General features: G+C 33.4%; 3 protein-coding genes across 3 annotated transcripts in view; 1 reads left to right on the top strand and 2 right to left on the bottom strand.

Annotated features, from left to right (window-relative positions):
* Positions 1-7,355, bottom strand: part of LOC124371394 (protein LSM14 homolog B-like) — a gene marked incomplete at its 3' end in the record, with an annotated part of 28,545 nt that extends 21,190 nt beyond the window's left edge. The window contains 1 exon segment of the mRNA XM_046829724.1: positions 7,109-7,355. Within this exon segment, the coding sequence (XP_046685680.1) occupies positions 7,109-7,229 (121 nt within the window).
* A 1,749-nt stretch (positions 7,356-9,104) lies between these two features.
* Positions 9,105-29,018, top strand: LOC124371393 (alanine aminotransferase 1-like). The gene is made up of 12 exons (XM_046829723.1): positions 9,105-9,473; positions 11,385-11,474; positions 12,961-13,069; positions 13,585-13,715; positions 15,214-15,327; positions 15,420-15,549; positions 23,628-23,707; positions 23,868-23,988; positions 24,309-24,430; positions 26,234-26,419; positions 27,368-27,516; positions 28,814-29,018. Exons 1-12 carry the CDS (start codon positions 9,222-9,224, stop codon positions 28,902-28,904), a joined length of 1,575 nt encoding a protein of 524 aa, XP_046685679.1. The 5' UTR covers positions 9,105-9,221; the 3' UTR covers positions 28,905-29,018.
* A 4,332-nt stretch (positions 29,019-33,350) lies between these two features.
* LOC124371391 (mitotic spindle assembly checkpoint protein MAD1-like) lies at positions 33,351-67,495 on the bottom strand. The gene is made up of 12 exons (XM_046829722.1): positions 67,059-67,495; positions 62,159-62,331; positions 59,855-60,022; positions 56,778-56,984; positions 53,779-53,909; positions 46,049-46,318; positions 44,066-44,210; positions 42,894-43,074; positions 40,737-40,911; positions 39,878-40,050; positions 36,576-36,766; positions 33,351-33,508 (listed from the first exon to the last, which is right to left on the bottom strand). Exons 1-12 carry the CDS (start codon positions 67,342-67,344, stop codon positions 33,356-33,358), a joined length of 2,253 nt encoding a protein of 750 aa, XP_046685678.1. The 5' UTR covers positions 67,345-67,495; the 3' UTR covers positions 33,351-33,355.
* Between the last annotated feature and the right edge of the window lie 4,594 nt (positions 67,496-72,089).

Below are 72,089 nucleotides of genomic sequence, written 5' to 3'. Positions count from 1 at the left end.
GCTGAAACCATACATTATCAAAGTATTCTCCTGATGCAATTTGAATAGCTGGGGATTATTTCATTTTGGAGCATATTGTAGTAAAGTTCGGCATTTAAATTTCCATTGATGAAAAAGGGTCCAACAATTTTGTTACCTAAAATTCCACCACCATACGTTCAGTTTTTGTGGTTGCTGTGAATGGGACTCAGTAATCCAATGTGGGTTTTCCCTAGCCCAGTAACGGCAATTGTGCCTGTTAACATTGCCATTTAGGAAAAAAGTTGCCTCATCAGGAATATAGTATGTTGGTCAGAAAATCTCTATTGTCATCTCATTTGCGCATCACAAGTTCACAAAACTCAACTCTTCTGTCGTAATCATCCTCACTTAACTGTTGGACTAAATGAACTTTAAATGGTTTGTATTTATTAATTTTAAAAATCTTACTCACAGACATAGGGTGCATATCATGTTGCTGTGCAGCTTTTCTGAGCGATGTATGTGGGTCTTCAATAAATGTTTGCAAAACATCTAGTGCATGTTCTTCATCTGTTGCAGATTGTATCCTACCCGACTTTTGGCCGATTACGTACACTCCCTGTCATTTCAAAACGCTCAATAGTTTTTGATATTGTTGAAACACTTATGGGATTCCTTTCTGGGAAAGTGTCATTAAACAAATTACAAAACTTCCCGATTTAAGATCTTTGACGATGGCCATACCCTCGCATCATCAACAGAGTAATTCGTTCTCTTTCAGACAATTCCATTAAAATGCCAAATAAAAACTGAACTACTGTAATTAGATAACTTGTTGACAGCAATGCTTCAGAGACACTGATTAACTCGACAGGAATGATATGACCTTTGTCCATTTGTAATTCCCAAGCTTAGACCTGTCTAGTGAAAGCTCCATGCTCAACAAACTGAAACCTGTAGACCAGCATGATTAATAACACAATAATGTTTCTCATAGGCTAGTGACCTTTGTCTCTTTAAACCTTCTGCTGACTGGAAAACACCAATTACAGATTCATAAAGTAATCAGAGAAAGTGACTCATAAGTTTTATTCATTGTAATAAAAACTGGTAAATTTGTACTAATGAAACCAGCTTAAAAATAATTGTTTATTTTATTTTAATTGAACATTTAAAAAATGCTAAAAAATTAGTGTAACACATTTTGTGGCAAGAACCATGTTAAAAAATTACATTGTTGAAACATCAGTAAATTTTCTATACTAAAAATGCTCTATTTTCTGATAGAATAATTCCTTTGAGATGCGGTTTGTGGCATTCAATTCAGTAAGCTATTACCTTTAAAATTATGTATCACAAGGTATAGGCTTCCATTAAGAATATTCACGATACCCTCGGCAGGACGTCCCCCCGTTGGTGTGACATAACAAAACATTGTTCCAAAAAGTAGATATGCCCAATCTCTATCACGATTTGTAAGAGGTTTCAAATTTATATTTAAATTATTAAAGGATATATTTGGGTGTTTCCAGACATAATATACACCCTGTATATACGTATGTATTTTAAGTAGAAAAAGGTAAAGTTAACCCTCACAAAATCTGAGCTTGAATGTAGGGTACTATCTGGAGGGATGGTTATATGTTTTTGTCAGTATATATAGCCAATGAAGCCCGCTCACAATGATGACAGAGGCATTTCCGATCAATACTTTTCCAGCATCAGATCACGTAAGACAATCTGTCACGTAAAATGCCCAGTGCGGACCCCGCACTTCTGTCAAAAATGAAAAACATTCCTTAAAATAGTACCCATTATTAAAGCTCAGATTACATGAGTGTTCATATAGGTTAACATTACTACTACAGTAACATATTTATGATAGCCTAATATAAACAAACTTGTATCGCGTTGTGACAAGTAGTTGATAGAGGCAGAGTGGTCTCTGTATAACACCAAAGTACCTAATTTCCAATTAATGCAAAAGTTAATAGAGGAAACATTATCTGCTACTCATTCAAATATTACTTAACACAATACGTTTTTACTTAAATGTATTTATTCTTACTTCAAATACCTCGGAGCAATAGTTAATTCAAAGAGTAATGAACTAATAGAAATACAAAATAGAATAAATTTGGCAAATAGAAGCATGTACGCATTAAATAATATTTTAAAATCAAAATTACTGTCTTACAAAACAAAATTAAGAATATATAAGACTGTTATAAGACCAGTTCTTCTCTATGGAGCAGAGACATGGATTATAGATAAACAGGCAGAAAAGAGATTGGTTACATTCGAGAATAAAATTTTGAGGAAAATTTTCGGACCTATTAGAGATGGAGATGGATGGAGAATCAGGCACAACCAAGAAATCAGAGAGATGTTTCAATCTCCAGACGTTGTAGGAGAAGCAAAGAGCAAGAGACTTCGGTGGGCAGGCCATGTGATGAGGAGGGAGGATGATAAATTGATTAAAGAGGTTTGGAAACACAATCCAGTTGGAAGAAGACCTCGAGGTAGACCCAAAAATCGCTGGAAGGACCAGGTGGAGAAGGACTTGCGGAAATTGAGAGCGGGTCAGGGGGATTGTGAAGACAGGGAGAGATGGAGGCAGCTGGTTGGCGAGGCCAAATACCACCTAGGGCCATGGCCATGGGAGTAAGAGTATGGTGTTTTCGGGGTGCGCAAAAGGCCCTTGAGGCTTAAGTGCATGGCAGTAGGCCGCCCCAAGGAAGAAGAAAAAAAAAAAAAAAAAAAAAAAAAGTAAAATAAAGTGTCTTATAAAAATATTCTTACTAATCAAATTAAGCTCAAGCATGAGTTTAAAACTTGATAATTTAAAAACAATTTTTACTTAGCTAAAGCGCAATCGAGGTTAGAACCATACAATCACTGAGAAATGAAATGGAGAAAAATTGATCTAACCATGAGGTGGAAAAACGAACAAATCAGCTCAATATGGTGAGAAATTTAATCTTGTTCAAATGTACCATTTATTATCTACTGTACCTGAGGCTGTGTTAGAAACATGACTGTCCTATTTTTAAATTATAGTGTATAACCTCGTGTCATCGCGACCAGAAGAGGACAACTTTCTAGAGGACTAATTATCTCCCGTGGATCTGCCACTAGATCTCCCCCTAACCAGCTTTGATGAGGAAAAGATAAACTAATAATAAATAAAATAAATAAATAAATATATGTTTATTGCCATCTTACAAAAATGCATCAGCAAAGTCAAATATACACCTAAGTGGTATAGTCTGGAGGCAATATTATTAATCTAACATTTAAACATATTTAACAAAAGTTGCCAAGAATTTCTTTTTGGGGGAATTATTTTAACTTCTGTACTTTCTAATATAGCTCTGTTCATGGCTTTATAAAATTCATCCATGGCCTCATCTACACCCTCAGCCACGTAAACATCGTTCCAATTTTCAACAAGCAACTTATCTTTTACTTTCTCAAAATGTATCTTTCTTAATTCAAGTAGTTCATTTTTTGGTAACGTCGGTTTTTCATCTAAGACAATTAGAGCTGTTAAACTGTGATCTGTAATATTAATATGAAAAATTCCGGTCTTAAATATTTTCAAATTTTTATGTCTTATAAAAATGTGGTCTAGACAAGAAGAAGAGATATGTGTTATTCTAGTGTATTCATTTATAAGTGAACTGAAACCATTATAAATAAATAAATAAATGTTTATTGCCATCTTACAAAAATGCATCAGCAAAGTCAAATATACACCTAAGTGGTGTAGTCTGGAGGTAATATTATTAATCTAACATTTAAACATATTTAACAAAAGTTGCCAAGAATTTCTCTCTTCCACCTATCTTCATACCTACATAATAAATAATACAATTTCATAAATGATACAACGGAATAAACTTAGGTACTAAACAACATCCTGATCAATCCCTATTACAAGCTATTTAAAATGGACTGTAAAATTGTAAATAAAACTATAACCTATAATATTAGCACCTATCTAGGAAGTTAAAAACATTAAAATATTATACAATCAAAACATTAAAATATTATACAATTAAAAACATTTCAATGTTATACAAAACACTGTTTTTTTACAAAACATGAAACAAAGTATAGTAAATAAGAAGAAAGAAATAAGAATAAACAGGAAGAAATGGAAAACTAGAAATTCACTTCATGAATACTAAAAAACTCAGTCAGATCATAAAAAGGATTCCTCAGTAACCAAGTATACAATTTAGCTTTGAAAATGTTTGTTGGATACTTATCAACTACATTTCTTAATTTGTTATAAATCTTTTGAGAAGTTAGATTTAGATATGGTTCCTAAAGTTCCATAACTATAACACTTAATCCTAGATGATCTACATGCACTTCTACCCGGCGTACTGTAAACGATAGCCGCACAACGACTCCGACAATACCTCCGCTCGCTGGTATATTTACAAGCTTATTGGAAAAAATTGTTGCTCAATAACCAATTGACAATTCTTATATTTTTTTTAGCAATAATATTAAGAATATAGTATATATTTTTTGTAGTAAAAGCAAAATACAATATGTATTTTAATTTGTTAGTACGAAATTGTTTAAAAACTTGTGTTTCATTAAAAATTGTCCAAATGTTCAATTTTTTTTAGCTATACACCATACGTTGCAAAACCAACACTTAACCTAAATGGAAGGCCATCAAATTATACACAAAATTCCTGCATTATATTAAATTTTTCCACAATAAACTAATGTTAAAAGTAGATCGTCAAATTGTTAAGCACTTTGCAGCAGCAATACTGGAAACAATGTTAAAACAAACAAAATGCTCGTTGATATGAGAACATCAAAAAATAAATACTGTCATTAATAATAATATTTACATTAACAAATGTAAATTGAAAACCATTTCATAATTTGTTTTTACATCAAAACACAACTAATTTCAGAACGAAGTAAACAGTGTTACTAGCCATGCGTAACTAACTATCATTCCGATGACCGATGAGGAAAAAACAAAAAGAGGACATTAATCGTTACACCGAATGCAGCTATATGATTACTCGAATGTAAGTCCCCTGCATAGTGACAACGAAAATTGCGCCTTTCCCCCACAAAATGCCAATACTCACACTCCACTAACTGACCTTCGAGCTCTACAGTGACTGAATGAAACTTGGGAGTCTATTCTGCCCCACCCTGAATATGATCTTAATATCATTGAAAAACAATATTTGCATCTTTGTAAACTGATTTTTAAAATTCAATATACTTTTTGCGGTTACTTGTTCTTTCTCGCTTTCGTCACAACTTTGCGAGATCTTTTCTCAACAGCATTGCATTTTCTTTGTTCGTTTTGCAAAGTGCAACAAAGTGATCGCAAACCCCTAATCAATGGTTAATTCAATTGTGATGGGTTCTTGTTATACTGCAACCACTGTGTATATTAAATGGCTGCAGTACAAGAAGTACCTACCAAAACCTCTTAGTTACTTTTTAAAATGTTAGAGGATAAACGTGTCTTACAGCTTGTGACATGAATAACACATGCCATTGTGATTTCAGCTATAAATCAGATACCATACAAATGATGTTATTTTGAAATTATTTAGAACAATATTTTTATCCATTACATTAAAAAGAGCTAGCAAAAAGTAATTGTAAATAACAATTATAACCCAATGTTCTTAACTATTTTCAATAGTTTAGGCTATTTAATCGATAACATGGTACCCCAGTTTGATTGTGGTAGCGGCTGCTTACTGTAATGCAGTATACTGAATATCACCCAAATAAGGATCGTCGAGCCAATTAATGCTGGCAATTTACAAGGCCTGATATAATGGTGCAGCGGCACTCAAAGGGTTAAGTAAGAATTAGGTTAGTTTATTTGATTTTGTAGGTTTAAATAATTAGTATAGCTAATAATAAAATAGTTAAAATGATCCACTGTTAAAAAGGAATTGGCCGGGTAGGGTACGATAAGTGGACCCGGTTTTTTTATATCGAAATTGGCAAACGATATTACTTAATCATAACCACCGATATAATCAATCGATATTAATTAATTATTTTGAACAAATAACTTAAATAATTATTTTGAACAAATAACTTAAATAATCTATATCAACAGCTGTAAACACTTTCAAATAATACACGTAAGGTAATATTTCAATTTTACATATAAGTAACATTTGATTATTACAAATGGCAATGAATTTTAGAAAACTACACGACATTACTTTGAAAGATGATAAGACATGTTTTAAGTGGCTTCAACATGTTGGACTCGTACCGAAAAATCCATTATGTGAAATTTGTGGGAAAGAAACAACTGTAACTGTGAGAGGAGCAAATATTGTCGTCTTTAGTTTTCCTAATTTTGCTTATAATAATTACTGTAAATATTAAATCCATATTTTAATTTAAAACATATCATTGTTATTGAAGATTATAGATAATCTTATATCGATTAATAGTCTAGGATTTGAGATGCGAATATTAGGTATCGATGATTACATTCTTCGATATAAAAAAACCGGGTCCGCTTATCGTACCCTACCCAATTGGCCTACTGTCATAGAAAAAAGATAACGTATAATAGTTTATAGAGGTTCTCATACTCACAATTTCAAAATTATTCCAATGTTTTGATTAGTAACCCCAAAGCATATGTACTATGTAAAACAATAGTAGGACTTGAAACTAAGGTTGACCTATTTTAATAAACAACAAGTTTTATAAACTATAAGGCAAAGGAATTTTTATTATAAAGAAATAAATCCCTTCAATCCAATATTTTGATTTGACATCTAGGCTACCAAGCAATCAAGTGAATACAGAAGTCAGTTCCAAAAATAAATTAAGATTATCTTCAAATGGAGTTAAATACAATTTGTAGTAACATGTATAGACATACCTACACTTATTGTAACCATTCCTGAAAAATCATGTCCAATCAGGCATAAAAGGCAAATGGATCTTTTGTTCTACAAAATTTTAAGAAACCATTTATTAATTATAAACCATTCTTGAAACCAATATTTAAAGAAAATTAAAAGGCGCTAGAAGTAAGAAAGTACACATTACAGCAAATTAAAGTATGAATACAGTAACATATTCAAATAAAAAATCAATCTGGTGGGCTTACCATGGGATAGTGCGATTGTACATTCATTTGGGTCCACCGTAAATAGTTTGCCCTCATATCTGATATCGGCTTTCGATATAAGGCTGATTTTACTTCCAATTTCAGGCATCGAAGAAGCCATGGTCCTTGGTCACAATAGAGTTAGTAGATATTATGCCAAACGAACAGAATCACATCACACAATAAAATGACACGGACACAAGCGTAACCACCAACGCATCGACGGCAGAGAAGTGAAATGGCGGTGCACAAGAGCTGATCTATTAGGACGAGTACCAACATTCTAGAACTAATTAGCAAACGATCGGAAAACAGAGAAAACTACTATAACAAAGTAAAATAACTTCTAGAAATTGTACAGTAAATTTTGAAAAGGTCCCATAATTGTTTTATTACAAAAAATAATTACTCATACAATTATATTCATGTTTGTTATCCATTCTTATTTATTTGAAAGTGTTTGCAAATATATAAATAAGTGCAAATGCCATCGTTAATAAAACAAAAATTGTGTTTCTAAACCATATAAAAACTGTGGTTCATAATAATCACACACAGATTTTGTAAATGGAAAATCTAAAGTAAACAACATTTAGTCTCATCTTTGGTACAATATTTCCTCTTCAAATGAAACGTGTAGTAACCCAACGAGATTCATTACCATTAGGTTCAGCGGAGATGATACCTCGTATATATACCTTTTAACTACTACCGAGGTATATCGTACCTATTTATCACTCATTCTTTATTATTTAGTTTATATGGCTCTTAATTAAAGACTAAAATATATAGCTTAGGAAGGAAGAGAACATTTACTTTGAAAAGTGAATACCACTAATACGTCACGCCATATAATCAAATTATATTTATAGAATTAGAATATTATAATCAATTAAATTATAATTTAGATCTTTTATTTTCGAGCATTTAATCCTGTGAATAAATTGATGGAACATAATATAAATAATCAAATTGTACTCCAGAAATGTATTCAGAATTTAAAAATAATCTAAATATCTACCATCATACAAACGTTTATTTTTTCATCTATCAACTTAACTACCACAGTAAAAATATATATCATTACTAGTAACTTGAAATCTCCTTACATTATTATGTTAATACAATTTTTAATTGATATAATGTGTTGTCACATCTTTCAGTGGCCTTACAATATCCCAAAATGGAATATACCCACGATCTTTGATGAGGCTCCTCATCCTATCAATATCCATCATATACTGTACACTTTAAACCACACTTATCCAATTAATTATACTAATTCCAATTCTGCAGTACAAAAATCTTTATCCTAAGTATGTTTTAAATTTATTGTTTTCATTTGCTTGATAATAAACTCAACAACGTTTTAATAAGTTGTTACATTTGCATAAACGTCTAAATAAAGTTTTAACTTTTTCAAAGTAAGGTCATGAATATGCTAAACATACACAATTACTGTTTTACAACGACCCGACAAGGGCGAAATTGAACCCTTGGCCTTAGAATATTGGCAAAACGAATGCGTGCCGTGTGTGTTTCTATGTTATTTATTCAAGATAGTCTTTGTGTTTCGTGTTGTGTTTATTCCGATTTGTATGTCTACTGTAATGTGTTAAGTGCCTTCGTTTTTTTTACTTGTGACATGCTTTAATGAATACAGTTTTTTTTATCTTATGATAGCAGCATCTGAATAATGTAACATATCTGCAGTGGTGAAGAAACCAAATAAATAAAGAACCACTGTGACGGACTTTTAAATTGAATCCTTGATGGTACTTTATTCCAAATAAACTAATTAACTCCAAAACATTGTAATTCTATTTTTGAGAACATAATTTAAATTTTAAAATAATTTACTACAATTTATAAATTAAATATTAAATTTGAACAAACTGTCTACAGTTAAACTGATTTTTAATTATTATGTGCATGCCATAACTGGTCTTTCTTAATACCATCTGATATAACTGGAATTATTACAAAGTGTGTATAGCATTTATTGTTTTGTTTGTTTGTAATATCATAAAAACATTAGATTTTACATTTTATAATTTGCATAATTCTAATTAAGTAAAATAACATAAAATATTCAATTCGAAATTATTTTCAAATGCAGGCATATGGAATATGTACAAGGTTACATCATTATAAAATAATCCCAAGTTGTGCACAGATAAGGAAATCACTGTTTGTTGGACTAAAATGTTCAAAAATGATGTATAGAAGGTTCTCGACTCAACAAGTAACGTTTGCGAAGAGCCTGACGTACGAAAACATGAATACCGGAATAAAAATGATGGAATACGCAGTCAGAGGACCAGTGCCTATAAGAGCAACCGAGATAACAAACGAACTACAACAGGTGAGCTAGCTTTCTTCACACGATTGTATTTAAAGTTAATATTAAATACCTCGAGCGTTATTAATGTAAATGTTAGTTAATGGTTCGATTTTAAAATAAAACCATAATAAAATATCCAAAAGAACATTCGAATTTTGTCAGAATTATTTAATATATTCGCAACTTCTCACAATCTTACTCGTTATTTCCTGTAGATTGTAATCGATTCTAGCAGTGTCCAGTACCGTCAAGTTCCTCAACACAATATGGACAATGGACAACTAGCAAAATACAAATATTCAAAACTTATAGAACTGAGTTATTTGAAAAATGGGATGGAATATAATATCTGCAATAAAGAACCAAATGTGCAAATAAAGATTCAATTAAATTCGACGTACGATCAACTCATTCCACCGTTTGTTAAACAGTCCAAAGAACAAACTTCAGAATGTCTGCCAGCTGCCGCTAGCTGCAGCTGTAGGTAGCACTACCGCTCTGGTCCCCGTTACCGAGTAGGCTACATTTAGTTAGACGGTACCTTCGTCATTCTCGTACATGGATCATACAAGGAAATATATTTTTAAAATATGATGAAAAAGAAGTGTTCCTTGTAACATATATAAATTAAGATTCAAAATCATAGTTTATATATAAAAGTATTTTGAAAATTATTAATATATATATATATATATATATATATATATATATATATATATATAAACTCCTGCGATAGCAGATAGTAATAGAAGAAGATAGAGGAAGGCAGGCGTAATAAATTACAGTCTCTGTATTTGTAAGATTAATGTTGTAGTTATCTCATCGTTGTAGTTCTCGTTCCTGTACCAGTCCATATGTTCAGAATCTACTGCAAAGTAAATTAGTCTTTGCAATTATTTAATTACATACTACAATCATAGTTGCAACGGGTCGCGAAAGTTCCAGTGGAACCTTGTACATTTTCATTGTCGTGGTTCCGTAACCTTTTCAGTTAGGGCGGTGCAACGACCCACTTCTTAGCAGGGCCGTCGAAGTCTGTCTGACTCATCCATCACATAAACAACAATTTATCTCATCTTCATCTTTAGATACCTGAAAGTACTCCAGGCGTAGTCGGACGGGATGATGAGTCACTAAGACCTGATAAATCCATGATGGAATATAAAACTACCAAAATAATATTACACGGACACACAAGCGCACAATACTACACACTATTACTATTAAACTGATTACAAATAACGAGAGCTGAAGAATAGAGACAAAATCACAAAGAAGCCTTTGATGTCACAAGAAGTGAATCACTCATTTGCGACAGCGTCTGACTCGGAGCAGATAGTAAATAATTTTGGTATAATTTTATTCTTTATGGTTCATCGTAAGTATATCTGACACCCCATGTGGCGCTACACATTTAGGGCGAGAACGCGTCACAATTAATATGAACTTATGTACAACTTTATAGTTTGCGCATTTATAAAACTATGCATGCACACCTTAATATTTTAAAACAAAATCTATATATTAATTGATTGTCATGCTAATAAACAAAATTATGTGATTAGATACTGTTTTGTTCATTATTGACGTTGCATTTCTTATTTTGTAATGTGCACTATACAAATAAAACGTTGCTATTTGTGACATAAAAGAACATTAACATACAACTTTAAGTTTATGTTATTGTTTTGATATGAGTTTATACAACAAGTAAAAATTGCTCGTTCTTTGCTATGACTAAGCGCATCATCGCACATTCACGGTGCTTATTGATAATTAAATACCTAGTAGATTTTTACTAAACACAATTTTGGTTAAAAAAACATCATGCAAATGGAAACTTTGATAAAATTATTTATTTCATAGTTTATTATTCTCTTGTAAAGATTGATGTATGCAATTTGAAAGATTTAATGATATTTTTTCTTCCAGGGAGCAAAGAAACCTTTTACTGAAGTTCTTAAGGCAAATATAGGAGATAGTCATGCCTTAGGCCAGACTCCTATAACGTTTATCAGGCAGGTAAATTAAACAAAGACAAAAAGTGGTTAAACATTGTGAGTACTCCATATTCTATGTGATTAGTACATTTTATTCAAGTAGAAATTAGCGAAGTTCCAATTGTTTATGTATTTCAATTGCCAAAACAATTTTAAAATGTTGGCATGAGTGAAAGGTAGGTGAAAGACACGTGTAGTATAATAAATGTTGAGGTTCAATGAATAATTTCAAGTTTATAGCTTATTTCATTAATGAAGATGAAACGACAAACAATCATACGAAAAAGAAGTTTTTACTTCCCTCGGCTAAAAAAAAGAGAAATGTTGTCAACCTACTGAGTGATAGACTTCAACGACATGTAGCCAAATTTCATGGTCGGATATGCAACATGTGCATTGTGAAATCTTTCTCGAGGTGTCTTGTCACACGATGCATTCAAAATTTTCCATTAAATTGGGTTTCATACCAGTGTTTAAATAATAGAAGTCTCCATATTAAGTCACCATAAAATAATGTTGGATGTGTTGGGGTATTTAGGCTACATGAATTAATATGTAACATATTAAAATATACTGTGAGTATGTTGAACTCTCTTATTTGAAATCTATAGGTCAGTTCGTTTTCAAGATATCGTGCCGATAGACAGACAGAAATTAAATTTTCCGGTCCTTCTAGTGACAGGCTCCGCTAACGCTGGGTCAATAAAAAAGTTTGTTGGTCGTCTCTCAAAGCCATGTAAAAACTTTGAATTGTCAAAAACCTCTCGAAGTACTAAAATATTCACACGTACACCAGTACAAGCATTTAATATGATGCTTGATTTATAAACAAATACTCCAATAATTATTAAATTTGTGTGTGAGGCCTTTCGTGTTCAAGAAACACATCATCAGACCCACATAACTGAAATTAAAGTGGTTATGTAGGTCTGATGATGTGTTCCTTGAACACGAAAGGCCTTACAAAAATAAAATTTAATAATTATTGGAGTGTTTGTTTATAAATGAATTATTATACTCCAATAAGAAGAAACTGGTAGAATGTATTTAATATGATGATTAATATAAGCAATTGGAAACACTTTCCACAGTAATTTACAAGAATTCCGGTACACAACTAGATCACTCCACAGCAAGGCTCTGGTCTTACCAATTCCTTTCAAAACATTTCTTAGGCAACACATTTATACTTAATTTCCATGAACGTCCCTCATGATCCAGCACCCAAACCGAGACCACTTTATTCCTCTCCACCAGTCACTTGGAGCATAAGAGTTTAGTAACTTTAAATAATATTTAGGTCATGACATTTTCTGACTAGGTTATATATGAGGAAATTCTGCGTACTTGAAGAGAAATGGGGGATATATGCGAAAAATACCATACCTTATTACGACATATTACTGTGTTTGGATTAGGTTTTATACAAAAAGTATTTACATCAAAGCAAAAGTAAACGTTTACGGTTATAAATATTATAAATAAATTATTTATTCTATATCTCTCAGGTACTGGCGTTAGTTCTTCTGCCAGAACTTCAAAATGACTCCAAATTCCCGGATGATGTCAAAAAACGGGCCAAAGAAATTCTTGCTTGTTGCAGAGGTGGCAGTATCGGTAATTTCTTCTCTTTCAATTACTATAATTATTTTTCCTGCATCAATTCATATAATCAGAAATTAAAGTTAAGTACTATGTTTGTAACTGAGCACATATTTATAACGAAAAACTGTATTCAAGATTGAGAAATTTAATTCTGGTTTTTGATACTCAACTCGAGTGATGAGACAAGAACTTGTTTAGTTTGTAGAAGGGTTAATATATATATAAACAATAGAAGAAAAAGACTTCATATTAATCCTTAATATTTCGACTTTTATGTCGTTTTCAAAAAGGTACAAAAAGTATATATCAACACTAGATATACACAATACAAGATATACACTTTTTGTACCTTTTTTGAAAACGACATAAAAGTCGAAATATTAAGGATTAATATGAAGTCTTTTTCTTCTATTGTTTAAAGAAGCCTCTGAGCATTTATTTTCTGCATACAGTATATATATATATATATATATATATATATAACTTTGCATTTATGCATACGATGATAAATATCTGGTTGCTTGAAGGAGCCTACTCGGACACTTGTGGTATCAACATAGTTCGGAGACGTATTGCAGAGTACATAGAACAGAGAGATGGAGTACCTAGTAATTGCGATAACATCCTGCTTGGCAGTGGTGCTTCAGAAATAATAAAGGTAGAAATTAATATAACAGTTGTGTGTTGTGTTAGCTTTATAATATGAATTATAATCATGATCAAACGGACGTATCGATTCCTGTCAAACTTGCAGATTAAGCTGGTAAATATCTAGAAGTTGTATAAAATCCTCCTAAAACTTTCTATATTTCATGTATTTTATACAAAATTCATATGTTTAGGATTTTTAAACCCTTTAAATAAAGCCTCAAACAATTTTAATTAATATTTATAGCCCAATATAAACTTTAAAATGTCACAAAACGTATATTTCTCAAGTATTTTATCCAAAAGCTACAAAACTCCACTGGTACGGTTAAATTGCGTTGGAATAATGGAATAAAAAGGTCGGCAGTTTGTTCTTCCTGTTGGGGATAAAGGGAATATTTTAATTAAATTTGAAATGTATTCTAAGCTTTGTTATAAAATGTGATTATTATAAAATGAATTATAAAATGTTTATGCCTACTTGTAAGCATAAACTTTACGCTTTAAATTATCTAGTTATTTTATTGAAGTATCCAATATTTGTTCATAAAATAGTTTAAAAGGCATTTGTTTAGAACTTAGGGTTTGTAAAAACAGGTTTAGTTTTAATTTATTGACAATATGCATTACACGCCATGAGAATCCAAATGATTTCAGGCTAGACTATAAGCTATTGAAAATATTTTATACATTATAAATAACGATTAGATGCGTATTAAATTAATATGTAATATGAGACATCTTTCATAATTCTAGGAAAAAATAAGTGTTTTACTTTTAAAATATATTTTATGGGACTAAAACCAAGATGGCCACCAGTACAGCCGGCTATAAAAAAGTGCAAAGGCATCTTCCAAATCACAGTGTCGATTATGACTTGAGGGCACATTTCAATTGGCATGGTCGACATTAGCATAGGCAAATACTTTAAACTTGGCTTGCAACCAATATTAGGTGTTGCAAGAGTACTAAAGGCTTTGCTTTCGATACTTAAAGATTCGATAACAATACTAATGAAGTACAAACTCATGTGTTACCAATTTATTTCATTTCATAAACTGAGATTTAGATTAGATTATATATTATAGAAGTATAGACTTTTTCCTGTTCAAGAAGGTTTTTGAGTACCTACTACTAGATTACTCTCAATTTAAATTATTCTTGTGAATCTAGATAACTTTTTAAGTTGAACTTACTCACGTCTCTCCAGATGAAGAATGAAATTAAATCTCAATTAAAATTTTCTAAAACCTTGAACAAAGAAACTAATATTCAAATATTTTTTAAGAATTAATTAAAACGAGGAGTTATTATATTTACAGAATGGATCTTGAGAACTTTCAGAACTTGATTAAAGAATTTATTCATTGGCCTTACTTCAAGAATTAATTTTGGACTCTGTCATGTATATCATTGTGATTTCAATTCTGTCGTGCAGATTTCTTAATAGTGTTTTGAATATATCTCCATATTCACTTTGTTTTTACATCCAGTTTGTTTATGTTCAGAGCATTCTTAGTTTGTTGAATGGACCTGTGGAGGGAAAAAGACCTGGGGTGATGATTCCTATTCCACAGTATCCGCTGTATGCGGCTCGCATAGTTGAGTTCGGCATGGAACAGGTAAATTCCACACATGTGACATTTCCTGTGAAGTAGCTTGATGTAACTTGAACAATGGATTTTGCATTACTAATCTCATGCATGTGTGACAGATAGGCTACTATTTGAAGGAAGAGAACAATTGGTCTTTGGAGACAGAAGAGTTGGAGAGAGCCTACCGTGAGGCTGCCAAGATCTGCAGACCTCGAGCCATTGTTGTAATTAATCCCGGGAATCCCACAGGTGAGTTCAATATTGATATTAATTATTATAGAATTTTGATTATTATAGACATTAGATCAGTTATTCTTTTTTAACTACAGTGGTACACATTCTCATGAGAATAAAAATGGATATACAAAGGGGTAATCAATTTAATTATCTGTGGTAACTTCCAACTTAATTAAGTTTAGCGTTTCAAAATTTTTATAATGCTTACGATCCTATAGTTTCAGAGTAATATCACTTGAAACTGCAGGTACACCCCTAATAAATTAATCTTCACTGAGGGGCTCTGAAATTCATTGAAAAAACTATTAATTCTCATTAAAATCATGCTTTTATTATATGTTAAGAAATTAATGTATGTACATGAAGCATCATTGATATATAAGTTGTTATACTAAGAATTATGCAGTGGCGTAGCAAAGGGAGGCGGCGGGGGCGTGCCGCACTGGGTGTCACCTTTTTTGGGATGACACCCACCCGGTCTCTCAACGATATGTATTGCTTTTTGTATTAAGCAAATGCATCTTAGTACTTATAGTTTGAATAAGTGTACCTTTCAAATCCTCTGACCTTGTGTATAGAATTCTAATATTCTCCATTTCTTCATTTTTTGCAAGTCACTGTCAAAAGAGTCTATATAAATATCCGCATATCTAATGCGATTTTTTATTCCAGTTTTGGAGTACAACGCCTACAGACATTCAGTTCTACGGATTGGTCCTTCTCCCTTGACTTTTTCTAGGTCTACATTAACACTAATAAAAATGACAAAATTTCAGCTAATCTAATCATTGTTATTAATCTCATTTACGGTTTAATATATTATAAGTAATTGGTCTTCAAATCCCTTTTTTGTCTTTACATATTTCTACTATACTTTTTTAAACTTAAATTTTTATGTACCCTCTGGCAGCATATTTTTTACTGTTTTATAGTTTATTTAAGAGTCCTAGAGCTTTCGTATGACCAAAATCAGATAGAAAATCTTTAGAGCGTTACTAGTTTACTTTCTTTTTTTTGTATGTAAAGCCTCTGTCCCTCTGTATTTCCTTCTATTTTCACTTAAAAGAGTCCCCATCTGGTGGTCCTCATGCATAATCGGTCATTCTCAAGATATTAAGGCAAATTACCTGCACCATTCTTCTTTTCGTCTGAATTTAGCAACTTTAGGTTTTTAAAAAAATGTTTCCAACCAAATTAAAACTTTACTTGACACACCTGAAAAAACAATTCAATACGAGGTATGTTGTTTTAATTGTATTCTTAACATAATCTAGTTATTTACAGCCTAGAAGTCTTATAAAAGTATTTTCTTCTGATAGCATGTTAACAATAGAGTTAAAACCGTAAATAATGTCAATTATGCATCCGTACCTAATTAGTGTGTCACGTCCGTAACACAGATGTCTTAGTAAAATATACTTTATTCATGTCAATAACATACATATTACATATTAGTTAAAAAGATTATGTCCTTTCCTTAGAAAAGTTTCAACTTCAAAAGATAATTTATACAAATTTCATTAAAACTTTGAGATGTTTTATGTTACAGGCGTATATATTTGTTCTTCTAAATTGCTTAGAAACTTGTTCAGTTTTACTTATTTGAGTTGACTACTTTATATTATGCTGATGCAGAAATCTTCAAACTTCTTGAACAAAATCCCTATTTATTCGAAGGAAAACCAACAGTTATCAAAATCACATATTCAAAATATAAATGCTTGTTTATCCACAAGCAATGATAATATCAACTATACACTTAAAAATATAAGAAACTGGAATATTTACCCTTAATTTGTTCATCTAGGGTAAATTTTCATGTTTTTGTGATGTTTTATGTAGTTTTTATCAAAAATCTTTTAACAATATTTTTGTATTGTAAGGTGTATGTTTGAAAAGAATGGCTGTATTATTTGTTAAATCTAACAAAAAAGATGGAAAGGCAACGTTTAGAGAAATGATATTGATACTCTGTGTTGTATTAAAAATGCATTAACTTATGTTAATTAAACATTTGACTGGAGTATTTCCAGGGCAATCCATTGTCTTAGCATCAGCTAAGTCTATTGGACAACGTTACCTTACATCAGTCTTTCCGCACGATATGTTGAAAACTAATTGAGTTATAAACTTTATAACCTACATTAAGTTTGAATCCTATAATGGAAATATATCAAGTTTGATGATATCTCTCAATGGGATTTGCCTAAGCGTTAGCGAAGCCTAATATTAAACAGGATATCTCGAGAAAGAATTGTGATATAACTTAAAATTTTCATTAAACAATTTTTACTTGAAGGAAATGGAGTTTGATTATTGTGCATGCCATTAAGGTTTACCTGTCATGAAGGTGCCAAAATCTCTATTCTATCTGGTTATCTAATTTTGTGTCTGTCTGTCTACCCATAGGATGTCTTGAGAACGAAGTTCTATGACATTTTGTATGAAACTTCAGTGAAGTCTTTTCACGACACGCGATGTCGCATACTCATATCTGGTATGAGATTAGGAAAAGTAAATGTGTTCATTAGTTCACATTTTCCTTCGCAACATGACATAGAGAGAAATTGATTCATCACTCTATTAAATAATGATGAGTACGCGTAATGGTTTAAGAAGCTGTTTTGTTTCTGTACAGAACTTGGGTACAGAATCCGATTGACTATTTGTAGAAGTTTTAATGTCTGTCAACAGTTTCAGAACATACTAAATTTTTAATATATAGCATTTAAAAAATCAATAATCTATGCATTCCTCATAAAATATGAGATTATGTATTTGGCCTCAACCTAATTCCTCCTGTGTATCTCTACCTGCTGCATTATCATGTCTACACTTTCCACTTATAACAAAAACTTTAACCATGTACAAGTGTTAGGAAGTTTATGACAAAGCGGATATTTATTACAAAAATTAAAAATAATACATCTAAAATAACTACTACGCAGGTTTTACAAATTTGAAGAGGTAGGTGAAGGAATGACGTATTGGAGGACACTTAAATAAGGATTTGCATAGATTGTTTTTATCATAGGCCTAAGTGTCTAAGTGGGTCTAAGTGTAGGCTATAGTTGCGATCCTCAACTTACTTTCAAACGATTGGCGTATCACGTAAACAAAACCATGGCCATGTTAAAGATTGCACGGAATGCAAAGTACAAACCAATAATATATATTTCATATTTATAAATTATACACTGTCTACATATGTATTGTACTACTATTACACCTTAATGTCAAGTTTTAAGTCATCATCAAACTTCTATCAAATTTATGAGTTTTGGCGTTCTCCATCGAATGGCATAAATGTTTGGTTCGTCGAGTTTGTGAAAACTCTTAGGTTTATGTGAATTTTTATAAATGTTTGCAATCACATGATAAACTACAGTTTGCAATGAAAATCATTCTAGTTTTTGTATGGATAGAAATAACTAGGTGCCGTGTAACCATTGTGACTCAACAATCAAGACTCTAACACCCTACTTTTTATTTGTTGACACAAGACATGATGAATGTGTACATTAGCATCAGCTACCAAGCAACTGAATTAGTGCGATTACACATAATCTAGTTAATATTAAGAGTGAAGTGCTCTCCAAAGATATGGCCGATATTACACTATCATAGTTCTATGATATAAATATAAATATTTAATCATATGTCTACATAATTTATTTCCATAGACAAAACGTATCAAATATATGATAATATACTCGTAGATCTGTCACAGACAGGGCCGCCCAAAAAGGGCGAAACACGACGCCGATCGTCGTGGGGCCCAGCATTCGGTAGTGACCCCGGGGTCGAGATAATACTTTTAATTCTGTGGTATGTGTACTATTCTAAGGAAATAAATGGAGCATGATTGGTACACTAGTATTTTGGTGTTATCCACTATTTTTGGAAGAGTTGTTCTAACCAGTAACCTAAACAATTACATTATTAGACAGCTTTATTTGATAATATGAAAATTTTCATAGTAAGCCAAATAAAGTCTGTTCTCTCTAAGAATATGAGATATGTTAGGGTGAATGTTGAGGGTTGCACGCAAGAATGAAATAAATTAATCCAACTCCATTATATATATATATATATATATATATATATATATATATATATATATATTCACACTTGGTACTCGAACTTGGTCAGTATTCATGCAGTTAGCAAATCTGTCATATAAGTAGAAATATGAGACATATTAAAGCCTTTTTTATTTCAAGAAAAATACGAATAATAAGGATGAAGCAATACAAGTACAAGAGAAAGACAATCCAAAAACTTAATAATGGAGTATCTTGACAATTTGATAGAAACTAAAGTTTGAAATAGATAGTTTAAATTTAAACAACACTTCTTCGACTGATGTGAAAAATAAAAGTCTCCCACTAACATTATTCGATAAAATTTATGATTTGAAACTTATAGGTTTGTATAGTTTTTGGCTGTTTTGTAATCCTCTGAGTTTTGTATTTGAGGAACAAACCTTTCTTTAGTGAAACACTGTTCAAGAATAACTTTAGGAGCAATAGAAACTAAATCATCTTACTCTGTTTTAAATTGAACATGAGCTATGGACGCAGAATTGATTATCTGTTATGGACAAATTTGTGGCCATAAGGTATAAGGCCATAAGCCCGTCAAGGCATGATCGTCCCCGGTTATAGAACTAAGATAGTGTAACACCGCCTAATGCATGGTGAGAGCCCTATTCTAAAAGTGTGGGGAGCTCGTCAAGGTATGAGCGTTCTGGTTATAGAACTAACGTAGTGTAACACCGCCTAATGCATGGTGAGAGCCCTATTCTAACAGTGTGGGGAGCTCGTCAAGGTATGAGCGGTTCTGGTTATAGAACTAACGTAGTGTAACACCGCCTAATGCATGGTGAGAGCCCTATTCTAACAGTGTGGGGAGCCCGTCAAGGTATGAGCGGTTCTGGTTATAAAACTAAGATAGTGTAATACCGCCTAATGCATGGTGAGAGCCCTATTCTAACAGTGTGGGGAGCCCGTCAAGGTATGAGCGGTTCTGGTTATAGAACTAAGATAGTGTAATACCGCCTAATGCATGGTGAGAGCCCTATTCTAACAGTGTGGGGAGCTCGTCAAGGTATGAGCGGTTCTGGTTATAGAACTAACGTAGTGTAACACCGCCTAATGCATGGTGAGAGCCCTATTCTAACAGTGTGGGGAGCCCGTCAAGGTATGAGCGGTTCTGGTTATAGAACTAACGTAGTGTAATACCGCCTAATGCATGGTGAGAGCCCTATTCTAACAGTGTGGGGAGCCCGTCAAGGTATGAGCGGTTCTGGTTATAAAACTAACGATAGTGTAATACCGCCTAATGCATGGTGAGAGCCCTATTCTATACAGTGTGGGGAGCCCGTCAAGGTATGAGCGGTTCTGGTTATAGAACTAAGATAGTGTAATACCGCCTAATGCATGGTGAGAGCCCTATTCTAACAGTGTGGGGAGCCCGTCAAGGTATGAGCGGTTCTGGTTATAGAACTAACGTAGTGTAATACCGCCTAATGCATGGTGAGAGCCCTATTCTAACAGTGTGGGGAGCTCGTCAAGGTATGAGCGGTTCTGGTTATAGAACTAACGTAGTGTAACACCGCCTAATGCATGGTGAGAGCCCTATTCTAACAGTGTGGGGAGCCCGTCAAGGTATGAGCGGTTCTGGTTATAGAACTAAGATAGTGTAATACCGCCTAATGCATGGTGAGAGCCCTATTCTAACAGTGTGGGGAGCCCGTCAAGGTATGAGCGGTTCTGGTTATAGAACTAACGTAGTGTAATACCGCCTAACGCATGGTGAGAGCCCTATTCTAACAGTGTGGGGAGCTCGTCAAGGTATGAGCGGTTCTGGTTATAGAACTAACGTAGTGTAACACCGCCTAATGCATGGTGAGAGCCCTATTCTAACAGTGTGGGGAGCTCGTCAAGGTATGAGCGGTTCTGGTTATAGAACTAACGTAGTGTAACACCGCCTAATGCATGGTGAGAGCCATATTCTAACAGTGTGGGGAGCCCGTGAAGGTATGAGCGGTTCTGGTTATAGAACTAACGTAGTGTAATACCGCCTAATGCATGGCGAGAGCCCTATTCTAACAGTGTGGGGAGCCCGTCAAGGTATGAGCGGGCCTGGTTAAAGAACTAAGATAGTGTGATACCTCCAATGTATGGCGAGAGCCCTATTCTTATACAGTAATGTGGGGAGCCCGTTAAGGTATGAGCGACCCTGGTTATAGAACTAAGATAGTGTAATACCGCCAATGCATAGTGAGGGCCTTATTCTAACAGTGTTGGGAGCCCGGCAAGATATGAGCGACCTGGTTATAGAACTAAGATAGTGTAATACCGCCAATGCATAGTGAGGGCCTTATTCTAACAGTGTGGGGAGCCCGGCAAGATATGAGCGACCCTGGTTATAGAACTAAGATAGTGTAATACAAATCTTGAATCTGCATATAGTTTTTAACACTTTACATTGCTGCACAATAACAAAGAATATATATTTTGCTGAATTTAACACTTCTTTCTAAGTCACAAACTGTTATCTCACTTTTTAGCAATTTAAATTGTACAATATGGTTTAGCTTATAAGCAGAAACAATTCTGTAACGGCACCTTATCCTTGTCCTTCAACTAGAGAAACCAGAGCTGTATTGTTGATCAATATAATTTTGTTTTACCTTAACAAAGTTTTAACATTAAATTAAAATGTTTATCTTAGCTGAGACTGACCTAACACTTTTTATTCTTAATAATGAGTTACTATTAGTCTTTTCTTACTGAAAAGAAGTAAATAACTTTTAACAATACTTTAAAACAGTCAATCACTATCGAACAAAGCTTCTTGGTTGTAAGGAAGAGTAAAAGTTATCAGCTCTGAATTCACCCTGCCTGGGTGCTGTGCTACGATAATCTTCCAAATTTGTCAAAAACCCTTGATCTACATTCCTCGTAAGATTATTATGTTCTAGTATATTCAGTAGCGTAACTGGAACTTGGGCTTTTTGAGAGGGGATGAATCTGATTGAAGTGCACTCCACACCAGGGAGTATTGAATAAAAATCTGAATACATCTAAATTTGTATTGATTGAATAGTAAAACATTTGACTGCTGCACTTTAGACAAGGTTGATTGATGTTAATATTTTATTTATTTTTATGGTTCATGGGAAGGGTTCTATCTAGTGGCGTACGGTTGTGTATATGTGTGGGAGATGAGGGGAGGGTGGCAAATATAAGGATGGCCTTAGAGAAGCATGAAGTTAATTAAGGCCCTAGTTCTATCCATCTCATCTTCCACTATAGTTATGCCACTGAGAATGGCCAAAATAGCTCACAAAATACTTTACAAATAGGTACTTTGTATGACTGAAAAGACAAAATCTAACATATTTATTCCAGTTTCAGCATGCAACATAAAGTATTTAATATCATTATAAGTCTAGAGTTCTTTTTTTATACAAAATTAATGTATAGAACTAATAAAAAGTAAATAAAATATATATAGGTAATTAAAATAAATGTGTTCTACAACATTGTTCATAACTTGTTTATTTTTGTTCCTACAAACTTTTCTCATTTAATTACAATAATGACATAAAAAAATAAAATAAGATTGTAGTTTAGTTTTAAATCATGGACAAACCAAGGAGTTTTATGTGCCATTAGACATTGCAGGAAAACAATTACACATGTTTCTTCGTTCTTTTAAAATGGTTTAGTCAGATTATCTTACCTCTACACTCTATGATAGTGAACACCTAAGTGATCTACTGTCACTTTCTAACATAACACACTCACTCTTAGTCAGGGTTATATTAATTTCTACAGATTGTTAGAGAAGTTGATAATTTATTTATGATAATTTCTTTTACTAGCACAGTAAAATAAACTTAAAAAAACTATTTGCATTAATTTTGAAAGATCGTCTAGGCGTATGAAAATTTACTGAAAGGTTTCTATGGAGGAGGAGCCTACTTTTTAGGCTATACCCACAAATTTCATCCAATTATTGATAGAAACTCACTTTTGGATGTTTTACTACTACATTTTATTTGTGACTTAATTTTCCAGGCCAGGTCTTGACGCTTAAAAATGTTCAAAGCATCATCAAGTTTGCGCACAAATACAATCTGTTCATCTTTGCTGATGAGGTAACTTTTAAATGTCTTTGATCATGTGACTATATTGATTTTTTATTGTAGATCAGTACTGATTCACAACCTATGGGATTTTTATTTATTAATTACTGATATAGAACCTGTCCAGAGAAGTAATTTAGCAATAAAAATCCAGTCATCTGTTCTGTCATAGGTTTATCAGGACAATATCTATGCCGAGGGAAGCAAGTTCCACTCATTTAAGAGAGTGATGACACAGATGGGCTCCCCATTTGACAAGATAGAACTTGCCTCTTTCATGTCTTGTTCTAAAGGTACGATAACATTTGTACAGTATGTGTTTTTGGAAGAAAGTGTCATATTTTCTGTAGCATTACAGACTTAAATAGTACTCTTCAGCTAGCTTGCAAAAATCATGCTGAGTGCAGATATATGATTCAAACAGTGATGAACAACACACATCATTCGGCCATCTTCACCTGTTTTTTGTTACTCCTCCTATTTTTCCACTGTCTTTGCTGATTGAGACTGTCAAAAAAAAAAAAAATTACTAGCACATTTGAACAAAATTTCTTTCTGTTTGCATTAAAACTCGAGTAATTGCTAACATTTTGTCTGTTCTATATCTGAACAGGATACATAGGAGAGTGTGGACTGCGAGGCGGCTACTCAGAGCTTGTCAACGTTGATTCCAAAGTGATGGGAATATTGGTAAAGTCTCTTGCAACAAGAAGGTGCCCCGGTACTATCGGCCAAGTCAGTATAACATTCCCTATAGAGAGACAAAAATAGTTACTCTATAAGAATAAATATAAACTACATTTTGAAATGAAAATAAGGTAATTTGTGTAAATAAATTTTAAATCCAAATAGTGATTGTAGAAATAATAACTTACACCATATAATAAGTTTGATACTTTGAAACTCCCATAAGAATCATCATTAGGAAATTGCTTATTTTTTTATTTCTAGTAGAAGCAAATAAGCATATCACTTGATCTGGAAATTGTCATACTTGTGATAAAGAACAGTAAACATTTCAATGTCACATCTGTGGGAAAATGCACTTCAAATTCAATTGTTGATTTTAAATGAAGACTGCAAATGTTACTATTAAAATCACAAGGGGAAATCTAATGAATCAAAAATTGGGTACCACATTTGCATGAGTTTAGCCTACCTGCCAAAAAAGTATGTATGATAAGACAATGTGGTACTTTGGTATTATGTGGAGGCCACTCTGTCCCTATCAAATCCTGATTATTACGTGCCATAAGTAGGTGGTAGATACTTTAGTAAGTATATTAAATCGAAAAAGTTAAAGTTAACCTTAACGAGTGCTTCGTGATCTGCGCTTGAATTTAGATACTATCTTGAGAGATGTTTTCTTCTTTCGCCAGAAGTGCAGGTTCACCGAAGCCTGCATTGATAGTCAGGGGTATTTCCAAAATCAGATCACGTTGGACGATATGGCATGTGATCTGAGTTTGGGAAAGTACCGATCGGAAATGACCCTAGCCATAAGTGTGGGGCTTCAACCTTTCACTTCTGGCAGAAAAAAAAAAACAATTCTCAAGTTAGTACCAAAATTCAAGCTCATATCCCGTGAACGCTTGAAAAGATTAACTTTAACTTTGGTACTACTAGTACCAATATACATGACAACCTAATCCAAACCTACTTATATCGCGTAACAATCAGTAGTAAATAGGTCACAGTGGCCTTCAGATAATACCAAAGTACCGACAAAGTTAACATTTTAATGTTCAGTATTGGGATAGTTGAGAGACTAACATGGGTTTTTTCATCTAAAGCTGCAACAAAACTCTCTGTGGTTTGTTAGATGCCAGTATATGAATATATACAATAGTAACGGATGCTATAGGCCTGGTATCTAGTACAAAACAAGCCAACAATATATATGTAGTTGATTTTTCAGTATACTGTAAAGGGATAAATGGAGAAACCTATATTTTCTTATCAATGAGAACAACACTGTATTGATTCTGTTTGTTTCAAATCGCTAAAGATTCACGTAATTTTATCCTCAACTTTTTAAATTCTTACCGACATCAAGAGGGTCTAAAAGAGCTTCAGAAAGTGGAATAAAATAATACCAAAGCGTGTTACACAGTAATTTGCTATTGATGTGAGAGTTAATTTTAGAAGAGACCAACTGTGGTTACAGGCTCAGGTCTTTGAACACATAAATAAATTTTACAAAAGTCTGTGTAGGATTAGGTATTTGAACAAGTTAAAAGAACATCACCAATACTGAGGTGTATTAGTAGACAAGTGGTTGAGTACAAGAAACATGGTACCTACCTAATATTTTGAAATTATTATCTCTTCAAACAAAGCAACTAACTTTGTTAACCAACAAGATGCGCCGAACTATGAAATTTGGGTATTTGTTCCTTCATTGGAAAAAACAACATTAAGTTAAATTAAACTCATTGTACAACTCAGCAACACAATTTACAAAAATTGACAAATTTTCTAATTTCAGCTCAAATAAATACTTTGTTCTGTACCAATATATGTATATTGGTGTTACAGACAACAATGTTCTGCTTGGTAAACCCTCCCAAGCCAGGAGATCCCTCATACGAGAAGTTCAAGACAGAGAAGGAAGGAGTTCTCAAATCTCTGGCAGAAAGAGCCAAGTTGGTGGCAGACACATTCAACAGTATCCCTGGCATGAGTTGTAATGCAGTGCAAGGCGCCATGTATGCTTTTCCTCAGGTGAATTAATACTTATAATTACTTATTGGTGGATCTAACAAATAGCCCATATCTAAATTCTGATCAGATATTACTTTTGAGTCTGGAGAGTAGTCTTTCTAGATTCTGACTGTTTCTATTTTTGGAAGTTTACTGTTTCATTAGTACATGTATTTTGTATTATACATTATTCATAAACTTGGGACCTTATTTTTGTAAGTCTTAATTTTACTTATAAACAACTTGTAGTCTTCTGTAGCAATAACAGAAACAATGCTAGATTGCTAGACAGCTCTTCATTATTAAACAGTGGTACCAACTGCAGGAACAGAAATTTCCTTTTCAATGAATGTCTCTTTAATAAGATCCTTTTTCACTCTACCTTGTGTAATCACTATCATGCAGGTTTGAACAATGCATCATGAATTACTAACTGAATTTGCAAGTAAAATGGAGCTCCATCAGGAATTGGTTAATGATAATAAATTCATAACACTTTACCAGCATGCTTAAATTTCCATAATATATCAAAACGCCAACTAAAAAGTTTTGATACTTTAAAGATAAATAAGAAATAAAAATTGTATTTTAATCATATACAAATTACTGACCAGTGTTACTAGTTTTTACCAACCTTCTCCTTTTCTTCATATACTTATTTTAGCAATGTTTTTATTCATAAGTTAGGGTTTTATAAACAAATTTGACTTGTATGTCTTAAGAATTTACTCTTAAAGTCCATTGACTGCTAAAACATTTGGGATTTTTTAAGATTTTGTAATACTCTAAAAATGTTGTATACTTGCCAATATTATTGTGTACTCTAAATTGCCAATGACACTTGCTGGCTTTTAATGAAAACAACGTTTACATTTAAGTAAATTATATTAAAAACGCTCAAGCACTAATTGCTCAACTTATAAATGCTATCATAATGCAGTTTTTGTTGTAGTTAATATATTTTTCCAGCTGAAGCTACCTGAAAAGGCTATAGCGAAGGCTAAAGCATTGAACCAGTGCCCGTCGACATTCTACGTTTTTCAGTTACTGGAGAACACTGGAATCTGTGTAGTTCCAGGAGTTGGTTTTGGCCAACAGCCTGGGACTTACCACTTCAGGTACGACACCATACTTTTCATAATTATATTATATTAGTAGAGTACTACACAAAACGCTCTCGAAATAACAAACCAGATTTACGTTTTTGCAGCAGGTATTATGAGTTATTTATGTTTTCTTAAAATAATATGTTTCTTTAATATTATGAATTGTATTGAGGTTAAGTGTAATAGTCTTCTAATAAAACCAAGTCTACACTAGAGATTGAGATACATATTATTGTTAAGTTTTTATGTAAAAAATGACAACCGCAGTAGAAATATCACTATATCATAATAAAGCCATGAAGGGTTCATTTCCGTTTGGATTAGATCTGTCCAAGTAGGACCTAATACAGACACAACAAACTGTGAACTAATGTTGTTTACATAAGGGCAACCATTAGATGTCGGTCTAGAAGAAACAAGTATACAATCCAAGATGTTGAGATAATGAGGAAGGGGTAATTTGATTAAAACGTCCAAATTTACTGCGGAGAATAATGGTTGACGTTGGTGGTGTTCTTTCAATTCCAAAGGTAATAAACAGGCATAGGTAGGGAAGAAATTTGACTGGTAGAAGCTAAGGTCAGTGTTAGATGTTCTTTCTTAAAAAATAGCTAGAAAAGCCCTATGGTGAATATTTTTTGGATCTCGGCAGGACATCGCACCATTCTAGAAAACATTTAAGGTTTAGAAGCATGAAATTTTAGAATTTCTTGGCTTTTGGACAAACAAAAGAAACTGCTAAAGAATGGAACAAACTTATTTGTTTCACATAGTAGATATTGCATGTCACCACTTTTACACAATCAGAGACTTCATGAAAGACTAGGTTGTCTGGTTACATCATTTTCAGATCACATTGTTTCAGTTGCACTTAAAAAAGTATTGAGCGCAGTCTAGAAAATTTTTAAATTAAAAAACTGATAAAATTATAAAGCCTAATTTTACTGTAACCTATACAATTTGGGAGCTATATTCTTATTTTTCTGTGAAATAGCTATTGAAATTTTAAAACTTATTATGCAATGGAACAAGTTTTCAATACAGTCTCTTCGAAAATCTGCTGCCTGCAATTCCAACCTTTTGGCTTATACCATCATACAGTATGGTGTTAGTGTGGACTGTCTTTTTGTTTTACAACTGATAAGCTTCATCCAAGTCATGTCCCTAGTTATGATGCGATTGATAACTTTGTAACCATTGTATCAGTTTTTACATTGTTCTTACATTTAACAGCTGATATTACTAGCTCATAGTTCTTATCTTGAACAATACATATGAAATTTGTTTGCTATACATGTTACTTTTACAGGACCACAATACTGCCCCAGTCTGAGAAGCTGAAAAACATGATGGCAAAGATAAAAGAATTCCATTTGAAATTTTTGGAGGAATACAAATGACACAAACGGTTACTTGATAAAAGAGGAAGAATTTGCCATTATTTATATATAAAATATAAAGTATATATTATCTGAAAAGGTTGTTTTAACAAAATACAGATTTTATTAGCTGAAACTAATTTAAATGATCTTTACTACGTTTTAGAAAATTGGGTTTTATGAGCGAACGTCTCAGAAACATTACAACTTACATATAACATGCTCGTCCTGCAAGTAAGAGACCCGAGGTGCAAGTCCTGACAGAGCAAGTACTTTTTGTGATTCAATTTTTATTGAAAAATTGTATGTATATATCAAAGATAGGTTAGGCTAGATATGTAGTAAATACACAAGATGAAATTATTTACAATTTCCATCTTACTTTACACATTTTTCACATGTATATCACCAGTTAACACTTTTATTGCAGCATGATACATGTACTTACTGACCTTAGGATAACTGGAAAAGTCGTAAGATATGTCCACCGTCATCAATTCTGTTTATTTTCGAATAACGAGGAAGGTTTTTATTCACTCTTTTAATTAAAAGAGGAAACTGGATTTTTAGCTCATAAGATTAAATAGTTTGTAATTGCTTAACACCTTGGTGTCAAGTTCAGGGCAAAAGTGCCACAGTAAAGAAAATTTGCTGTATCTACATTTTTTCCAACATAGTAATCTCCTCCCAATTATTCATTGTAGTTTAATAATAAACTGGACTTTCAAAGAGATATAAAAATATATGTGAGCAATTCTACAGAACTTCATGTGACATACACAGTATGTTGACTTTGAGATTCTCATTTTTCAAAATATGTTAAGTATTAATTTTTAACTTTTTTATTGGTATTATCCTGTCTCTATTGATTCATTAACTTTCCTGTTACCAATTTTTAGGTTTATATCAGTTAAAGGCTTAGAAGTACAATATGCAAATTCTATAATGGTTTTGAATATACGGATTACTTCAAACAAAAATAAAAGAAATAGATAAAACAAAATAAACATTAAGATATTCACATAAATTATTATTCATAATAAAGAAATTCATTATAAGCTATAATAAACAGGCAACACACAAAAAAGACACTATAAAAACAAAATCTGTATATTTTTATGAAATAATTGTTCAAGCATAGATACATCTTATAAAAAACTAAACGTTCACGGTAGCAAATTGAAACAGTATCATATTTAAATAAAGCAAAAATAAATGTTCATTATCAACTGTAAAATACAGGATATAATAATTATAAATTGACATGATATAATCGAGTCAAAGTCAAAAACTTGATAAAACATTAAAAAGATACAAATTGTACATCAGTTCTCTTGGAGAAAATAATTTTGATCTGGTAAAGCATACCAAATAGTTTTTGTATGGTGTTCAAAAAGCATGTATAATCAATAATTTATTTTTTTCGTGAGCATTTAACAAAATAAATTACTTTATGAACACTCAGTAATGAGTTCAACTATTTACACTATGTACACTTAGGATTATTAACCCTTTTAATGCCGACGTGCGCCGCGAGCGCTCGTCACTGTTTATTCGAGAAATGCCGACGTGCGCCGCGAGCGCACGTCACTTAGGTTTTACGAAAAAATGCCGACGTGCGCTGGGGGCGCTCGTCCAGTTTTTTTTATATTGTAGTTTTAATTACAGACCAAATGCCACTAAACTTTGCATACTGTATCTAGACAGTACTACTATTGATAAAAAAAAATCTTTTTTTCCTCTATGCTCAACATGTGATGACGTATATCAAGCCGTTTTCAACCTCATTTACGTCCAATCATTCAGTGAGCGTCTTTGGTTGCTGTGGTAATACGTTGTTACTAGGTTATGTTTTAATGGGAATTATTCGTGCTTTTCTTTTGTTTATTTCAGTTTGATTATATTATTATTAGTTTTGTGATTATTGTCAATAGATTTGAACATGAGTAAAAGAGCAAGATCGCCTGTAAGCGAAAATACAATTGTAAATAGTCTTATACAAAGTGGTCTCGCTGTTGCTAGTGAAGACGATCTTAGTGATCATTTTGTAGACAATATATCAGAAACTGATAGTGAATTAGGTTTAGGATTTGATGACGATACGGACAATGATCCTGACTATGAGGCTTCAGGTATGTCATCTGATGAAAGTGATGCAATGCCAGCAAGATCAGGTAGGGCTGTTCCGTCTAGTAGTAGGTCTAATGTAGATGCAATAATTGATGAAGTAGCAACAAAACCCACCCTTTCTCCACGTCGTATCTGGCAATGATTCTGATAACGATGGAAATATTGATATTATTCCTGATTGGACTGTAGTAATGAAAATAATGATAATGCTTCTCAGACTTTTGTTTTTCAGTGAAGTAATTGGTCCAAAACATTGTCCTCCTCACGATGCCCCTCCAATATCATATTTCAATTTATTTTTTACTGTAGGCCTTCTTACTCAGTTCGTAAATATGACAAATAAATATGCCAGAGAGTATATAAGATCACACACTCATTAAACATGTCACCTGAATCTAGGGCCCGTGATTGGAAGAACGTAACTATACAAGAAATGAAAGCATTTATTGCTACTCTCTTGAATATGGGTATTATAAAAAAAACCCACAATCGAATCATACTGGTCCACAACTCGCCATATGAACACAAATTGGTTTGGTAAAATGTTTTGCCGGAATCGATTCCAATGCTTGTTACAATTTTTTCATGTAGCGGATAATGATTTACTTTCTAAACCTGGACAACCTGGCTACGACCCATGTGGCAAGTTCAATTTTGTTGTAGAACATGCTAACCGGGTATTCAGAACATATTATACTCCACACCGTGAGGTGTCAATAGATGAGAGTCTTTGTGGGCACAAAAATGCCACTCCCAAATCCTTCAATATCTCCCCAACAAACACCACCATCGTTGGGGAATCAAACTATGGATGCTCTGTGACTCGGTCAGCAATTACTGTCTGGCTTTTGTATGCTATAGAGGTAGTAGAGACACTGAGAGTAACTTAGGACTTCCCTACAATGTTGTGAATAAATCTTTTGGATAATGGTCAATATTATCAAAAAGGTTACCATCTATTCGTTGATAATTTCTTTATGAGCATTCCACTGGCAAAAATATCTGTCTGAGAACCTAACTTACATCACTGGGACAATTAGAAGAAACCGCAAAGGTATACCACAAGAGCTAAAAAATAAATTTTGCAGTTGGACAAAAGACTTATATGCGTAATGATAACTTACTAATGTTAGGATACCGTGAGAAAAAAACCCAAAAAAACCTGTCTTTATTACTGTCGACTAAACATAAAGCTGAAAGTGTAGAATGTATAAGTAAAAGGAATCCTGACAAACTAAACAAGAAACCAACAATAATACATGATTATAATAAATTTATGGGAGGTATTGACAGTTCGACCAAATGCTATATTGCTACTTAGATGAACGCCGGACTGTCAAATACTGGAAAAAAAGTGGTATTCAACATATTTGGCCGAATGATTCTGAACGCATATATATTATACAAGGAAAACACAGCTAGCAAACAACTAAGTAGACTGCAGTTTACTTCATCTATTATAGAAACCCTAACCGATGAATGGTTTCAACACAAACAAATCCTTCAAGTGAGCGCAGAAGATGTACCCCAAAATCATGAATTTGGGATGGAATATTTACCTGGTCGAATGTTGAAGAACTGCAGTGTATGCAGCATACTTAGTTACAAGTAGTGGGGGGACAAGAAAACGTACAAGAACAATTTGTATAAAGTGCAAGAAGGGGATTCATACTTTGTGCTTCAGGCAAACACAAGTGTTAAAAAATTTTAAATTAATGTACCCTATATGTAAATAATTAGTTTTTAATTTTTATGTAACCTACTTTCTTTATTATTTCAACAAACAATTTACACATTGGGCTAAACAACACGTGTAAATAAAGTAATTTTGAATGAAACTGACCAAAATATGTCCTTATTGAATTTTGCTGTAAAATCTGGACTTTACAAGGTTTTTCGATAAAATGCTGTAACTTCTCTATTTTTCAAGGTAAGTTCTTCAAATTTGGTGTGTGTGTTAACAATTAAATATAGTACAATTGCCAGTAACTACTTTTTTAGTGAAGGCTAGTAAACAAAGGTACTTTTATATGTTCAAACTCATTTTTTTTTTAGTTTTTTATTTTTATTTTTTTGTTTTTTACAAATATAAATTATATAAATTTGTAAAAATTTTTAATACTCATTTTGTTTTTAAACACTCCACATTATTACGTAAAAAAACAACACCTCAATGAATAATTTCCTTCAATAAATAAAAAAAGTTATACATTTTTAAAAAATAGTTGTCAAATTATGGAAAAAGGGCCTTGGCATTCTTCGCATGTACTTTTTGAAAACAGGCTGGCATTTTTCGCATGGTCATTAAAAAAATGTCTGGCATTAAAAGGGTTAATACGTCTTCAATGAGATGTTAGGGTCTGCCGTTGGAATAGATTCATAGTGAGAGCAGACAAAAATACAGGAATGGAGTGTTGTTGGTGAAGATGTAGATCAATCAATTCTGAACAGGTGGCCGAAAATGGTGTCTCCAACAGTTCCATACCTCCACTCATCTGAAAACAAGTTAATGATTACCAAGGAATCTGCAAGAGTGACAAACACTAGATTAAGTGTATAAATCTACTTAATGGTAAAACTGGCAAACACTTAATATCTATCTGCTAAGTATGTCACATCCTAAATGGTAGTACCTAATATTAAGGCCTTTGAACACAACTTACATATCATGTTAGTTTTTAAAATATAGTAAAATAGTATCAACCAAACCCGTCTACAACAAATCCATATTTTGTAAACGGCACCTGTTATCTATAACTACTTGGTTGTACGAGCATAACTTTTGTAAGTTAATAAACAATATTGTCTATAGTTTATTATCAGCAATACATAAAACTAATGGATATTTTTATTAATACTATCTGTTTGATGAATTGAAAGTTATAAATTGGAAAAAAGGTTAGGGCATTTCAAATGGCTGCCCCTTTGAAATGGAAAATTGAAAAATTGATTATTCTGTTCCAACTAGGGTGTCGAATGGATTAGTAACACACACATTTTCAAATCACTCAGTTAAAACTGTTCCAAGAGATAAATTATTTAGTATAAAAAAAGTGCTGGGTAGATGGTAAAAGGAGGAGCATTTTAAATGTACCTTTACGTTGTGCCCATACAAACAATGTGTAGGAAATGTACCCACAAATTACAGAGAAACCCTGCATAGATTTATACTGCATTTTAGTTAGCTTTATTTTTCACCAATATGACAATGACCACTGTTTATTCGAATAATTTTTTGTAATATGTGTTTGTTTCCATGTTCCATGTTGTCCATTTATATACACCCTTACTTAGAAACAGTACCTATTAAACAAATAAATTATCTATTTAAACCAATTTGACTAACTTTCCTATTTTATAAATTATTTGCTCCAGTGCTACAATAATGTTATATATATATATTTATGCAAAACTCAATTAATTATCCTTGTCAATAATTCAGTTAATTTAATAATCAAACATTCTATTCTGCATTTTTAATACCTCATCAGCCATGTAAATCTCATTCCACCTGTTCTGGGAAATATTTATGTACCAATTCTAAATATTGATTCAATTTCTATTTCATCCATTTTTCCAAATTTAAAATTATCCAATTTTCTGACACCACTTACATTGTTTTGTTAGAGTGCAAAATAGCCATGAAAAAACAAGTGATAAAATAAAACTGTGGAAACTTCCAACTACATTTTTGAAAAAGTTAACAATTAAAGGTTTTCTATAAATTCCTGAAGATCATCTCTCCTTCCTGACTTCCAGCAATAACAGCAAATAAAGACTTGTGTTATAGATAAACCGCTTACAAAGACACTGGGTGATTTAAGTTCACGCAGGGTGGGGTAAATATCCTTCCGACACTCCCAGTCTCCCCACCACTGCTCGGCGCGCTTGCACGCTCGCTCTGTCTTCTACCCTAGCCACTGCATGGATAACCCTACACCAAAACACAAGCTCCCTGACTATTATAAATAGCTTACTGTCTATGGCTACATGAGTCTGTTCAATTAATACGCTTAATTTTACGGTTGGACTCGACACTTGTATAGGCCTACACACAAAAATACAATACAGTTATAGAATAGGTAAGTAGCTGCATTGTAAACAAAAAGGCTCAAGCAAGACACGATCAACACCGCTGATAAACAGAGACAAGGAGATGCTCGTCCCACTCCACACACATCACTGCGCACCACTCTCCCTCCACCGGAGAGGGACTCCCTCCTGTACACAGCTACTAATATATTTGCTTCTGCACAGATTCCTTTGCAAGAGGTTATCTACAGCTACTTTTCTGGGTATTGTACCAATTCCTCAATAACAGTTTATTTTAGCAAACTACTCAAATCTTTCATGCAACTATATTACCCACAGAAGTTTTAATTATCCCTTTGTAATTTCAAGAGATCCCTGTAGCAAATAGACTTCTTTTGGTAAGAAATACATTTTAATAATCAACTTCACCATTTTGGAATTAAACATTTTAAAACTGAAGAAATTGTTTTGAACTGTTCACAAAAAAAAAAAAACTCTAATCCTGGCAAAAATGGTAGGCCTCAGAATTCTTCTAAACCTTTATTTTTACAATTTAAATTATTAACTATGCATGCGGTACATCTTGAATTTAGTTCTTACTTTACAAAAATATTTTAACAATTTAAATAACATAGTATGAAAATATAACACAAGGCATCGAAATTATTTTCAATACCCCATTCACAGAATGATACTAATTGTAAAAGAGCTGATGTATATAGGAAGAAAATTATTAAAGAGTCTTCCTGAAGACTTGAAGAATAAGTGTGATATGCGGAAATTTAAGATTAGGCTTGGTAATTATTTTGTAAATTTCCCTATTTTGTTTGGATTCTTTTACTAAAAAGTAGCTAGTAAGTTTTAACCTTTCGAACACCAGGTTATAAGATAGTCGTGGAGAAAATACACGAAGATCTCTGTGGCGACTGTATACATCACCGCGATGTATGTTTTCTAATATAATCTACTAACACAAGCTAAACTACCTAATCCAATCAAACTCATCTTTAACTTTAACATTAATTTTTTACAAATTCCTTTGGAAAAGAGTTTTTATGAGTATCTTTGTTTACATTAACGTGGGTAGTTGTTAATTGTATGTATTTTCTACTTGTGTACTGCATGCATAAATACTACAGTCTTAAAAATTTATAAGGGACCTACAATGTTAATTATTTCAATCCTCAGGTAATATCAGTGGTTTTGTGTGTCATTCACTCATTGATTTTTACAGGTCCCATACTTTTATGCAAAACTTCATAACAAGTTTATCTTTTAAGATATAAATCTATTTTTTTAACATTACATAAAACTAAATTGATTCCTAAAGCTGGTTCTGACTGAATGTTAATTAAAATTAATTTGTTTAACATACACACTAACTTCTGGTAGCCAAGAGTTAATTACATGAAATATAATTTTTCTCTATGTAATGATTCTAAGTATAGATCTGTAAATTATGCAGACAAATACTCCCATATAAATAACTCGAGTAAGCTGAACCACACACCGATCTTAGTTCTCTCCTACCTTAAACAGCAAATGGTCATCAGGAGCTTCAGCATAGAGGCTGCTCAGTCTGTATATCTTGTTGGGCAGACCGTCCACCTTGTAGCCAAACAGTTGATAGACAGCCTCGCGGAACTCGTGGCTTGTCGTCTTGAATACTTCCCTCAGTCGCTGATTCTGACGCTCAAACGACTTCATCTTCTCCTTTAGTTCTAATATTGAACAACATTTTCTATTATTAACAAATTTAACTGGAACTGACAAATGCCTGATACTAGGCACTCTAGTCACAGTCTAGATGGCAGCGACTGTCACTTACCATGTCTAACCGGTTATTGTTATTACGTTTATAAAATACGGTCAAAGAGTATTTATTAATTTAGATATTAATACAAATAAGAATGCTCAATTTATGTAGATAATGAACTCTCTGTCAAATTTAATGTTTACATGTGTATACAGTGGAATCCAGGAACAGGTCCAGGAGGAAATTTATATATAACGATAATACTCAACTAATTACCTAAAAAGTGAAAATGGGTGAATCATTTAGTAAAAAAAGTTTCATTAAATACGCATACAATTATTTTATTAAACCAGGCTGCACTAAAGGCACTTGATACCTGTTTGTTTGATTCGAAAGCAGTTTGGGAATACAAGAATGCTCTGACAGAGCTGGCTAAGAATAACAGAGTAGTACTGTTAGTCTCATCTCAGTACTCGGTTGGATGCCGGGCAATGAGGGTATTCATGAAAATGAAAAAAGCAGATATCCTCGCAAAAAAGGGAATGGAGTCCATTATGATAAGGCCAGAGCCAGGTTGTGGGATAACTTTCTCCAACAGCAAAGCTCTTGTAAAAGAGTGGGAAAACGGATAAAAAACTATAATTGGAGTAGGGCCTTCAGGATTAAGACAATCTAAAATGTTTATCTCTCCTTATGCTAAAGGTAATATCAGGAAGGTGCCCTTTGGGTGGGCCAAAGATAAGATGGTACGATCAAGTGGTCGAAGATGTGACCCGGTGTGGAGGGTCTGTGGATCTGGCGGAAGACAGGGTGGCGTGGAAGAGGCTCATAGACGAGGCAAAGAATCGACTGAGATTTGTTACGCCCCGGCAGTAAGTAAGTAAGTATGCTAAAGGGAAAGTATCTCTCCTAGATCAGAGAAAGGAGGACATAAGAATGATATTAGAATGATAGATATGGATGTTGACAGGACATGGCCCCCTAAGGAAACATCTTATGAGGGTGGCCCTTAGCCAGACTGATGAATGCAGACTCTGCGGAGAAGAAGAAGAATCAGTGGAGCGTATTTGGCTAAACTATCATGCCATATCAAAAATTTGGAAAATATTCCTGGGAACATATCTCCTCAGCCCCAAGGACATCAGAGAACAGGAGCCTTCAAATCTGATGGGCTTCTGTAAAAGTCTCAGATTCTGAGGACACAAATATAAGTAAGGGAGGCGCAAAAGTCCTTTTAGGACTAAGTGCGGAGACAATTAGTCTCTTTCCCTCAGTATAAAAAAAAGTATTTATTAGGACAAATTACATATGGTACAGTACATCAATCTTAAAGTTTAAAAACAGTATGAAATTGTAACTTATATGTTAAGTATGAGTTAAATTAAGAAGTGAAATCAAAGAAAAACTGGACGTATGGTACTGATATTATTGTTGAGTACAATATTAATTGTTAAAAGACATGAATTCAGTAATTGTGTGTTGTCGCCTTGAAGAATCTATTGGATGACGTGTAGTTTCGCCATCATGTCATAAACATGATATTAGCAGGTGTAGCAGTAGCCTGTTTCTCTAGTTAACCTAGCACAAGATAAAGTGCTGCTGCACCGCTACATGTGACACCAACTCTCCTTTATCACTCAGGTTCTCGTAGTTACTTCCTTTCTCCTCACACTCCATTGATTCTTGAGTGACTGCACGAAGGGCGTCTAGCTTGTCTTTAAATGTAACGGTGGTATGCTTTCACTTACTTGTGATAACAATCAATTCTCACAATTTTATTACGCAAATAATCACAAAAGTGGAACTGATGTTTGCACTGAGACAACAGATTACACACTGCTAACTAGAGATGGGTGGTGTATAATGTATTAAGTGTCAGTAACATCGTTATTAAGTGGTAACCAATTACCAGGATAATGTGTTAACAGTAAATTTTCATAATTATTAAAATTACTAGCTGTTTCCCGCGGCTTCGCACGCGTCTCTTAAGCTTTGCCCGTATATTTCTTTGCCTTCAAATAGTGTTTGGATATTTTAATATACGTAACTACTGTGTTGTAATTGCAGTTTATAATGTGCAGGCGCTTTGATAACTTTTATATCTTGCAGTACAGCCTGGTGGTTAGTTACATCAATGGGCATTGCGTATAAACCTTCTACATAGAAAAATACAAATTTTCATAGTGATCGGTCCAATAGTTTCTGAGTCTATAAAGGACAAACACACAAACATTCATTTTTATATATTATGATTGCAGAAACAGTTTTAAACAAAATTTGTCGTTTCTCTTAAGCTTACTCTATGCTTTAAAACTATAAGTGTAAAGAAATTTATTTATAAATATATTTTTTGTCGCATTATATATGTTTACAAAGAACAGCTGATTAAAAATTTGAAAAGACTCTTTCACTTAATAACATATGTTTGCTGCAATGCATTTCTTACGGGTATTTCTGTAACCAGTGGGGCGGAATCCTGAATCGGGAAAGGGATAAAAAGTATCCTATAACCTTCTACAGATCAAGACGAACAAATTAAAAAAAAAATTAGGCGAATCCGTCCAGCCGTTTGTGAGTGATGCTGTTACACACGAACAGTTTCATTTTTATATATATAGATTAATAGCTGTAAACAAAATTGAACTGATAGACTAATTAATTGTGATACAAAATACAAATTCTATGGACGAAAATTCATCTTGTATGTTAGCTAGCTAAAAGATTGAAAGTTTTGTATATTTTTGTGTGGCTCTATTAACAAATTTTTTAGGTTTTTAAAGCTCTAATAGCTGTTAATAGTCATATAGTAGACTTGGAATTAGGAATCCAAAATGCATAAAGACAGATAAGACTCTTAACACTCAATCTACATTTAATGGCTAAAGTACATAAAAATACGGTAAGAGGAGCAGCAAGAACTGTTCTCTACCATTGCTGGATCCATACTGAGTCACAAAACACTATAACACCAAGACAATCTAACCCCTTCCTCATCACGGGAATTTGTACATTACTTTCTGAACTGGCCTCAAATGATTTAAATTTTAACAGAAAATAGTGACACTCTGTTTGTTACCTTCCACTTCCTTGGTGGAGCTGGAAGCCATCTTGTCTGCAACAGCTAGTGTGAGGTCGTGAGTGTGGCCCTCCTCTAACAGCCGTACCCTCTCTCTGAGCTTGGCCGCCTCCGCCTGACACTGAGCCAGCTCCGTCTGCTGTCGTTGCTCTGCCTCTGCCTGTGGGTTCATTCTGTGCCACCATAAACATGTGTATTACAATTTTACTAAACGGTCAGAATGAAGATGAAAATCTGAATTTCATTACAGATATGGTTAGCAATAGATTTGTATCTTCAGATAGAACCTGTAGAATGTTTCCAGAAAACACTTTTCATAGACTCTTTCTGGACAAATTTTATCCATTAAATAGAAATAACCTAGGCTATTTTAAAATAAGATATCACAAAAGAAATATTTTTTATTTTTTAATTCTTAGAGGCTGACACAGCTGGTGCCATGTCTATCATGTAAGTTTTCAGGTTTTCACTGTGTCGAAAAACATTTTGGGACTTGGTTTTAAGTTTGAAAAATTCTTCTTGGCTGAATGGTATTTGACTAATACAACTTTTATAAGCTGACTTTTTACGCTCAGTTCTAAAAGAAGACATTGCAGAGCATGTTTCTAAGACGAAAAAGTGTTACTTTTCCTTTCAGATTTCATTTATTCGAGAAGTTTTCCATTGATCAGAGGATTAAGTATACCATGTATTGTAATTAAACATGAAGATGAATGGAATGACCTGAAAATATAACTAAGAATTTGGACATTTAATTACATTTCATAAGATACTTTTTGATGCCAATAAGAGATCAAATAAATTAACCGTACATGTAACAATTGGAAGTACGGGCTTGGTAATAATGAGGTAACCTTACCTGAAGTGCATTATCTTGCAGTCTCTCATGTCGAAATCTCCTTTCAAGGACCTGTACTCCATTTGTATCTTCAGTTCTTCCACCTCCTTCTGGAGACTCTCCTTTTCCTTCACCAAAGCTGCCTTCTCTGCCAGAAGAGCATCCATGCGCTCTGATGAAGCCTTGTTTCCATAACCTGCAATAATTCTCCTACAGTAGTAAAGTTTTATTCCTGCATTTAAAATGCCCTTACAATGAAGATACCATAAAACAACAAAATGTTCATAAGTGTTAGCGATCCAAATTAGACTCACACATATGCCTCAAGACTTATGTAATCATGCAAAGCTACTACTTATGCACTCAAAATATATTTTAAGATATTCAACTTGGTGATTATTGCTACAGACATCCCATTAATATGATCAAGAGGCAGGAAATTATTAACAAAGAAAAGTCTTATTAGAAAATGGAAATAATCTTTTGAATTGTCAGCGGGAATGTGAAGCTTGGTCTTATGTATTTCTAAGTTTTTATTAAGAGAATTAAAACAAGTGATTTGACTAATAGAAAATGGTATTTTTTAAAGCATTTACAAAACTGGAAATGAGAAGAAAATTTCATCAGTGTGAATAATAACAAACAATGACGTGTTCTTAAAAGCCCAAAAAACTGAAAGGAAATAAAAATTCCAATAACTAGGGTTAGGTCGATATCGATACTTGACATTACAATTACAACTCTTAGCAGTGTAAAGGTTTCCTGATTCCCTTTGCACTTGATTCTGATACCAATATTTCCAACGTATTTTATTACAAAATAATTAATAAAAGTGCTTAAAATAAGCATGGAAAGTTTGTTGAAGCTGCACATAAAATCTTCAACTAATTCTATTCTTATTGGCAGTACGCAAATTGTCAATAGTTAAAACGTGTTATAGTCACAATTTCTTGTACGGTAAATTTTATATATCAAAAAAGTAATTACTGTATTAAAAAAAATAATGTTTATGAAATGGGGGAGGAAGGGAGGGATCAGAAACTCTTTATTACAATATCTTTGAGAAATGTATAGCTTCAATTAACAATAATTTTATGTCTGTAATATAATTTATAATAATAATGTTTACACAAAAGTACATATAGTATAGAACATACATATATGTTATCATGACCAAGAGTATTTAAACATTTTTGTCTGGCCACTCTTTGTTTTAATTGTAACAAAACAAAATTATCCAGTGCATTATATTCTTAACTACTATCTATAATTAAAGAGGGCGAAAAGCCAAGTTTTTGTTAATTTAGATATGATACAAAAAGCAGGCATATCGATAACAGATTGTAAGGATATTTCTCTTCTTCTCCATTGAGACATTAAAAAGAATGCACTTTATGAAGACGAAGAGAAATATCCTTCCAATCTGGTAAAGGTAAGTCTGCTCTTCCCATTCTATCTAATTATTTAGTTACTAACACTATTTATGTATTAGTTAAAAATAATATTCATATATTAGTTAACAATAATATTTAGTTATTATTTATATAGGAATCTGTATCTGTAAGTTAAAACCAAATTTTAGAATCGGAAGAAATCAAATCTTTTTAGAATTGGCCAATCATTGCTGAAAAGACAAAAGTGCAAAATAGATCATGACCATAATTTCAGAGAAGAGTTCTACTAACCTTCCACATCCATGATGGCTAGACTAGGATCTAACTCCAACTGTAACATGCGTTGCTGATACCCAGACACCAGCTTCTCTAAAGCCTCCAGCCTGGAGTTGGGCTGGGACTCCAGTCATGGATCATGACCATAATTTCAGAGAAGAGTTCTACTAACCTTCCACATCCATGATGGCTAGACTGGGATCTGACTCCAACTGTAACATGCGTTGCTGGTATCCAGACACCAGTTTCTCTAAAGCCTCCAGCCTGGAGTTGGGCTGGGACTCCAGTGAGACTCCAGTCATGGATCATGACCATAATTTCAGAGAAGAGTTCTACTAACCTTCCACATCCATGATGGCTAGACTGGGATCTGACTCCAACTGTAACATGCGTTGCTGGTACCCAGACACCAGTTTCTCTAAAGCCTCCAGCCTGGAGTTGGGCTGGGACTCCAGTGAGACTCCAGTCATGGATCATGACCATAATTTCAGAGAAGAGTTCTACTAACCTTCCACATCCATGATGGCTAGACTGGGATCTGACTCCAACTGTAACATGCGTTGCTGGTACCCAGACACCAGCTTCTCTAAAGCCTCCAGCCTGGAGTTGGGCTGGGACTCCAGTGAGACTCCAGTCATGGTCACCTCTTTCTGGCACGAGTCCACCAGGCTGCGCAGATCATCTCGTTCCTGTCACAATTTACAGTGGTTATGAATAAACACCAATCCTCACATTCATAACAATGGACATCTCTGTATGGTTTGACAATGTTGAACAGGTATTACTTAAAACATCTGGTATGGTCCAGTTTCCATCAAACGTAATAAAAAGCGTTGGCCTCTATAAGTATATAAAATAATAGTATTTGTCCTACATTAAATAGGCAGATAGTATTAATAGGTAATATTTCAAATAAAACCAAATACTCAGAAAGTAAAAAAAATTAATGCTGGTCACTAGAGCAGTTGAGAACTGGCAACAATTAATGGTTCTCCTGCTGCTGAATGTGGTAGACGTGCTTTAGTATAGTCCGTTGCAACTTCTTCCTTGCTCCCAGTCTATACAGGCTGTAGCCAGTACACCTTTCTACTTGTATCTTTCCCTGTTATTCTCTTTGTTCAATTCAGCCTACTACCAAGCAACTCTGAACTTATCCTGTGATGTGATACACATTCTTTTTTCTGTTATATACAATGCTCTTGTTGCAACCAGTGGTTTGGTACCTTCTGGGGCCACTTCCAATCATTAAGTATTTTCAATAAGTTACAGTAGTTAGTAAAAAACAAATTAATTTACTTTCATATTTTCTAGATATTTTGAGGGTTTAAAACTAATTGTAAAAATTTTGTATGTACAACTGTTTAATATGCCTCCACAAAGCGGATAATCCATAAGCTGTATTTACAATTAATTTAATATTGTGAAAATACCATAAAATACACACACACACACACACGCACGCACGCACACACACACACACAATTTTCCACATGAAATCAATTTAAATGATATCTATGCCTAACCTAGACCTAGATATTTCAAAACCGAATATAATGGTCGAATTCACATTACATTTAAACTACAATAATCTTTTACTTGTGTTAAATGTTTTTATTACACGTGATAGTTTTAAAATATTACTTTCATTTTGTAATTATAGATACTAGAAAGTTTACTTACCCAAGTGATAAGAGTGATCTGTTTTCGTAGCCTGCGGATCTTGGTGGATTGCAGCTCCAAGTTTTTCTTTGTGTTAGCAAGCTGATCATTGGCTTCTTGTAGCTGTTTTAGTTTTTCATTGTGAACTTCTTTGAGGCTTTTCAGTCTGAAATTTAGAAACACAATAACTCTATTATATTGTGTAGAAGTTATGTGTATATAAAAACTTGTTGCAGTGTTCCACTTTAAAGCTTATGCAGGTGTGACATGTGTTCTTGACTTCTGTGCAGTGACAACGCTTGCCTGCATTTTCTTCCATCTAGATCTCCAGCTGTTGTCGGATATGATTCCATTTATTTTAATAACAGTTCATTGCCACACATAGTAAGTTTTAAGTACATGTTTATGTATGAAGTTAAGTACAACATAGGAAGAGGGTACATTTCTATCCTCGAAAAGTAGTGTTATATACATTTTGTAACATACAACGATGGCAAATTTTCGAACTCCAACTATCTATCCTTTCAAACCATCCATCATCAATAACAAACTTTAAACAAAGAAAATAAGTTCTTGTGAACAGCTGACATCCACGCATACACACATCAGATAAACATTGATGCACTAACACGAACTGCAAGTCAAATAAAACCACAATACAGTACTTTGATTATCTGTCTACAGCTTCTTACTCACAAAAGTACGAGGAAAACAATTTTACGTAATCAATAATTTGTTTACTCTTAATCAGCTGTCATCCGTAATATATATATCATACACAATCATAGACATAGAATTTACGAACTTAAAGTCAAATACGTCTTATAAAAATCATATTTCCTTTTTTCATCTATCTACAGTTATCACAAATATTTGATCAAAATTTGATATTGAATACATATAAACAAATTATTATATAACTTTTTATATATTGGAAGTTTTATATGCAGGGTTTACACAAAAGAACTCCAGGGTTTTTAGGTTAAATATTTAAATCAAATTACAAACTTAATGTAATGTGTTATACATAATTTTAAAGGTAATATAATCAACATTATTTTACAATTCAATAAATTTCAATGTGGACCCTATTAGTGACACAGCATGCATCAAAATAATATTCAAGCTCTCCCCATATCCTGGCCAGCATATCTGGGTTTCCACGCGAGCAATTATTGTTGTCGAACAATGGTTTGAGATTTTCATAAATAGTAGTTGGCAGTACTGCTGATTGTTGACTTTGAAAATACCTTAGCAGACACTCACTCAGTTATTGTAGTGCCTGCTAACAAAAGGTAACGCCTCGACAAAAGGCACAATGTGTTGGCTTGTAGAAACTAGTTTAATTGTTACGGTTCAGAGGAACTTTCAATGCAATTATGGTGGAGATGTGCCCACATTGAAGTTTACTGTTGTAAAAAAGTCTTGGTTATATTACTTTTAAAATGAAAACACATTAAATTAAGTTTCTGGTTTGATAAAAATCTTTAACCTCAAAACCCTGCAGTTATTTTGTGGAAACCCTGTAATTGATGTATCACCATTTCTTTTGAACATTAATACTGTATTTTAATTAACTAGTAAATTGAAAACTATATTTGAGATATAGCTATTTTACCTTGTTTCCCAAATTACAAAGACCCTACAATAGAACACACTAGTAGGGAAACTAATATTAGTTCCAAAGAGGGTTTTTATCTACATGTTGGAGATATATCTTTCTGGTAAAATGTTGTTTCAAGTTATATAAATACTACCTTTTAGGCAACTATTATGACTGGCTGATGTTAACATAGCATATTATGCACCACAAATTTATGTTCTAATCACACAGGTTTAATTTTGCTAAGAACAAGAAGTAAGCTAATAATAAAAATTTTGAGAGTTTTGTAGAAAACTCCAGGAATTTTCAGGCCAAATTTAAATACAATGTATTTTTCATGTTTTAGGTCACATAGCAGGCATCCTATAATACACCTGTATGTCACAAAGTATGTGACTTACACGCTCTCTGCTTGCGCCTTCTCTTGTGACAGAGTCAGCTCACGTTGCTGCAGTGTCTCTATACAGCGGCGTAAAGCGAGTGGGCCATGCAGTGGAGCGGACCCCATCACAGAACGGGCCAGTCCCTCCCACTCATTCAGCCGCCCTTGGGCTACGCCTACCTCCACACGCAGACTCACGCACTCTCGCTCACGCTCCTCCAGTTGCCGCAGCTTGGTGCGCAGGTCCTCCACAAGCCCTTCCAAGTAGACGGTGTTGGTGGTCGCTTGTCTGTAACACAACAAAAAGCACCAACTTGATGACATGACTAGACTTCCGTAAATAAACAGTTACGATTCATTAAAAATTTAGGAAGATAGCTAGGAAAACTAGAAGACTTTCTTTTTGTTCAAAATAAGAAGGATTGACAGACTGGTTACATTTTATGCTTAATCTGGTGAATACCAAATTTACAGTTTTAATGGTATTTCTTTCATGACAACATTGAATAAGGTAACTTCAGTACAGAAAGTTGCTTTTATAATAGTAATTTACTGCTACAGGAAGATCATTAGTGTACAACAATAATTAAAATTAGTACATAAATAAATGTATGCTATATATATATATATATATATATATATATATACCCATCCACAAAAGTTAATAATAATGTGAACATATTTTAACAGACCTCAAAAGTACAAGAAATAATGGTTAAAATATAACAACAACTTAGGTGAATATATTAATATACAAGTTATCAAAATAGTGTTTACATCCAACTATAGTACTTATCATATTTAACTATAATTTATTTAAAAACTATAAATATATATAATGTTTTTGTTAACCTTTATCTAATAGGACATTTAAAAAAAGACAGTCTATAGATTTCTTTTTTTAGTAGCGAAACGAATCGAAGTATTTTTACCTTATAATTGAACTAGCTTGCACACCTTATGCTAAATCCTGTATTGCCTAATATGTAAAGTACACAGTATATCTAGATATCTAATTATATACAGTATGTCCCATGAAAATATTTACATATTAAAGCTTCCATAACATGCTCATTTACTGGCCCATCATTTTGAAACTTTCCACACTTTTCAATTAGAATATCAATAATAGTGTTTAAAATTTACAACTGTCTCATTCAAAAGAAACATATTTAAAATTAAGTGCATTAAAAGAAAAACATATAAATGAAAAACTTATTGTAAAACCAATTTATTCAATCTAAAATCCATCCACAGAAACAACAATATACAATAGACAATAGACAAACTCTTTATTAACAAAACATCAAGAATTGCAATGGCGTCAAGTTTTACAAAGTTGGTTCTTTATCTGCCATCCTGTTCTTCTCCTTTCCAGTTCATGAACTCATCCATGGAGTAGAATGGTCGGCCGGCCAGCCATCTGGTTAGTTTGGTCTTCAATGTATTTCCTTGTAGCATTTTTATGTCCTCCGGAAGGTGGTTGAATAGTCTCCTGCCAATGTAGGATGGTTTCCTCGTAAACAGAGCAGTGCGGTGTTGTGGCAGGTGGAAGTTTAAAGCTTGGCGCGTGTTATAGTTATGAAGGTTGTGGCCTCGTTGTAACTCCTCTTTGACAGCATGCATTATGACCTCTCTAATGTAAAGGCTAATGATCGTTAAGACACCTTCATGAATGAAGGCGTCTCTGCAGCTTTCCCTTGGACCGAGACCTGACATAATTCTGACTGCTCTTTTCTGTAACAGTAGGATTCTTTTTACGTTTCCTGCTGTTGTGCCTCCCCAGACCACGAGACCGTATCTCAGGTGTGACTCGATCAGAGCATAGTAGGCGATCCTTGTAGTTGCGTCATCACTGGCACTTTTTACTCTTTTTAAGATGTATAAACATGTGTTCAGTTTTTTTGAGAGTGTGTCAACGTGATTGTTCCATGATAGGTTGTTATCAATGGTCATCCCGAGGAATTTGGTTTGGCTTTCCATTGATACATCAGGCAGTGCGGGAACGTCCTCTCGTCTCCTTCCAGAAGCCAGTTGTTTGGTCTTTTCAGTGTTGACAACCAGATCGTTTTCGTGGCAGTATTGGTATGCTAAGTTTAGCGCAGTATAGGAGTTGACTGCCATATTATTAGGTGTTGACTCAGACATTAAAAGTGTTTGTGTCGTCGGCGTACATCAGTGGCGCACAGTGTGTGCCTAAGTACTGCGGCATGTCATTAGTCATGAGGATGAATAGGACTGGTCCGAGCACTGAGCCCTGAGGCACGCCTCTCTTGACAGGCAGGGGGTTTGATCTCAGTGTTTGTGAGAGATTTTTGTGTCTGCATTGAATCTCAACTGTCTGGCTTCTCCCCTCCAGGTAGCTCTTGAACCACTCTTTAGCATGTCCTTTAATTCCAAGTTGTTCGAGTTTGTAGAGGATCAGCTCGTGCCCCAGGCAGTCAAATGCCTTGCTGAAGTCCAGCATGATACTTGTGACTATGTTTTTCTCTTCTAGGTTGTCGATGATAAATTCCGCAAGTTTAATAATGGCCGATGTTGTGGACCTTCCTTTAATAAAGCCGTGTTGATTGTCTGTTAAGAGGTGGTGTAGCTCACAGTGGTCCATTAGTCTTTTCAGAACTACTTTCTCGATCACCTTAGAGCATGTTGGGATCAGAGAAATGGGCCTGTAGTTAGTGGCTTCTGTGTGGCTTCCACCTTTGAGCTTTGGGTATACTTTACTTTGTTTAAGGGCTGATGGAAAATGGCCATGAGCAAGGGATAGGTTTATTATTTTAACTATAGGTTGTATCAGTGGTTTACTGCAGTGTTTTAGCATTCTTGCTGAAATTTCATCAATCCCTGCTGAGGTTTTAGGTTTAAGACTCTTTATTATGGCCTCGACTTCATGTTCATTAGTGAGAGGCAGCTGGGTTAAATCGTGGTTTGTGGTTTGGGGTTGGCTTGCAGTCTGTTTTCCTATTCTTGGCTGGTGACTTAGGGTGTGATCTGCTATATTTGCAAAGTATTCATTAAGGTGGTTAGCTATTTGAAGAGGGTTGGTGATGACGTCTCCTCCAATGTTAAGTCGTGGTTGGGATAGTTTAGAACATTTGATTCCTCTCTCACTATTTATAACCTGCCATAAGGCTTTTGATTTGTTTTCGGAGTTAGCTATGTGATTTGCTGCTGCTTGCCGTTTATTTAATTTTAGCCTGATATCATATTCTTTTTTTGCCTTGCTCATTTCATTTTTATCTGTTTGTGCACCTGTGAGCTCGTACGTTCGGAGCCATGTCAGATATGTTGCTTTAAGACGATTGGTTTCCTCATCCATATATATTGGTGACTTCCTTTTCTTTTGTCTCACGGTCTTCCTAGGGCATATCATGTTCATGGTTCCGATAGTGGTTGATAGAAAGTTGTTGTAGGCTATTTCCGCTGAGTCCGAGTTAAGTACATTTTCCCAGTCTTCTTGCTCCAGCTGAACTTTCAGAAGATTTAGGTTTTCTTGATTTAGTATTCTGCAGATTGTCTTCTTTTGGGTTGGTACTGATGTTGCGTGGTTTATTTCGCAGAGTTGAGCAGTGTGGTCTGAGACTCCGGCATGAATTACAGTTGAGGTTGTTTGTTCCTTGTGTAGGTTCGTGCAGATAAAGTCTATTGATGTGCTAGACGTGGGGGTGACCCGGGTTGGGGGGAGTGGCAGTCTTGAGATGTTGTGGCTGCTTAAAGTGTTATTTAGCATTTGGTTGTCCCTGTTTGTTGTCAAACCATCAACATTAATGTCCCCCATTACTAGAAGTGGGTGATTTTCTGCTTTTGTCTCCTCAATTGCTGCCGAAAGTAGACTCAGTGCTTCTTCCAGCCGTCCTGCTGGAGTTCTATACACGCCAAGAATGTACTGTTGCCTTTTCCCCATGGTTAGTTTGATCATTGCCATTTCAAGTGTCAGTTCTTGGCTATGGCTATTGATATTTATAGCCTGTACTGATGTTTCCAGTTCATCTTTAACAAAAATGGCAATGCCTCCTTTTTTGTGAATCTTGCGACTGAAGTGTGTTGTTAAGCAATAGTTTGGCACTCTGGTGTTTTCTATTTGGTCCTTTTTTTAGCCCGTGTTCACTAAGAATGATAATGTCTGGGTTTATTTCATCAAGTAGGTGGTTTAGCCTATTCGTTTTGTTGCTCATTTCTTGCATGTTTTGGTGCAGGATGGAGAGTTTATTTAAAGGATTTGTTAAACTTGAGGTGGCTGTTGGTTTTTCTGTGTTTACTGCAACATTTTGATGGAGAACTGGAGGTGTTTTGTCTTTTAGTGGCTCTGGGTGTACAAATAACTTGTACACTCTTAAAAAGATTTCTGGGTATTCACAAAAGTTCCTCTTTGATAACGTAAACATGAGAGAGTTGTAAAATGTACATCATTCTTGGTATCCAAATTGTAAAGTGTGAAAAGTTAAAAATGGTCATATAATCTTAGATGTGTAAACTTCTTCATGGGACACACTGAATCTTAAAATAATACAATATAGAAACTCTATTTTGAATAAAAATTAGAAACCATTAGTTAATACAAATAATGAAATGAAAAATTTCTTTATTTACAGAGGCAAAGTTAGGACTTAAAAGTCCTCTCTACCACTTAACCTCCATATTTTTAACAATAATCATAATCATAATAACATATTTATTTATAATAACATTATATTAATAATCATATTTTTAACAGTTCATTAGCATTGACATTAAAATATTAGCCTTTATAGAATATATTTATAGATTTGAATTAGTTTATATTTATAATGCAGTTTCAAATTTTACTCCTATTTTAAAAGCGAACTTAAGATGGATAGCTGGCAGCTGACAATGTTTCCGCTTAACACATTCACTGCTGCCAGAAAATACGTAAAATACAAGCCCATGCTGAAAATATTTTTTTTAGGTTTTACTTACCATTATTATGTGGAGACTTCATATGCACCATCAATGATGTGTATATGTCCATATATACATATATACAGCAACAATATAGTAGCGGCACCGGAAGGTGCCGGCCGCACTCGGCAGGTCAGATGCCATTGGACACCCGACGGTGTCAGTCGCGTCCGTCACTTTCCACGCACAACACTTTTCACTGTTCAAATTGTTTACAGTATTCATTCATTTGTAACCGTCATACACACAATTATATACAATATTTACAATATTTCCACTTTTTCCTGCCTCATTTTCTTTCCTACTCATGATACTTGTCGAAGCATCTCAGTGCACATAGGCCAGGTTCGCCAGGGCACTGGGCACAAAAGAAAAGGGTCATGGTTCTTTTCTTTGTCTTTGAGCATTCTCTGCATCGTTTTCTCTTCATCCTTTCTCCTGTGTTGTCAGGTGTGTCCATTTTTGACAATACGTGTCTGACAGTTGTTTGTTGTCTAGGCCGGAGTGGAGGTGTGATTGCGTTTGCTGCAGGCAAAAGCATGTTGATGATGGACAATCTAAAGTGGTACAGCGATCTTTTCCTTGGGTTGGTTTGTAAATAAAGTTTGAAGGAGTTCACCAACAACGTCTGAAGGAAATGGACGAAGATCTTTTTGTACCAGCGAATTGATTTGTGTTCGAAGGCATAATAGCTCATAAGCTGATCATTTCGGTCCACACCCTTCATATGGGCGTTGTACTGTATTATGGGCAGAGGCTTTTGGCGAGGTTGGTTATACCTATTCATTGAGATTGCCCAATCATTCTCAAACTCTGTGGATAGGTACAACACCTGACGCTTGTCGCACCATTTTGCTATCAAAACACCATTGGCGTACCGTTCTGCCTTTTCTCCTCTGGCAAGACGAGCTGTCTTGAGATCTAGCGGAACATGCTTTCGGTCTGAGCGCATTGTGCCGGTGCAGTAGGTTTTCTCACTCAGTAACTCGGTTGCAAGGGGGTAACTGATATAATAATTATCCATATACAATGAATGGCCCACCCCAAGCATTCCCCTCATCAAATACTTGACTACTTTGCTAGCATGACCTTTTCCTCCAAGTTCACCTCCCTTCCCAGAATACACAGTGAAACTTACACAAAGTCCATCCGGTTCACATAACGAGTAAATCTTGATACCATATTTATGGCGCTTTCCTTGAATGTATTGTCGAAAGTGCAGACGTCCTCTCCATAGCACCATTCCTTCATCAATCGACAACTCTCGACTTGGGTAGTAGATGGTTTTCATCTTTTGATTGAAATAGTCAATCAAAAGCCTGACTTTGTAGAGGCGATCATCAGGTACAGTCTCTTCGTCACTTTCATAAAAATTTAAACATCTTAGGATCAGGAGAAATCTGTCTCTGCTCATTTGGGATCTCACGAATCCAAAATTAAACATACGATCAGTTTTCCAGTAATCGTTTAGACGATTGATTTTTACAGTTCCCATGTGAAAGATTAGCCCGAAAAATTTTTTCAGTTCAGCCACTGTCAGTTCCTGCCAATTATTTATTCTTGATTTTATTTTGAGGTTAGGGGAAAATAATATTTCCCAGGCATTTTTGTTAGTGGCAGACACAATTTTTTCCAACAAGGTATCATCAAGTAGTAAAAAAAAACCAATCGATAGGATCGTTTGTTCCGGGGGCAGGTACAAGCAATTTGTTTTCTTTTGTGAAGGGAATTCTTCGCATACCTGCAGTACGAAGTGACCATATTGGGTCAGAAATCACTTGATCAGCTTCCTGGTCATCCGTGTCCTCATCCTCGATGTCCACAGGCGCCACCACATTGACAATAGGCGGCGCGTCAAGCTGGGCTTGGTCAATGTCACTCTCCGGGCCGGCAGACGCCACAGAATCGTCAGAACTACTTTCCACATCACTCTCACTCAAATAGTGTCTTATTTGGCTAGAACTAGGACCATCCATTGTTCACAACGAAGTTCACAGCCCCTACAACTATAACAATACACCAAACACACAGATTAGCCGATGAACTCAACCCGAACCACGTGGAACAACAAACAAGGGTACTCTACACGCGGCGCGAAATATACCTTCCTCACGCAGAAGCTGAAACAGCACTGACGTTGTGAAATCTAGAAGGTGGCGTGACACCGTCCGGTGCCGAACGCACCCGAGGACACCCGAAGCGCGGCACCGTGCGGTGCCAGCCGCATTCAATGTGTTAAAATGAAGCATCTTCCGTAATTCTACAACTAAAATTAAAATTGAGAAAGTGTTTGAGGTTTAACACTGTTCTTATGGAGATTTGAAGATCACAGTCAGAGCAGCCAGGCGCTGTTTCTTAAGGGTGAAATGTATCCTTTAGAATAGAAACTGCAGGATTATTTTTTAAAATGTTTAAAATATAAAAACAACTTGCTTTTTCAGACAATGCCCCATATCTAGATTAGAAAACATTATTTATATCAATTGTAGATAGACTGAATATTAGCTAATGACTGCTAGGCTATGGGATAACTTTTAAATCATGTATTTAATTAAAGGGCAATTCAAAATGTAGTAAACATTTAAATTAAGTTAATTTGTTAGATATAAAACATAAGTTTGTTTTTAAACTCAATGTTTGCAGATCATTATATCTTACAAAACATGCATGTATTGATTAAATAGGCAAGTAGTACCAATAAAGTGATAGTGTTTGTGCATAATATATTTATAATTTTGTCAAAGATAAGTATGTTAGGAAGTATGATCATAGGACATTTGTAATATTCAGTATTGCATAGTCATGTCACAGATTTGTACTTGTACTAACCTCAGATTTTTATTATCCTCCTTGAGCAGACTAATTTCCCGCTCAAGTTCTGAGATCCTAAGCAGCTTGTTCTGCTGAGTCTGCGCCAGATTATAAGCCTCTTGGTGAGACTCTTTCTCATACTCCAGCTCCTGAAATAACCATCACTTCACAGTTAATCGTATGAAACTAGATATTTGCCAATGTAAAGTATTACAAAAACACTTGATACCTAAAATATAGTTTCTTCCTCAGGTTAAATAATTTAACATACAGCAAATAAGGTTAAGCAAACAAATAATACAACAAGACATGTGACATGGTGCGGCACTGGGTGGGACTAGAGCCGCCATCTTGGCGTCAGAGTGTTTCTACACTCAGCACACAACCATCTATGGTAGATTGTGTATGTGCCTACTGTAGTGGAGTGTTGAATTGAGTGCTGTAATTTAAAATACTGCCAGTTGTAAAGTGTGATCTGCGATAAAGTTTTTGTTGGAGAAAATCATAAACCAATTTAAATGTATTGCCAGATTTGTGATGTGTACGGTCAAGGAATGAGTGAAAGTGAGTAATGTAGTGGTGCATTGACTTTAAAATTGGATGAACCAGTGCTCACGATGAGCATCACAGTGATAAGCCTAATCTTGCGGGTGATGAATTAGTGACAAAAATCAATGAACCAATCCGTGAAAATCGTCATTCACGATTACAGAACTCTCAGAACATTTCCTCCAAATTTCATGAAGTTTATTTCACTTGGTAACCACAAGTTTTGTGCCAGGTGGGTTCTGAAAAACTAACAGAAGACCGCAAAATACAGACTTGATGTAGCTCTGATATTTTTGGAAGACAAAAGTCATTGTACCGTAACCGGCGACTAGATTTGTTTAAAGCAAGGCACCTGTAAAACAAACCGATAGTTGATGGAGTAGGGACACACTCATTTGCCCAAGAAACTGAGGAAGTGTCTGCACATGGTGTCAGCAAGAAAAATCATGAGTTCTGTATTTTGGGACACCCACAGAGTGATTCTAGTTTATTTTCTTGAACATGGCTAAATTATTATCTCAGAGAGGTATTGCCAAACACTCAGAAACTTATGACGTGCAATACAAAACAAGCATTGGTATAAACTCAGTAAAAAAGTTTTGTTTTCCACAATGCTTGTCCTCACACAGTCAGTCGTACACAAGAGCTCGTGGATGGTAAGTTATCAACCATCCGCAGTACAACCCAGATTTGGCCCTAAGCGACTACCATCTGTTCCCAGCAATGAAGACATGGCTCGCTATGCAACGATTTGACACTGACGCTGAACTGCATGCCAATGTTAACCAGTGGTTATGCTTAATTTACAAAGGCAGGAGTCAGTAAACAAATATTTTCAGCCTTAGATATTCAAACAATTTATGGGCTATATATAATGGAAATGGTGTTAGCAGTAAGGCTTGCTAGACAGTTTACCTAACTAGGCACTTTCCACAACTATTCAACAAGAAACCAAAATCAGATGGCAGCCCTAGAATTTACTATGAAAAACACCAACTGCATTAGAATTTATAATAACTCACCTATAGAGATTTTAAGAGCAAGCCATTTTCTGAATTTTAAAAAGAAGCTTAAAAAGTACTTAATTGCCAGGTGGTTGTATTCTTTTCATGAATTTTTCCAACAACCTTAATACTTAAAATGTATTATTTAAAACTATATTTAATTTGATACTCAACGTTGGTTGTACAAGTCACTGTAACTATTTAAGTTAGGTTATTATGTTCATTGACATTATTTCATGTTTGTATATATATTTGTTATGTACAAATTTTGATTAAAGTTTAATTTGAATTTGAACCTTCAAAATTTAAAGAATAAAGACTATAATTTTCACTTTTTTCATTTCAAAACGTTTTACTTTCTGGACAGCCCTTGTACATACCATCAAGAAAGAGATAATATTTCAAAGTCTTTAAATTAAGTATTTATGTTTTTGAATTACTTAAAAATGTAATGGCATGTCTGTAAATAACCTGTTACTCATTTTATATTTTTAACTCCTCATTCACTTTAAATCTTACATAATAATATTCTTTCTAAAAACTCTTTCATGTTTGAACAAGTATTTGAATAGCTACAAATTAGAATACTAATATAATAATAAAGAGCAAATAAACAGCAAAACTGTGTAAAGAACATACAAAATATATTTTGTTTGTTACTAAACCAATAGTTGCAGGAAGTTACAAATAGTTGCAATAATTCTGTAAGATAGCAGTACAAGTTAGGAGGAACTGTGATGAAAAACAACTAAATTACTGGTAATGAGGAGATTGATAAAACATTTCATATACTACTTCTAGACAGCACCCCTAGACATGCACAAAGCAGAGAGCAATGATAAGGCAACTGGAGGTAATTAGCTTATAGCACCAGGCAACCCGTTGTGGTGATTAGATGTAATCGCCTGGGAGAGGGTTAACACAAGTCAAGTTTCATGTAAAAAAGGACAAAGGACGAAGCCTTTTAACAACATTCTTTTAACGACAGAGTTAAATCCACTACAATTGGCACTTGCTATCCAGGTAACAAAACACACTTCATTTATAAGAAGGAAGTGGCATTAATTTTAAAATATATAACATTTAAGTATAATACATGTATCTAATTTTCTGCAGGATATGTTTTTTGAAGATTTTTATAAGAAATCTAATAATTCCAAAAATATTTATTTATATACTTTAATATATTATTTACAACATAGGAATAAAATATTTTTTTAATATTCTCTGAGTATATTTGAGTTAAACATACAAACATAAAAGTTTTATTTTACATGATTACCAGTATATTGGTATGTATTATACATACATTTATAGGTTTTAATATTGTTTTAATATACTTACAGTTTTATATAGCAAATATAGTTATGTTAGCTTGGATATATCCAACCCTGCCACTTGGGAATCTTAAACAAAACAGCTTGAAAATTAAAGCTCTTCCTGAATTTCGTCCAGTATTCTGACCTTGATACGCTGAGTAGCCACGAGCAACTTAGACTTGTCGGTCTCCCACTGCCGCAGCTCCCTCCGTCTGTCACGGAGTTCCGTCGTCAGTTCCTCTGTTAGTTTCCGAGCCTCTACCAGCTCTGCCCGTACTCCAGCAGCCTCCGCCTCCACTCGGGCTAGCTGACGCTCTACCGCCTCCAACTTGTCTCGGCTACTACTCTCCAGCTAGGCAGACAGCACCACCAAGTTTTAGATTAATTTTTAAACATTTACTTACCATGTTGACTGGCATAAACATCACAGACTCTTGTTGGTTTCATACCAACTAGCCGTATGTCAGAGTAATACTTAATGAAATATACACTTGTTACACATCTATGCTAGTTTTAAGAGATACGACAGATATGGACCATGTGTAGCTGTTCTGTACTTGGAGATTTCAGATTTCTATATTGGAGTTGCATGGGCAATTCTCTTTATGCATCAATCATTATATTATTGCATGTTATTCATTCAAATTTCATATAATCTTACTTCATCAGCATTTTCTATGGCTAATTATTATAAGCTATTTTCTCTGGCCACCCTTTCCTATTGTTTTTAGTTTTTTTTTTAAATATAGCAACTACAAGTACTCTTCAAAATGTTATTTTTCAAGTCATGGATTTACTAATACGTTTCTTTTACACTCTGCATATTTAGTATTCATCATGTAATAACAAAAATCAATAAAGAATCCTGCAATAGTAAATACATGAATATGTATTTGTAAATAATAAAATGAAAAACTCATCTTAATTCAGTGTAGAGGCTGTATTCTAAAATAAAACCAATTATCCTCTCTTCAAAAAATGAGCTTTCAAAAAAGCTAAAAGTATAAGATGATAATTATAAGATTAAAACGTTTTTTAGAAAATTATTAAAAGTTAAGAACTTGAGATGCCAATTAATTGTAGTTCTAGTTGCATATAGATACAGAATCTACAATAAACTGATATGGGAGAAATAGACGGCTCAATAGTGGTAAAATTATGAAAGAACTGGAACTGTCTTAATGGTTCAATATAATTACAAAATTCTTAATTTGCCTTAACCCTAGAACTGTTAATCGACATAATTATGTCGGTTAATGCCGCTTTTGTGGTGTTAACCGTCAAAATTTTGTCGATCAAACATTCCCTCGTATAATTACTTTTTATAATATACTCCGGTAACGTATCGATATAATTCATGCACCATTGGATTCGGGAAGAAAAATGCTAATGAACAGATGAGTTTTATTCCTCTTTGTATTATGGTTATGACGTAGCAAGCTTGTTATTTTGAACGTAAAAGAAAACACGACGCCGTTTGTTGTGACCGCCATATTGCCGCTGCCGTTCTATATCACATTCGTGCCGAGCTGTGGATATTTGTAAGTTTTAATAGTTTTACGCGTGTTTTAGTGTCGTATTTAATGTGTAGTGTGTTGTTTGATGTCGTAGTAGTGTAAACATATATACTTTAGAATAAATCAATTTCTATTTACTGAAATATGTTTGAGAAATTACCGGCTTTGTGTAGGCTATGGCAAAATGACTTGGCTAAAATTCATTTCACATAGTTTGTTATTGGTTTCACTTACTAAACGTTATTTATAGCACTCTTTTAGCTCTGAAGTAACTATTTATTTTTGGTAAATAGATAGTTTTCACAATAAAATATATATTTCCTGTAATTTCTTTGGTTATATATAATAACTGTTTGGGTTATTCTATATTTTTTCAATATCTTTAGTTATATTTATAGTTTTCTAACTACATAATATTTCCTATTACTTATAAACCATAAATTTATAAATTTTGATATAGTACAAGCTGTAGAAACTATTTTATATTTTGCTGAATGAAAATGTTTCGCAAAATTTTTGAATAATGGCAAAATTTTACTTTTTTTACTTTTCAAAAAATAATTTATGGTAATTATTTCATTACTACTGTATATTCTATTTTATTCTAAGTAATAAAATATGCAAAATAACATGTATTCATAGATAAATGTATTAGCAAAACTTGTTTTACCAAAGTCTTACGTGTACACCCGATTTTCAGAATTTATACGCATCGCTGCTTTTTGTTCTATAGCTTTATGATGCTTTCATAAATGTGTATAATGTTTATATTTTTCTGAAACTAGATAAAATTTGACACAGAATGGCTATCTCACTTATAAATATTTCTCACTATAACTTCATTTGCTAGGTATGGTCCCCCCAAATTTAAGAAATATTTTTCGTAAATTTTTATATTTGATTAAAAAAAGTGTTTATTAGAAAATTTTTTATGGTTAATTTTACAATATAGCGCAATTCTACGTTTAATTCTGAACACAATAATATATACTCTTATTTATATTGCTTTTATTTTATATTTTTTAATAATTGTTTTAAAAAAACCTTGCGCGAAGCTCCAAAACAGCCCGACACTACAGGATGAAATGACCGCCAGTTCTAGGGTTAAGCATACTCGAAAAACCATACACAATTAAATGCAAGTCTAGTGTTCAAATCATGTTTAAACTGCTGAAAGGATATTGAAATAGTTGTCTTAGGTTAGTTACTTAGTCCGAAAAAACTATGTGACAATTTTTAAGAAAACAAACTCAAGTAAGTCATAAATGCAGTATTTCTGAATCCAGATATCAAAATCTAGATGTAATTCAGAATTTTCAATAGAGCTGGGTTTTAATAGGTATTTTTTTTAAACCATGCCATCATTCTCTGCTGACCTTCTCTCAAAACAGATCTGTTAAAGGCTTGTCTAGATATGATTAAAACCTCTCTTGATGGGAAATCCAGCTTCTCGCTTGATCATCAAACAATTAGCCAAACCTAGCTCAAATTTCAGAAAACTTCTACAACCAGGTCTTTTGAAGAGAAAGAGTTTTTATATTATAAAACATTCTAAAACCATGTTCTGTCTTTATTTTTTTACTTTCAAAGTATTAGTTACAAGTCTTTAGCAAGTAGTTGTTTATTCTTTCTGTTTTGTGGTTCAGTTTTTGAATTGATATACCACTTTAATTACATAGAGATAAATGTTGAAGGGCTTACTAACCTCTGCCAGTTTGTCCTGCAACTGAGCATTGTCAAGCTGTAGTTTCTCACATCTATCATCTGAAACATATTTTTCTTGTTTCTGTGAGTTCCGCAACTTTTCCAACTCCTCACGTGCCTCAGCATCTCGCTTACGAATAGTTTTCAGCCGATGTTCTAGTTCATGGATCTACACAAAAGCCATATCAAGAGTGATTAGTTGAAGTATAAAATCAATGGTTAGTACTTTTTCTAGCACATTATTCATACTACTCAACAATTCAACAATATTCAGAATAGTCCGATAATGATTTTTCAGAACAAAAACTCTAAAAAAGTTGAAATTGTCTTCAGCTTCAATTTTTGATACTGAAGGAAATACAATTTTTTAAATACTCTCATTTTATATGATACCCCTCATGATTAAAACCACTTTCTGAATTTAAGCCAGTAATTGGTGACATCGTTGCTGCGACGGTCAAACATCTCCATGAAAAAGGCATTTTATGAAGTAATTATAATGCTTTTCGATAAAACCAATGGTAGCATTCGAAAGCGGAAAAAATAAATGTATAAATTAGTAAGAATGTCAGTACTTTTTTATCTTTGATATAAGTCGGAGAAAAGAAGAATATTATATTTAATTTTCATTTTTGTAATGATGTAGTGAAACAAATAGTGTTTTGTTTCAAAATAACCCAATATTCGTAATCTATGTAGGCCTTGGCTAGAAGTGTCAAGTTTGTTTAATTTTATATGTTGAATTTTACCAACATTATATGCATTTGAAATAGATAGGAACTATTTATATCAATCTAGTGATATAACAGAGTTGTTAGACAGTGAACCAGTAGACCATAAAAGTGGTGGTGAATCTGATTAGGCCTAGTGTAAGATCTCAGTGCCCCAACTGAAACTAGGTTTATAACTGAACATTTTTGTTATAAAAACGATTTTTATAAAAATTAGGAATATGTGTTTACAATACAGAATGTGTTTTGTGGATAAATAAAATTTTGTTGTTTCAAATGAGAAGAAAATTTGAACATTGCCTCCAACTTTGGAGGTACAAAGAAAGTTTGACACAAAAAAAAATAAAAAAAAACATTTCCGGATTAATAAATATGGTAAGTTGTGTTACATACTTGTAATTGTTATCGACAAATTATATGTTACTGCTGACTCTTGATGTGATATAATACCGTTTCATGTAAGGAAAAAATATTATTGCTGTAATATAATATTTTACCAGGATAAAGTCGATTTTCATAAAATAATTCTCTGTTGCAAGTTTTATCAATATAAAAATAAAAAAGGATTCAAAATTCTTATAATTTTTATATTTTGGAATTTTGATTTAGTACAAATATACCACTTATGTAGATATGGTCCCACCCCCTAAAACAAAATAAAAAATATAACAAAGCTTCAAATAAAAAAAAAACAAATTTTACTTATAAAAGTATGCATAGTAAAAATATAGATTTTAATGGAAAAAGTTATATAAAATAATGCATAATCAAATAATTTTTACTATTTTTTACATGTTTATAAAATGCCATTGCAAAACCTGGAAAAGTGGACTGCCGATAGAAGTCATTTAGTTGCCAGTTCTTGGGTCAAGCAGTTTGAACATTAAAAAAGTTTAATATGCAATTTTCTTTAAAAAAAAAACAAATAAAAATATTGAAAATAAAACTAGAAATTTGTTGTGCTTTTTATGTGAATGTCATTTGGTAAAAACATAGCAGGTTAAATCAATACCACACTATACACAACATAACAAGTAATTATGGATCATACAGTGCATGTGCAACAATCCTATTTATACAAATATAACTTCCTAATTATAATGATATTTTATTAATATTCAAACCTATTAATTGATATCCTATTAATGAACCACCAATATTCTATCTCGTAAATAACGGTTAAAGTGATTATTTGATTTTTTTTGTATTGAGTGAATATAAACTCTTTGCACACTTATGTTGATACCACGTTACAAAATCGGCAGATACAAATCTCCACTGTATAACGGGCTTTCGTAAATCATGCCATGCGCCCAATGAGATAGACGTTGCTATGCATTTCTTTATTGCGTTTTTATTGTTTAACCGTCTATGGGAGCAAATGCAACAAATCTATATGATAACTATTTCTATTCTCTTGTAATCTGACATACAACAATCACTTGAACTGAACAATGTTCGTAGTCAACACTGTATAGATAGGTCCTTCAACATTTTATATTAAACCATTAAGTGTAAGTATTTGAAACTTAATACATGTTCCAAATTACAGGTTACTGGCTAGTGTTACTCACCTTGATCCTATCCCTTTCTATTTGTTTTTGAAGGGCATTTTTTTCTTGTTCAAAAACGAGCTCTGTTTCTTTGCGAAGAGCGTGAACCTGACTAAATCTTGTCTCCAGAGAGGCAATTTGTGCTCTGGCCTCTGTCAACTCAGCTTTCAAACGCCGTGTTTCCCAAGGAGAGGCTATTTAAAACAATCATCCAATTAGGACAGTATGTCAAACAGAAATCAAAATTTTAATGTCAGACCGTATCATAACACTTTAGGGTGGTTCAGGAAGTAAGTTTTATGTTGACAATGTTTATTGTCAGTTTTCAAGTATTCAACAATGTTGCTAAAAAATATCTTTGAGCTTCAGAAATCTAATACAACATTTTATGAATGCACACTTATTTCTAACCTGATCTAACGTACAGAAAATTTGGTCTTAAAAGTTAACCCTTTCACTGCCAACATCTTGAAAACTGAACTTTGGGAATCTACACTTAAACTGTCTGTTTTTCTGGACGTTTACAAAATTAATTATAAAATATATTAAAGGTCACATTAGAATGAATTTAAAAGGAGCTTCTAACAAGAAGCTCCCAGACCCGGTTTTTTTATATTGAAGAATATAATCATCAATACCTAATATTCGCATCTCGAATCCTAGACTATCAATTGATATAAAAGTATCTATAGTCCTAAATAACAATCATATGTTTTAAATTAAAATATTAGTATATAGGAAAACTTATAAATAATAAACGAACCAAAACGAAATAGATAAAACAGGAAAACATATAAATAATTATGAGCCAAAATTCGTATGGGTTACGTCATAATTATTTAATTGTTTGTAATTATACACATGTAACTATATATTGTTATGTGTATGTATAATTATTATAATAATAATTATTGTTATATATACACGCAATTCTATATATAATAATAATACGATTACTATTTGAAAGTGTTTCCAGCTGTTGATATAGATTAAGTTAATTGTTCAAAATAATTAATCAGTATCGATTGGTTATATCGATGGTTATGATTAGGTAATATCGTGGGTAGGGTACAATAAGAAGACCCGGTTTTTTTATATCAAAGAATGTAATCATCGATACAGTACCTAATGTTCGCATCTCAAATCCTAGACTATCAATTGATATAGAAATATAGTCCTAAATATCAATCATATGTTTTAAATTAAAATATTAGTATGTAGGAATATAGGAAAACTCATAAATAAATAAGAAATTACATAAATAATAAACGAACCAGACCGAGATCGATCAAACAGGAAAACTCATAAATCATGATGAGCCTCAATTCATAAGGTTCATGTCATAATTATTGAATTGTTTATAACTATACACACGTAATGATAAATTATTGCGTGTATGTATAATAATTATTATTGTTTTATATATATACGTAATCGTATATAATAATACTAAGATTACGTGTATTATTTGAAAATGCTTACAGCTGTTAATATAGATTAAATTAATTGTTCAAAATAATTAATCAGTATCAATTGGTTATATCGATGGTTATGATTAACACTTATACCGAAACCCTGGCTGTCAAACGTTTACCGAAACCTCCGGTCTGTGAGACCTCTTTAAATAATTTAGCTTCTATATCGTATGTGTATGTTAATAATAAAAGTAAATTTGCACTGAAGGTTTTTTTAAATGATACCACAGCATTTTAAAAATCTTAATGTATAAGTTTATTGTCAAAATAAAAATAAATGTATGTAAAAGAACATTTTAATATAGAAACTTTTAACAAGTTCTTTCGAGCAGCTTACACATACTTTTCTACTACACCCAAGGCATATCGCCTTGTTACACTTAATGCACTTGTAAGCAGTTTTTCGTTTTTTGGCAGAAGGGCACGTTGAACAAGTCTTTCTCTTCTCAAGGCGATCACTGGGGTCCTCTTCTCCTTGGACGTCTCTCTCTCGATGCTCACGTGGCAGGTCATCCCCCAAAGTCTTCTTTATAGCTTCTCTTACATCTCTTTGAAGACTCGGTGTAGCTAGTCTCTTCTGAAGGTGGGGAACAATCAGTCTGTATCCTAGTTCTTTGACAAATTCAAAGCGAGTCATTACAGGTGTATCTCTGTAGCTCATGTACAAAATGAAGCTATTGACAGTGCCGATATTTAGCATTCTGTAGAAAATCGCCAAGGGCCATCGCCTGGTCTTTCTACCTGTGGTGAATATGGCACATTTCATGTCCAGTAAATTGACACCACATTTTGTGCTATTGTAGTAGCAGATCATTTCTGGCTTTCCCTTTTCTTCATTAGTCTCAATGGTGTGGTGCATTGAAGATACTAGTAAAACGGCTCTGTTCTTTTTTGGAACAAAGCTGAGAAGTGTCATATTTCCCCTAAAACCATAAAGGGAAGACATAACTGGTCTTTCAGGATGTTGGAAGAAATCTTCTGGGATTTGTCTTTTACTTTTTCTCATGGTTCCAACGTAGGTTAGCTGTCTCTTTGCAAGTTCATCTACAACTTCTATCGATGAAAACCAGTTATCGCCGATGACATTTCTGTTACTAGTAACAATAGGATGAACCAGTCGAATCACAGACTGTGAAGGAATATTGAGTGACTTTTCTCTTTCACTGAGACCTAATGAGTCACTACTCTTACCAGTGTAAATGTAAGCATTTAGAAGATACGAAGTTTTTAAGTCACACAAACACAATTTTTAGTCCATATTTCTTTGGCTTCTGTGGCATATATACAGTTTTGAAATATTTCAGAAATGGCAGCTGTCTCATCTGTTATTTTCCTCTGATCACGTGTTGCTGCGTCATCAAATCTGAGGCACATTAGGAGGATTTCATACAGTTTTAACCGACATGGTGGCACTGTATATAGGGCGGCTAAAAGGACCTTTAGTGAACAATGATGGTATTTGTTCATCATTGAATCTGAAAATGGAAGACAATATATGCAAGCCTATAAGGGCACTTATTTCTTCAACATCGGTATCCCTATAGTTGTTTTGTTTGGTCTGTTGAGGTAACTTTGATCTCACACTTGCTAGCTCTTTGTTGGTATTTGTTACAATTGTGTGTATAATACTAGTATCAAATAAAATATTCCATACCTCTTCCTTTGTAGGCTGATTACCTAGAGTCCTTGCTCGTCCTTTTATTCCTGGTAATGTTCTAATTATATTTCTAGCGGGAGTTCTAACATTTCTTGGAGGCTCTTTGTTATTCCATGCATTTGAGGCACCAAGTTGTGTTTTGATTGTTCTTTCTAAATAGTATGTATCTTGTTCATCGTTCACTTGTAACATATTCTCCACTACAACTGGCCCGTTTCTAGAAACTTCTAGTAGATCATTATCCTGTTCCTCTTCTCCTGAACTTGATTCTTCAATTAAAACATCTTCAGTATCAGTGAGATCAAAATCTGGGTCCGCATCTGAGTCATCTACTACACTGCTGTCATCTTCGGAATATCCTGAATGGTCACCACGAAGGAGCCTGCCGATGTAATCACTAAAATTTGGATCACGTGGATCCAAGTTTTTTGGTTGTTGATTTGAATGATCCATTGTACTTTACCACTTTCTAAATAAACGTTCAAAAATCTAATAATGTATACAAGTACTTAGACACATTTATATTTAGCAACAAGTAAATACCAGAACCGGATCATTGTAAAATAATAATAACAAAAACACAAAGCACACACAACCGAAACCTCCGGTATGACAGACCTCGAACCTCAACACCGAAACCATCGGTTACTGAGACCGGCTCGTTTTTCAATATCAGTCAATATAGGAAGAACACCACGCTGAAACTGAACAAAAAACTGCATGCTTGCTGAGGAGGGCGAGGGAGGAAGGTACTGTTCAGGCGGGCAGCTGACGCTAGACAGTGTCGCCACTATTAGCGGTATCAATTTACAATAAAGTGACCATGGAAATATATGTTCTTTTTTTTTTACCTGAAAACTACAATTTTTCCTGAAAACAATAGTGAAGAAAAAATTCGTCGGCAACAAAAATCAAAGGAGTTACAATTTTTTGAAATCCTCCGAAAACTCTGTTTTTGACAGTACCTCTGGCAACACTATACATATTTGACAGTTTGGTATTACTCCGTGGCTCTCTCAAATAAAGAAGGGACGCCATTTTGAACTATTTTGTTCCTCCGTGTCTATTCTTAACCTCCTAGTTCAGTAGTGGTAATGGCACACCTTTGTGTTGGATGTTCATTAAGGTAAGTGATAAGTTACTGAAATGATGCTGACTAGTACGTTAATCCTGTCAACGATGCCTGCCCGCTGCGCACTGCTTGCTCTTTTAGAAAAAAAATTAACTCGAGCTTGCAAAAGTCGAATCCCAGATCACGTGATGCCCCTGCTCCTTAACGCAATAATGCCCGAAAGTCATCAATATAATACAATAATATACTTTCCCCCCAGTTTATATGCACCTGTGATAATAATACTTGGCTATAAATGCCCAACCCATGAAAAAAAATCCATTTTCCATGGTCACGCTATTGTAAATAAATACCCTATTAGCAAATGAAATTCCCTTGCGGTCTATGAGACCGGGGTTTCGGTGATAAGTGTTAAGTAATATCATTTGCCAATTTCGATATAAAAACCGGGTCCGCTTATCGTACCCTACCCAATATCGTTTACCAATTTCAATATAAAAAACCAAGTCTGCTTATTGATCTCCGTAATCAATTGAATATCCATTGTCAGTTCGACCTTTAAATCAATAGGCTATATGCAATTATCAATAACAATAAGAGTTGTTATTCAATATAGTAAAAAATCTTTATATTACGCGATCAAAAAAAACCATCCAGTATGCATATTACACTCATTAGAAAACTAACAAAATAGGTAGATCACAGTTGGCTACTTACCCATAACAGAAGACTCACTAACTTTTGAGGAATCAATTGAAGAATCAACAGAATCATCTCCAAGTTTTAACCTTTTTGAGGGTCCGCTATCATTTTGACTTTGAGAGAAAGAATCGTCAAAATTAAGTTTGGTTGGTTTCGTAGTACTTGGAGGTTGTATTCCAAAAGGAAACATGGGCCTTCCTCCCATTATTGTTCTTCGAGTTGATGCAGGATTAGATCGAAATTCGTCCAACATTTTTATGATGCAAGTAGGGTCTTTATCCTCACTACGATTCATATCCATGAGAGTTTTCAATCAATTAGTCTACTGAAAGTGAAAAGGAACAATTTTCTACTATGACTAGCCTGGAGCTACTACAACAGCGTCGTTAACATTTCCTAACCTCACCGCCACCCCGATTCATTCAAACTTCAATTCAAACTCAGCCAATTCACCAGAATCAGCAAACCTGCAAAAATGAAACAGAAATACCAACTGCCATACCGCCTATGATAATGGGAGTACACTATTTGAGTATAAAAAAAGATATTGCTAAATTCCTTAAAAATAATATACATCAAAGGATTCACCCTTGCACTGTAATCAATATAAGGATCCTTTAAATTTATTGTAATATAATAGCATTTATACACACTGCATCATATTGTTTACATGTTATTTCTTACGATCGATGTAGTTTAATTGGTAATGATCTGGTGTACTTATTTTGGCCTTGACGCATCTTTAATTGACTCTCGAAGGTGTAGTCGTCTATATGCCCATCAATTAAACGCTGTACAAACCAATTTTAATCCATCTGAGTATGTATATTATGGTAAAGGAAGGGCCATAGTATGTTATTTGGTTGTTTTTAGGTATTCTAATAACGAATAGAAGAGTAAGAGATTATAAAAGTTTTCAATTCTCTTTCAAATCAGAGAAGGTTTTCTTGGGTCATATTTCTAATTAAAGAAGCTGCTCATTTTAAGCCTTGTAAAATTATATTTGTTTTGTGGCTTTCGAGAAAGGTCACTATTAATCTGATTTCATAGCTATGGTTAGTATTTTCATATTCAGGTGTTTATAAAGCTGAATATAAAACGATTTTTCGAATGTACAAGCTAGGTACAGTAAAAATATTTAATGTCCTAAAAATAGTCTAAAACGTATCATTAATGGAGAGTAACCAACATTACAGTGATTCATTTTCTTTTATATTAAAAATAGTATATAATTTCTGTACAAATGTTTAATGAAACGGCGCCCCACTGAATCATGGAGTAGTGAATGCGAGACTTGATTAAACACTGGTTATATTCTTTTCAAGAGATTATAGCAATTTAATTTTTGAAATTCTGAAGTAAGCATTTATCCTCAATTTTCGTTAACTGTTTACTTAGGTTAAAACCATCCCCATATCTCAGCACTGGAAAGTCAGCCATTAGGTTTATTTCTCTACAAAAACATCTGATTTCTGAAAATATTTTAAATTCTTAATTTTTTGTTCGAATAGAAATTAAATGTGTTTTGTTTGGGCTCAGTTATAGTGTTTTAACTAAAACTATTAGAACAAATAATTCACCTTCACAAAGACGATAATTTCAGGTGTATTCCAATTTGTGAATTTGTTGAAAACGCAGTCCTGTCATCTGAATACACAAACCAATTTATTTTCGAGATTAGCTTTGTGGATTAATGTGAATTAGAAACATGAGGTAGCCCAAATCGATCTTAGTTGAAATTTGATTTGATGGTCTTAAATTTGAATGTATACATACTTTCAAATTCAGTTGCTCATGTATGAGCTAACTTAGGACAAGGCAGTGTATTTGACACTACACTGTAAAATTTGCATCAAAAAGTCAAAACTCTTGCTCATATCTGCATACGTTACCCTTCACCATCATTTACTGTGTTAATAAAATCGTTCATTAAATTGGCGAGATCCAATTTTGTTGACATTTTTTTGAACCCATAGCAGCAACCACATGGGAGGTTATTATTTTCCAGGTATGCCACCAATTTGGTCACAGAAAGCTTTTTGTAACAATTTGGGGAAACAGTCAGTATAAGTGTGGGGGGTGTGCAGTCAATAGTTGCACTCTTCATTCTCGTCGCTTAAAACACTTGGTTTAACCTTAGTTGTCTTGCATCCTTTAGAACATATGCTTTTTGGATTGAGAATATTGTGTAGGATTTCCTCTAGACATTTTTCTGACAGAAATTTGAAACCTTCATGCTTAGCTCATCAATGTCGGTTGAGGGTTTGGGAGAAAACATAGTAAATATTCTTGATGACAATTCTTTAATAATTATAGGTTCAATTGTCACCTAAATAAAGTCACCTAGTGTCAACTTTAGAACATTTTGAAACTTCCAAAAATGCCAAAATTAACCCTAATGTATTATTAAATGAGAAAGATTTTCTTTATTCTGTTGTTAGGCTATGTTTAATATATTTATATATCAATTCATGTGTCTCTTGGATTTTCTATTTAAGAAAATATTTTTGTTTGTTCTTTGACTTCACCTCAGTGTCTTTTATTAGATTTCGGATTTTCTTAGACCCAAGCTTTATGTCCTTCTATTGTACCTTTGATGGTCTTATCACTTTCGTATATTTGGGATAGGGCGCCTTTATAATTTTTCCTTATGTTATCTGTTTTATTTATTTTCTAATTTTATACTAGCGATCATAATTTGTTTGAGGTTTATTACTGTATATGATTGACTCATTTTAACTTATTTCTATTTTAACATTTTATTTCCTTACAAAGAACACGATATTACATTAAAATGGCAAAGGATAGTACCCATAAAGTTGTCATTCATTGTTAATATCCCGCTGTTTCAATACAGTATACAATAAAGTTGTCTACAGTATACAAACAAAGATGAAACTTTGTTACTCTTGCAGAATCATAAAGTTTTTTACAAAATCTATCAAGTACGCTTTTTACTCTCCAAGTTCATTATTTCCGTAAATGGCAAATTCGGCTGCTTTATATCTGTTATTTTTAATTCAAACATAAGCTAAATAAGTTTCAATAACCGATGTTAGCTAAAAAGGTTCACTATCTGTAATCATAAACACTGGCCATTCACATGTTAAGTTTGAAAATAGGCCCACATATAAGTTATTTATTATTTCACGGCTTATCTAACAAATATTTGTACACATTACTAACTATTGTTTTAACAATATTTCTAAGTTATTTATTATTTTCACGGCTTATCTAACAAATATTTGTACACATTACTAACTATTGTTTTAACAATATTTCTATACCTAAGTTGTTTTATGCATTGGTTGAGTAGTATAAAGTTTAAAAAAACAAACCAACTAAGGCACTTTCGCACATATAATATTATTAGGATACATGATATTATTTGTTTCTTATTTAAATTAAGTGGGTAAATTAGAAGATAATTACAGAAAATGTGATATACGATTGGTTTTGATAATATTAAAACGACAACTGTAATATTCTAGCAAAAAAACGCTGAGTATTTTTTGCTATTACTTCAATATTTATACGCAAATATTTATTTAGAAGGCGAGAGTCAATATAACTTGATAAGAACGTAACCTAGCTTAGAACAGAAGGAACAAACAATTTCTATCGATATTTGGATATCTAATTAATGATTCAATAAAGTATTTAAATACAGAATAGAACAATAATAGTTAAACGCATTATCTCAGTTTCAACATTTTTATTTATTACAGTAAAGAGCACAATTGACTCATTTATACTCCTCCAAGAACTTCAAATGGAATTCCTTTATTTTTTTCAATATAAATTTCAACTTGTCGTAATCGGATAGAATTGTGATCCTGTAACACATTATATTTTTTTCAAAGTAAAATCATACAGTGAGGATAATCTATGAACAATGAAACTCTCTTTTTATCCTGTCCACATATTTTCAGATATTTAAAAAAAATACAAATTACTATATACACATTAATGTAAAATCGCAATTCAATACATAACAATAAAGATAGAAATTCATGTAAAATAAATCATAACAAACTTTTTATGTCTTTTAGGTAGATTATGTACCAGTATAATGCAATTGTCTTCATGGTAGCGCTTACTTTAAAGGTTTTGCTTATAACATCATTGAACACATCCCTCACAACCAAAAACCACCTCTAGGTCGAATGTAGGCTATATATTTTTATTGTATGCCATGTAAATATTAAACATGGCCTGTGTAAAATGACAACTGACTCAAACAAGTTGAAACCTCATACAACAATTAGATTCGTTGGCCAGCTTGATTCACCATTTCGTTTTTAATACAGCGGCCAAATTATATAATTAAAAACAACTATGTTGTTTATAAATTTGGATAAAACCAAAAAGTGTTATGGAATGTACATATCAACAATTATGAAATTAACAATTATGTTATATCTCGAACGGTTTCAAATTTTCTGTTACATATCAATCCCATAAGAATTTTCCCATTTCCAAAAAACTAGCGATAGGAATGCTGAAACAAGTTCAATCTAGGAAGAAAATGGGTCTTATAAATATCTTGAATAAGTTCATTAGCCAGCTTGATATGCCATTTCGAAACAAAACAAACACCCATCCAAACTTCAAAAATTTACTACTCCGTTATTATTTATCAACCTAGAGAAAAAGAAAAAGTGAACTAGAATGCTTTTAACATTTTCTAAATATTTTGTTAAAATGAATTTGTTGTACATCCAAATGGTTTTCAAGATTTTAAATGCAAATCGATGATGATACATTAACCCTCCTAGTGATGAATATGTTTTATTATGAATGATAGGTGCATTTTGAGTGTTTCGGTGGGGGTTTCTTAAAAATTAATAAAAATTATTAATTTTATTGAAAATACAACATATTATATACCAAAATATTCATAAAAAAAAACACAAAGAACGATTTTAAAATAAATATAAAACTACTTACCTTTGTACATATCCCTTAAATATTGCTCAAAAATTTAAAAAAAAACAGTTTTTTGAAAAAAAAAAATTTTACCACAAAAACCACATAGTATAAATC

Source organism: Homalodisca vitripennis, unplaced genomic scaffold (assembly GCF_021130785.1).
Source record: "Homalodisca vitripennis isolate AUS2020 unplaced genomic scaffold, UT_GWSS_2.1 ScUCBcl_1354;HRSCAF=4868, whole genome shotgun sequence".
In the NCBI taxonomy this organism is placed as follows: Eukaryota; Metazoa; Arthropoda; class Insecta; order Hemiptera; family Cicadellidae; genus Homalodisca; species Homalodisca vitripennis.
Note: the sequence above shows the minus strand (reverse complement) of the source record. Positions and strands in the feature narration are given on the sequence as shown.

Excerpts from the sequence above, each read along its gene's own strand:
- LOC124371393 (XM_046829723.1), top strand. The coding sequence starts at position 9,222 with ATGCAGGCATATGGAATATGTACAAGGTTACATCATTATAAAATAATC. Across the intron at positions 13,070-13,584 it reads TTGCAGAGGTGGCAGTATCG|GAGCCTACTCGGACACTTGT; the intron begins GTAATTTCTTCT and ends GGTTGCTTGAAG. Across the intron at positions 13,716-15,213 it reads GTGCTTCAGAAATAATAAAG|AGCATTCTTAGTTTGTTGAA; the intron begins GTAGAAATTAAT and ends GTTTATGTTCAG.
- LOC124371391 (XM_046829722.1), bottom strand. The coding sequence starts at position 67,344 with ATGGATATGAATCGTAGTGAGGATAAAGACCCTACTTGCATCATAAAA. Across the intron at positions 40,912-42,893 it reads AGCCATCATGGATGTGGAAG|GTTATGGAAACAAGGCTTCA; the intron begins GTTAGTAGAACT and ends GAATTATTGCAG. Across the intron at positions 36,767-39,877 it reads CTCCACCAAGGAAGTGGAAG|AACTAAAGGAGAAGATGAAG; the intron begins GTAACAAACAGA and ends GTTCAATATTAG.